At 48.5% G+C, this 72,089-nt stretch overlaps 1 protein-coding gene across 2 annotated transcripts; it reads right to left on the bottom strand.

The window, feature by feature from the left end:
* Nucleotides 1–18,768: 18,768 nt before the first annotated feature.
* On the bottom strand, nt 18,769–44,078 carry LOC139250603 (netrin-G1-like). Of its 2 annotated transcripts, XM_070873003.1 has the most exons (7): nt 43,836–44,078; nt 31,751–32,394; nt 28,635–28,811; nt 27,559–27,578; nt 22,361–22,528; nt 20,660–20,794; nt 18,769–18,998 (listed from the first exon to the last, which is right to left on the bottom strand). In XM_070873003.1, exons 1-7 carry the CDS (start codon nt 44,076–44,078, stop codon nt 18,769–18,771), a joined length of 1,617 nt encoding a protein of 538 aa, XP_070729104.1. The 2 variants fall into 2 exon arrangements, with proteins under 2 accessions (XP_070729104.1, XP_070729105.1); XM_070873004.1 differs by lacking the exons at nt 20,660–20,794; nt 22,361–22,528; nt 27,559–27,578 and adding exons at nt 19,122–19,133; nt 26,991–27,001.
* Nucleotides 44,079–72,089: the final 28,011 nt, after the last annotated feature.

Genomic DNA, 72,089 nt, shown 5'->3' with positions numbered 1-72,089 from the left:
CCTGTCTGGGCTCTGAAGTCAGAATGGTTTGAATTACATTTTTCAAAGTCACTCAGAACTTGGGCTGGGCAGTTCCAATTACACATTCCAGAGAAACGTCTGGGTGTGTCTTACACTGCAATCGGACCAATCAACAATCAGGCCATGTGATCAAGGAGAGCCAATCAGAGCATTTTGTAGTACAAATAGCTGTGTCGTGGCTTAGAAACATAGAAACATAGAAAATAGGTGCAGGAGTAGGCCATTCGGCCCTTCAAGCCTGCACCGCCATTCAATAAGATTATGGCTGATCATTCACCTCAGTACCCCTTTCCTGCTTTCTCTCCATACCCCTTGATCCCCTTAACCATAAGAGCCATAACTAACTCCCTCTTGAATATATCCAGTCAACTGGCATCAACAACTCTCTGCGGCAGGGAATTCCACAGGTTAACAACTATCTGAGTGAAGAAGTTTCTCCTAATCTCAGTCCTAAATGGCCTACCCCTTATCCTAAGACTATGTCCCCTGGTTCTGGACTTCTCCAACATCAGGAACATTCTTCCCGCATCTAACCTGTCCAGTCCCGTCAGAATCTTATATGTTTCTATGAGATCCCCTCTCATCCTTCTCAAATCCAGTGAATAAAGACCCAGTTGATCCAATCTCTCCTCTTATGACAGTCCAACCATCCCTGGAATCAGTCTGGTGAACCTTCGCTGCACTCCCTCAATGGCAAGAACGTCCTTCCTCAGATTAGGAGACCAAAACTGAACACAATATTCCAGGTGAGGCCTCACTAAGGCCCTGTACAACTACAGTAAGACCCCCCTGCTTCTATATTCAAATCCCCTTGCTATGAAGTTCAACAGACCATTTGCCTTCTTTACCGCCTGCTGTATCTGCAGTGACTGATGAACCATGACATCCAGGTCTTGTTGCACCTCCCTTTTTCCGAGTCTGCCGCCATTCAGATAATATTCTGCCTTCATGTATTTTCCCCCAAAATGGATAACCTCACAATTATCCACATTATACTGCATCTTCCATACATTTACCCACTCACCTAACCTGGCCAATTCACCCTGCAGCCTCTTAGCGTCCTCCTCACAGCTCACACCGCCACCCAGTTTAGTGTCATCTGCAAACTGGGAGATATTACACTCTATCCCTTCATCCAAATCGTTAATGTATATTGTAAAGAGCTGGGGTCCCAGCACTGAGCCCTGCGGCACTCCACTAGTCACTGCCTGCCATTCTGAAAAGGACCCGTTTATCCCAACTCTCTGCTTCCTGTCTGCCAACCAGTTCCCTATCCACGTATATTACCCCCAATGCCATGTGTTTTGATTTTGCACAACAATCTCTTGTGCGGGACCTTGTCACAGGCCTTCTGAAAGTCCAAATACACCACATCCACTGGTCTCCCTTGTCCACTCTGCGAGTTACATTCTCAAAAAATACCAGAAGATTCATCAAGCATGATTTCCCTTTCATAAATCCATGCTGATCCTGTCACTGCTTTCCAAATGGGCTGCTATTTCATCCTTCATGGTCGATTCCAACATGTTCCCCAATACCGATGTCAGGCTAACCGGTCTATAATTACTCGTTTTCTCTCCCTCCTTTTTTAAAAAGTGGTGTTACATTAGCTACCCTCCAGTCCATAGGAACTGATCCAGAGTCGATAGACTGTTGAAAAATTATCACCAATGCATCCACTATTTCTCGGGCCACTTCCTTGTGCACTCTGGGATACAGACTATCAGGCCCCGGGGATTTATCGGCCTTCAATCCCATCAATTTCCCTAACACAATTTCCCGCCTAATAAGGATATCCTTCAGTTCCTCCTTCTCACTAGACCCTCGGTCCCCTAGTACCTTCGGAAGGTTATTTGTATCTTCCTTCGTGAAGACAGAACCGAAGTATTTGTTCAATTGTTCTGCCATTTCTTTGTTCCCCATTATAAATTCACCTGAATCCGACTGCAAGGGACCTACGTTTGTCTTTACTAATCTTTTTCTCTTCATATATTTACAGAAGCTTTTGCAGTCAGTTTGTATATTCCCTGCAAGCTTCCTCTCGTACTCTATTTTCCCTCTCTTAATTAAATCCTTCGTCCTCCTCTGTTGAATTCTAAATTTCTCCCAGTCCTCAGGTTTGTTGCTTTTTTGAGTCAATTTATATGCCTCTTCCTTGGCTTTAACGCAAGCCTTAATTTCCTTTGTTAGCCATGGTTGAGCCACCTTCCCAGTTTTATTTTTACTCCACAGAGGGATGCACATTTGCTGAAGTTCATCCATGTGATCTTTAAATGTTTGCCATTGCTTATCCACCGTCAACCCTTTGAGTATCATTTGCCAGTCTATTCTAACCAATTCACGCCTCATACCGTCGAAGTTACCTTTCCTTAAGTTCAGGACCCTAGTTTCCGAATTAACTTTGTCACTCTCCATCTTAATAAGGAATTCTGCCATATTATAGTCACTTTTCCTCAAGGGGTCTCGCACAACAAGATTGCTAATTAGTCCCTTCTCATTACACATCACCCAGTCGAGGATGGCCAGCTCTCTGGTTGGTTCCTCTATGCATTGGTCTAGAAAACCATCCCGAATACACTCCAGGAAATCCTCCTCCACCGCATTGCTACCAGTTAGGTTAGCCCAATCAATGTGTCGATTAAAGTCACCCATTATTACTGCTGTACCTTCATTGCACACATCCCTTATTTCATGTTAGATGCTGTCCCCAACATCACTACTACTATTTGATGGTCTATACACAACTCCCACTAGCGTTTTCTGCCCTTTGGAATTCCATAGCTCCACCCATACTGATTCCACAACATCCAGGCTAATGTCCTTCCTTACAATTGCGTTGATTTCATCTTTAACCAGCAACACCACCCTGCCTCCTTTTCCTTTCTGTCTATCCTTCATAAATGCTGAATACCCTTGGATGTTGAGTTCCCAGCCTTGGTCCCCCTGGAGCCATGTCTCCGTGATGCCAATCACATCATATCCGTTAACTGCTATCTGCGCAGTTAATTCATCCACCTTATTCCGAATACTCCTCGCATTGAGACACAGAGCTTTCAGGCTTGATTATATCCCTGAGGTAATAATTATACAGAGAGCCATGAGATCCGATATATCAATGTTTGTACTCTGAGGTGCGGAGGGGGAGTGATATGTCAGTGTGTTTACTCTGAGGTGGGGAGGGGGAGTGATATATCAATATTTTTACTATTCTCTTCTATTCTATTCGAACAGTGAGCCGTTTGATATCAATTAGCAAGGCTGATTGATAGATTGTTGGCCCCAATTGTGTCCTTAATATCCTGACCTGCCTTGGGGTTAATCACATCGATTGATCACCAGAAATATCAGGCAGAGGGAGAAGGCCAGAAGGAGGCAGTGATAAGGGGTTGGATTTCTGTGCAGTTAAATATTCTCTCAGATGTCCCCGTTCACACACTGAGCTGTGTTTGAGGATCGGAGATATGAGCGAGTGTTGCACTAAATCCCATGGACTGTGGGACCGGGGTTAACATAATGAGACATTAATTAGAGCGATGAACAGATCACTATTAGTCAAATGTGGCCCAGAATCAGAACTGAGCATCAAAGTGAGAGAGCGGAGCCCCCGGATTATGGTCTGTTTGGGAGGTCAGCTTTCATTCGCTGCCGGAGGCAGAAATCTTTGTGAAAGATCGCACTTAAAGACAATGTTCAGATGTTCAGTGTTGATGCGTTTAACCAGAATCTTTAAACAGATTATTGAGGCTCAGTGGGTCTCAGATGAAACAATCTAATAACATTGAAGTGTGTGGGAGCTGTGATATATCAGCTGGTGAACACGGGCATTTCATTTCACTGGAGGGGCGGATACAGCGGGAGCAGTAGATCGCATCGTGACCAGAAATGGAGGTGAACGGATTTAACCCCCGATCTCCCTGCAGCCGGCTCCTCACTGCTGCTCTTCTCTACCTTAGTGTCTGCAGCAACTCGCCAAGGCTTCTTCAACAGCACCTCCCAAACCCACTCCCTCCACCCGCACCGCACCGTGGCTGCAGTGTGTACCATCCACAGGATGCACTGCAGTAACTCGCCAAGGTTTCTTCAACAGCACCTTCCAACCCACCAACTCCACCATCGAGAAGGACAAGGGCAGCAGACGCATGGGAACATCACCACCTGCAAGTTCTCCTTTGAGTCACATACACCATCCTGACTTGGAAATATATCGGCCATTCCTTCATCGTCGCTGGGTCAAAATCCTGCAACACCGTCCCTAACAGCTCCCTCAGTATTGCCCCTAGAACAGTGCAGCGCTCCCTCAGTACTGCCCCTCGAACAGTGCAGCGCTCCCTCAATACTGCCCCTGTGACAGTGCAGCGCTCCCTCAATACTGCCCCTGTGACAGCGCAGCGCTCCCTCAGTACTGCCCCTTGAACAGTGCAGCGCTCCCTCAATACTGCCCCTTGAACAGTGCAGCGCTCCCTCAATACTGCCTCTGTGACAGTGCAGCGCTCCCTCAGTACTGCCCCTCTGACAGTGCAGCATTCCCTCAGTACTGCCCCTCTGACAGTGCAGGGCTCCCTCAGTACTGCCCCTGTGACAGTGCAGCACTCCCTCAGTACTGCCCCTCCGACTCTGCAGCACTCTCTCAGTACTGCCCCTCTGACAGTGCAGCGCTCCCTCAGTACTACCCCTCCGATTGTGCAGTGCTCCCTCAGTACTGCCCCCGACAGTGCAGCACTCCCTCAGCACTGCCCCTCTGACAGTGCAGGGCTCCCTCAGTACTGTCTCTGTGACAGTGCAGCGCTCCCTCAGTACTGCCCCTCCGACTCTGCAGCACTCACTCAGTACTGCTCCTCTGACAGTGCAGCACTCCCTCAGTACTGTCCCTCTAATAGTGCAGCGGTCCCTGATGATTGTGACATATCCTCCTATGAATTTTGCAAATCTCTCTCACAAGTTTTAAGTTCATTTAAAAATATCATTCTTCTCACTTCTTCCCAATCTTCTTGGGATTGGAATCCTAGAGCAGGTAGATTCTGATCGCCAGTAAATCCCAACCCATTAAATTGGGACAAGGCTCCAGTATTCCCACACTGTGCTTGCACTGGGAGCCTGTCCCTGTGTCCTGTTTTACATCGGCCTTTACTCCCATATTACTGCAGTATTCCCACACTGTGCCTGCACTGGGAGCCTGTCCCTGTGTCCAGTTTTACATCGGCCTTTACTCCCATATTACTCCAGTATTCTCACACTGTGCCTGCACTGGGAGCCTGTCCCTATGTCCTGTTTTACATCGCCCTTTACTCCCATATTACTGCAGTATTCCCACACTGTGCTTGCACTGGGAGCCTGTCCCTGTGTCCTGTTTTACATCGCCCTTTACTCCCATATTACTCCAGTATTCCCACACTGTGCCTGCACTGGGAGCCCGTCCCTGTGTCCTGTTTTACATCGGCCTTTACTCCCATATTACTCCAGTATTCCCACATTGTGCCTGCACTGGAAGCTTGCCCCTGTGTCCTGTTTTACATCGGCCTTTACTCCCATATTACTCCAGTATTCTCACACTGTGCCTGCACTGGGAGCCTGCCCCTGTGTCCTGTTTTACATCGGCCTTTACTCCCATATTACTGCAGTATTCCCACACTGTGCTTGCACTGGGAGTCTGTCCCTGTGTCCTACTTTGCATCGGCCCTTACTCCCATATTACTCCAGTAGTCCCACACTGTGCCTGCACTGGGAGCCTGTCCCTGTGTCCTGTTTTACATCGGCCTTTACTCCCATATTACTCCAGTATTCCCACACTGTGCCTGCACTGGGAGCCCGTCCCTGTGTCCTGTTTTACATCGGCCTTTACTCCCATATTACTCCAGTATTCCCACATTGTGCCTGCACTGGAAGCTTGCCCCTGTGTCCTGTTTTACATCGGCCTTTACTCCCATATTACTCCAGTATTCTCACACTGTGCCTGCACTGGGAGCCTGCCCCTGTGTCCTGTTTTACATCGGCCTTACTCCCATATTACTGCAGTATTCCCACACTGTGCTTGCACTGGGAGTCTGTCCCTGTGTCCTACTTTGCATCGGCCCTTACTCCCATATTACTCCAGTATTCCCACACTGTGCCTGCACTGGGAGCCTGTCCCTGTGTCCTGTTTTACATCGGCCTTTACTCCCATATTACTCCAGTATTCCCACACTTTGCCTGCACTGGGAGCCTGCCCCTGTGTCCTGTTTTACATCGGCCTTTACTCCCATATTACTCCAGTATTCCCACACTGTGCCTGCACTGGGAGCCTGTCCCTGTGTCCTGTTTTACATTGGCCTTTACTCCCATATTACTCCAGTATTCCCACACTGTGCCTGCACTGGGAGCCTGTCCCTGTGTCCTGTTTTACATCGGCCCTTACTCCCATATTACTCCAGTATTCCCACACTGTGCCTGCGCTTGGAACCTGTCCCTGTGTCCTGTTTTACATTGGCCTTTACTCCCATATTACTCCAGTATTCCCACACTGTGCCTGCACTGGGAGCCTGTCCCTGTGTCCTGTTTTACATTGGCCTTTACTCCCATATTACTCCAGTATTCCCACACTGTGCTTGCACTGGGAGCCTGTCCCTGTGTCCTGTTTTACATCGGCCCTTACTCCCATATTACTCCAGTATTCCCACACTGTGCCTGCACTGGGAACCTGTGCCTGTGTCCTGTTTTACATTGGCCTTTACTCCCATATTACTCCAGTATTCCCACACTGTGCCTGCACTGGGAGCCTTTCCCTGTGTCCTGTTTTACATCAGCCCTTACTCCCATATTTGCCTCCAGGATCTCAGTCAGAGTCTCATTGAACCGAAACTGCTCTTCCGAGGAATCTCTCCCTATTCTGTGCTTTATAACTTCATCTTCAGACTGTCTCTCCCGAGACTCTTTAAAGACGGAGATTCAGTCCTCGATTGGCTCCCATCAGCCCTCCTCCCCAAGCTTTAAACTTCACTGCTCATTCCCAGAGGGAGAGTCACGGCTCAGAGTGTTGGTGCTAGATTCTCCCAAACATTCCTGGGCTGATCCAGTCCCATTTCTAATTGATTCCACCACATCCTCCTTCCAGAAAATCTCTCCCCCAGAATCCCAAAGGAACTGTCTGGGCCCACTGCCCCTCCCTGTGTAACCGTAACCCTGAACAGGACCCAGATTCTGAGAGGGGACAACCAGCCTGGGAGAGATTCCAACCATTCCCATTATCAATGACCAGCTTTATTTGAAATAAGATTGCTTTATCTCCTGATGATCCTTTTTGTCATGTATTCAACTGTCATTGTAATCCATGCATAAACTGATACAGGTTGTACACTGTGAGAACATTGACCACTTGGTGGTCAACCTGTGGGAGACACTCCTAACCTGGACTTGCAGGTATAAAAGGGGAAGCTCCACCCACCTTCATCTCTTCAGTGCTGGCTAATAAAGGTTACTGGTCACAGAGTGACCTTCTCTCAAGTATGGGCATCGTGTGCATTTATACTGTATGGTAAGGACATATTATTGGCGACGAGAAACTGAGATTTAAACCACGTGAGCATGGCCACTAGGAGCACAGACCAGAGTTACTGTGTTGGTGATGATTGGGACGATTTTATTGAGAGACTACAGCAAAGTTTCATCACCAAGGAATGGTTGGGACAGGATTCGGCCGACAAACGCAGGACTCATCTCCTGATGGTTTGTGGATCCGGGACGTACTCCCTGATAAAGTACCTTCTAGCGTCACAGTAACCGGCAGTAAAAACTTTTGAAGAGCTCAGTAAGTTGATCAGGGAACACTTTAAACCAGCGAGCAGCATGCACATGGCAAGACATCAGGTTTACACGCACCGGCGGCGAGGAGGACAAATCGTTCCAGACTTCATGGCAGACCTCCGGCGACTGGCGAGCCTATGTAAGTTCACAGATGCATGCAGAGCGGCGATGCTGCAAAACTTTTTTATTGAGGGCATCGGGCACGCTGGTGTTTTCAGGAAACTGATTGAGACCAAAGACTTGACCTTGGAAGCAGCGGCTCTCATAGCCCAGACATTTATCTCAGGAGAGGAAGGGACCAGAATAATGTTTGATAAAAATCTTGGTTTAAATGCAGCAAATGGATATGGAGTCAACATTGTTAACGTGGGACACAGTTCTCCAGGCAGGCAGTGGTAATCAGACATGCCCCAGCATGTAGGCGAACCCAACGGGGGAATTCAACAGAGACAATGGCTAGCTGAACGAAGATTCATGCCATCGCATGGGACAATGCGGCCACTAATGGGGCCATCAACACCTGTCAATGGTGTGCGTAAGAACAGTTACAGAGACAGTCAGAGACGATCGACTGATAATGGATCTTTTGTTTCCAACAATGGCTCATGTTGGAGAGTGGAGGCAAACACACAGCCAGAGCTTGCAGGTATCAGCAATATATCTGCAGAAACTGCAACGTCTCCGGTCACTTGGCACGTATGTGCAGGAAGCCTGTAGCCAGGTTGAAGTACAAGGTGGACGGGCCCGATGTAAGCCCGATGAGGCTAGATGACTGGGGGAAATCGCTGGAAGCTGAAGTTCAGCGAGTTCATGTGGAGCACATATACAGTTCATACACCAGGATGCCACCGATAATGATGAAAGTGCTCCTCAATGTCATACCAGTATCAATGGAGCTAGACACAGGGGCCAGCCAGTCCCTGATGAGTATCAAACAGTTCGACAAGTTGTGGGCGTCCAAGGCCAGGAGGCCAAAATTATTGCCCATTGACGCACAGCTACGGACATATACAAAGGAGATGGTTCCGGTGCTAGGCAGCGCCACAGTAGTCATCACCTACAAAGGTTCAGAGAAAAGATTGCCACTCTGATTGTCCCGGGGGATGGTCCCGTACTACAGGAGAGGAGTTGGCTCACTGTCATGAACTGGAAATGGGGTGATGTCAATGCAATTTCTTCTGTGCAACGAATATCATGCTCACAGGTCCTGGACAAATTTGACTCATTATTTCAACCCGGTATTGGCACTTTCATGGGGACCAAGGTAGTGATTCACATAAACCCGGATGCCAGGCCAGTACACCACAAGGCCAGAACGATGCTGTACGTGATGCGGGAAAAGATAGAAGGCGAATTGGATTGCCTACTGAGGGAAGGCATCATCTCGCCAGTCGAATTCAGTGACTGGGCAAGCCCGATTGTGCCGGTGCTCAAGGTGGATGGGTCAGTCAGGATATGTGGTGATTACAAGGCCACCATCAATCGTGTGTCACTCCAAGACCAGTACCTGCTACCGAGAGTGGAGGACCTCTTTGCGACGCTATCCGGTGGCAAACTTTTTTCAAAATTGGACCTGACCTCAGCTTACATGACCCAGGAGCTGGCGAGTGAGTCGAAGAAGCTGACCACCATCACGACACACAAGGTGTTGTTTGAGTACAACAGATGTCCATTCGGAATTCGCTCGGCCGCCGCGATCTATCAACGAAATAGTGAAAGCCTCCTCAAGTCGATTCCAAGGACGGTGGTTTTTCAAGACGACATCCTCATCACAGGTTGCAACACTGAAGAACACCTCCACAACCTGGAGGAGGTGCTGCGCAGACTGGACCGGGTAGGGCTGCGACTGAAAAAGGCGAAGTGTGTCTTCCTAGCTCCAGAGGTAGAATTCCTGGGGGTGAGGGTAGCAGCAGACGGGATCAGACCTACTGCATCCAGACCCTGCAACATGACGGAGCTGTGTTCATTCCAGGGGTTCCTGAACTATTTTGGTAACTTTCTTCCCAAATTGAACACGCTGTTAGAGCCGCTACATGTGCTCATATGCAAAGGTCACGATTGGGTCTGGGGGGATAGCCAGGAAAGGGCTTTTGATAGAGTACACAATTTATTATGTTCCAACAATCTGTTGACGCTATATGATCCATGTAAGAAACTTGTTTTAACCTGCGATGCGTTGTCCTATGGGGTTGGGTGTGTGTTGCAGCATGTTAATGTCAAAGATGAGTTACAGCCAGTAGCTTATGCCTCCGGAAGTCTGTTCCAGGCAGAAAGGGGCTATGGGATGGTAGAAAAGGAAGCGCTTGCATGTATATATGCAGTAAAGAAAAATGCACCAGTACCTGTTTGGCAGGAAATTTGAGCTGGAAACAGATCACAAACCCCTCACGTCCCTTTTGGCCAACAACAAGGCCATAAATGCTAATGCATCGGCCCGCATACAGAGGTGGGCACTCGCGTTAGCCGCCTATGGCTATAACATTCGGCACAGAAAACTGTGCCGATGCACTCAGCAGGCTCCCACTAGGCACCACCGAGGGGGCAACTGAGCATGCTGCTGTGATGGTCATGGCTGTTGAAACTTTTGAAAGCGAAGGCTCACCCGTGACAGCCCGTCAGATCAAAGTCTGGATAAATAGAGACCCGCTACTATCTTTAGTCAAGAAATGTGTCCTCAATGGGGACTGGGCAGCCACGTATGGAGCATGCCCTGAGGAATTTATATCATTTCACAGGCGCAAGGATGAACTCTCGATTCAGGCCGATTGCCTACCACGGGGAAACCGAGTAATCATGTCCCAGATGGGCAGAGAGGTATTCATCAGAGAACTCCACAATGAGCACGCGGGCATTGTCATGATGAAGGCAATTGCCAAGTCACACGTTTAGTGGCCAGGGATAGATGCAGACGTGGAACTTTGTGTTCGCAGGTGCAACATGTGTGCCCAGTTGGGCAATGCGCCCAGGGAAGCCCCCCTTAGTCCCTGGTCCTGGCCCGTCAAGCCATGGTCACGCATCCATGTGGACTACGCATGTCCTTTCATGGGAAAAATGTTTTGGTTGTAGTAGATGCCTACTCCAAATGGATCAAGTGTGACATTCGCAATTCAAGCACATCCTCTGCCACGGTAGAAAGTCTACGGGCAACGTTTACCGCCCATGGTCTACCGAACGTCTTGGTCAGTGACAATGGCCCGTGCTTTACAAGCATTGAATTTCAGGACTTCATGGCAGGCAATGGTATCAACATGTCAGAACGGCACTGTTCAAGCCAGCCTCAAATGGCCAGGCGGAACGAGCAGTGCAGATAATCAGAATCCAAGGGGGTTCCCTACAAAGACGCTTATCACACCTCCTGTTGCCAATAGATCCCGACCATTCTCGCTCACAGGGATTCCACCCGCAGTGCTACTAATGAAAAGGACTCTAAAAAACCGGGTTATCCCTTATACACCCCACCATGAAAGAAATTGTTGAGAGCAGGCACCAGTCACAATGTGACCACCATGACAGGAATGCAAGGGCGTGATGTATTGATGTCAATGACCCTGTCTTTGTCCTCAACTACGCTGCAGGGCCCAAATGGCTCACAGGCACTGTGATTGCCAAAGAGGGGAATAGGATTCTAGTAGTTAAACTTACCAATGGACAAATCTGCCGCAAACACGTGGATCAAACAAAAAGGAGGTTCAACAACACCAAAGAAGAAGCAGAGGAAGAACACGATGTAGAGTTCACTCCACCACCGGTGACTGAACACCGGAACCAAATGGAGGAGAGCCCAGTCACTGTGGGCAGTCTAGACAGGCCTGAGGCACCACAAACAGCAGACACTCAGGTCAGCGCCCAACAACCAGAGCCCCAATTCAGGTGCTCACAAGAGAGACTTAACCTGAGATCCCAATAAGACTTTGGGGGAGGTGATGTCATGTATTCAACTGTCATTGGAACCCATGGATAAACTGACCCAAGTTGTACACCATGAGAACATTGACCACTAGGTGGTGAACCTGTGGGAAACACTCCTAACCTGGACTTTCAGGTATAAAAGTGGACGCTCTACCCACCTTCATCACTTCAGTGCTGGCTAATAAAGGTTACTGGTCACAAAGTGACCTTCTCTCAAGTATGGGCCTCGTGTGCATTTATACTGAATAGTAAGGACATATTGCTTTTGTTTTTTGTGCTTTACACATTTATTCATTTCAGAAACAAGGCTGGGATTTATATGGATCATTATTGCGACCAATGTGATAATTTGCTGGAACAGACTCACAGCCCAGGGACTGTCTTTCTCGGGTTGTCCACTGTGAAGAGGGAAAGAGTTAAAGGTCTGACAAAGAAACTGGCAGAGTACCTGCAAATATTCACAAGGTTTGTGAAGGATAATTTCTGTTGAATATCCTTTGGGATTTTTCCGATTGTTATTTTGTGTGAGTGGTAAATATCCCAGCACCAGGTCCCTTGTTGGAGAACAGAATATACACTGAAACAAGACCTTTACATATTGAGAAGCCCAGAGCCATTGTCTTCAGTCCCCACCACAAACTCAATTCCCTGACCCCCGACCCCATCGCTGACCACTGTCTGAGACTGAACCAGACCGTCCACACCCTTGGAATCCTATTTAACCCTGAGCTGAGCTTCCCACCCAAATCCTCCCCATCACCAAGACCGTCTATTTCCATCCCCGTAACATCACCCGACTCCGCACCTGCCTCAGCTCATCTGCTGCTGAAACCCTCATCCATGCCTTTGTTATCTCTAGACTCCACTATTCCAAAGCTCTCCTGGCCGGCCTTCCATCTTTCACCCTCCGTAAACTACTGCTCATCAAAACTCTGCTGCCCGAGTTCTAACTCGCACCAAGTCCCGCTCACCCATCACCCTTGTGCTCGCTGACTTACATTGGCAACACCTCAATGTTAACTTCTCATCCTTGTTTTCACATCCCTCCATGGCATTGCCCCTCCCTATCTCTGTAACCTCCTCCCACCCTCCAACCCTCTGAGCTCTCTGTGTTCCTCCAAATCTGGCCTCTTGTGAATCTCTAAATTATATCACCCTGCCATTGGTGGTCGTGCCTTCTGCTGCTGGGCCCTAAGCTCTGGAATTCCCTCCCGTAACCAATCCACCTCGCCACCTCTCTCCTCCTTTAAGATGTTCCTTAAAACCTACCTCTTTGACCAAGCTTTTGGTCATCTGCCCTAATATATCGTTATGTGGCTCAGTGTCATATTTTGTCAGATTTACGCTCCTGTGAAGTGCCTTGGGACGTTTTACTTCATTAAAGGTGCTATATAAATGCAAATGGGTGATGTTATAGGATGGCCACTACACGAACTGTGCCCCTCTGATACATCCCTTGATACGGTTACCATTGTGATGAATGAAGAATTATTGTGAGAGAGTGCAGAGTTAACTAACGATGGCCTGAATTGTGCCCAAACTCTCCAGGAATCAGCGAGTGACTCCTGGCCCCGTGGATTGAGGCAGTGTGTTGAGGGCGGGCTCTCTGTGATTCTTCCTGTGATTATATTGATACTCAGATATCCTGGTATTACTGGGAGCGCTAACAGTATCAATAACCTGACCCATAACCCTGACAGATTGTGTTAACACAATATCAATACCGAGAACATCAGTAACATTACACAGGCAATAAAATTACAGAGAATTACTGGAATAAGACAAGGTTAAGTCTCGCTCAATGCTCTCACTGAGTGGTCTAGTCCCATCTCTCGCAGTAATGGCCTGGTGCAGATCGAGAATTTCCAGCGGTAACATTCAGTTATAGTGTGTGTTGGCCTCAATTTATTACAATCATTAACCATCGGATCATCCTCACTGTTTCCCAGAATTCCATGACAAATCTTTCATTTATATTATCCCAAGTACTAGACAATTATTCCCAACCACAGCATATCCCACACACTGTGCTGTATAATGAGCGATATAAATCGTGCAAAACTCTCTTAGTACTGCGCCTCCGACAGTGCAGCACTCCCTCAGTACTGCACCTCCAACATTGCAGCACTCCCTCAGTACTGACCCTCCGACAGTGCAGCGCTCCCTCAGTACTGCACTGGGAGTATCAGCCTGGATTCTGTGCTTGAGTCTCTGGAGTGAGATTTGAACCCACGACCTTCTGACCCAGAGGCGAGAGTGCTGCCCACTGAGCCACGCCTGACACTGAGCTGTTGGTTGAAATTATTTTTTCGCTGATGCATCGAATGAGGAAACGAGGTCAATGTGGAGATTGAAGAAAGAAATGTAGCCGGGCTGGGATCATGTCCGTTTAATTTCTGTAAACCCTGAGATTATTCTATAAAGTGCTTCCTACACACAAAGGATCAGAGATTTCAGTGTTTGCAATCTGATGGGTTATTGAGATTCTCATCCTGCTTCTCATCTCTGGATTTCAATTTTATTTCATTCCCGTTATTAAACTGTGATATAACAACAACTTTCCTTTCAACAATTCCCGGTCCAATCAACTTGATTGACCCTGGGGTCCATCACAGACCCTTGACCCCTGAGCCAAGTGATGTCCATCAGACTGACCCTTGAACCCTGGACTGAGTGGCGTCTGTCAGACTGACCCTTGGACAGAGTTGTGACCTCAGACTGACTCTTGGACCGAGTGGTGTCCATCAGATTGACCTTGAACTAATGGGTGTTGACCTTGCAGGGATTATATTATATTATTTTGGGGTTTGGGGTCTGGTTGGGGTTGGGATTGGGATTATTGCTGCTTATTATCCTGTGCCAGCAATGTCCTGATTTATACTTTGCTCACACTGACCCTGGATACTGAACCCATGATTAGAATCTGATTTCTTTTCACATTTAGAGAGGGACGGAATCCTGAGCTCTGCTCCCTGCAGTTACAGAAATCAATGTGACCATTTTCAAATGACGGAAGATTGGTGGAAGGAGGTCACAAGCTGCAAAACCCAAGGAGTAAAGTAAGAAAGTGTGGGAGCCGCTGTGATGTGAGGTGGATATGGGGGAAAGGTCGCTAGGTTTGAATGCTGGAGCTGTCTGATCTCAGGCACATCATTAGTTTAGTGAGGGGAGAAATCTTTCTTTGACAAATACCAGGAGAAATGAAACAGAAACCACATTGCAGCATCTGAGCCCAGACAGGAGACAGAAGGAGCAAAGATTGGGGCCTTCGAGACTGAACCTATTACTGAGATTTCATATTTGTGGAAAGAGGATCAGGTTTTTATAATGGTGATATCAGAAAGGATTAGATATTGGAGGGGGATTGGATCCGTCATTTTCATAAGGAATTACGTTAATTTGCAGGAAATGATAGATATTTAACAAGAGTGAACAAGATTTAATTATTTGAGGATTAATATTCTCAGCCTATGTCCCTTGTATTGTACATTCAGACAGATTGCCCTTTCATAAATCCAATCTTATTATTATTTTCTATGTGCCCTTAATAATAGATTCGAGAATTCTCCCTGCAACTGATGCCAGGCTAACTGGACTGTAGTTCCCCGTTTTCTCTCTCCCTCCTTTCTTAAATAGTGGGGTTACATTTGCTATCTTCCAATCTACGGGAACCATCCTATACTCTATAGAATTTTGGAAGATGACAACAAATGCATCCACTATTTCTATAGCCACCTCTTTCAAAACTCTAGCATGTAGGCCATCAGGTCCAGGGGATTTATAGGCTTTCAGTGCCATTAATTTCTCCAGTACCATTTTTTTACTAATATTAATTTATTTCAGTTCCTCATTCTCGCCAGACACTTGGTTCTCCACTATTTCCACTAAGTTGTTTGCGTCTTCTTCGGTGAAGACAGACAGACACAACATATCTGTTTAATTTCTCTGCTATTTCCATATTCCCCATTATAATATCTCCTATTTCAGCCTGTCACTAATCTTTTCCTGTTTATATACCTGTACCATTTTACATATCTATAGAAGCTTTTAGTCTGTTTTTACTCTCATATTCTAATTTCTCTTTCTTTATCAATTTCTTGGTCCTCCTTTGCTGAATTCTAAAATCCTCCCAATCCTCTGGCTTGCTAATTTTTATGGCAACATTATAAGCTTCTTCCTTTGATCTAATACTATTTTTACTATTCTCATTAGCCACGGTTGAACCACATTTCCTGTGGGGTTTTGGTACCTTAAAGGAATGTATTTTTGTTATAAATGATGTATTAATACTTTAAATGCTATCCATTGCCTGTCCACCATCATACCTTGCAATGTAATTTCCAACTTAGCCAACTCACCCCACATACCTACGTAGTTTGCTTTGTTTAGATTTAAGACCCTAGTTTCGGATTTAACTAAATCACTTTCAAACTTATGTAAAATTCTATCATATTAGGGTCACTCTTCCCTAAAGGCCCCTTTACTACAGCTTATTAATGAACCTTTCCTCATTGCACAATACTAGATCTAAAATAGCTTGTTCCCCAGTAGGTTCCTCAACATATTTTGTATACATTCCATGAATTTGTCCTCTACACTTTTACTGAAAATTTGGTTTGCCCAGTCTATATGTAGATTAAAGTTCCCCATGATTACTGTATTACCCTTATTACATGTGTTTCCAAATTCTCATGATTTATACTCTGCCCTACATTACGACTCCTGTTCGGGGGCCTATAAACAACTCCCACCAAAGTTTTCAGCCCCATGCTATTTCTTAGCTCCACCCAAACTGATTCTATTTCTGGATTTTCGGAGCTAAGGTCCTTTCTCTCTACTGTCTTCATCCCATCCTTTATTATCAGGGCTACCCCTCCTCCTTTTCCATGTTGCCTATCTCTTCTAAAAGTAAGTATCCTGTAATATTTAGTTCCCAACCTTCACCACTTTGCAACCACGTCTCTGGAATGGCTATTAGTTCAAAACTATTAATTTCTATCTGCGCTATTAATTCATCTATTTTATGGTGAATGCTTCATGCATTCAGATATAGTGCTTTTACCTGTGACCTATTTATATTCTTCCCTGATGTCACCTTAGTCACTGATGCCTTATTACCTTTGTTACTTTCTCCGTCTCTTCCTGACCCACTCTGCTTATTTTTGCCCAAAACTCGACTCTGCTCCAGTGCCTTGACATTTTTCTTGCTGCATTTAAATTTACTCTTTCCTGAAATCTCCCATCCACCCTCCAATTGGAGGTTAGAGAAATATTTCTATATTCAAGGACTTTCTATCTCCTGAGCACCATTTATATCAAGGCAAGGTCTTTCTTTAAAGGATGTTGTTGTTTGAGTCTAAAGCTCTTCCCCAGATGTTGCAGCAGCTGTGTCAGAGGCCTGGGAGGGAGTTACAAGCCCACCTTCCCATCCAGTCAATGTTGGGCAGTGAGAGGGAGGGAACGGGAAGATGGAATGGTTGTAACAATGAAGGAGGAAGAAGGGAGAAGTTTACAAATAAACATCGACACTGATAAAAAGGTCACTGGAAAGTGAACACACAGAAACCCAAATACTTTCCACAGACTCTCCCTGTCCCGTGTATCCGTGCCTGAGATTTATATTTCAGCTGACTTCAGTCAGAAATAAGAAACACATCTTTCAATTATTGATCTTTCCAACCTGTATATTTCAACTTGTTTTAACTCTCATTCGACATCCTGTCAACAGAGGCAGTAAATATTTCATTGAGGAAGTCTGTTGGTATCATTATTTGCTCAGGTGTCTGCCTGACAGTCGATGAGAAACAGGTTCGAAGAAATTTCAGAGTTTTTTTTAAAGGAAAGTTGAACTTTAGGTGTGAGCTGTGGTTCATTGGCAGCACTTCACCTCTGAGTCAGAAGGTCGTGGGTTCAAGTTGGTCTCTGAAGAATTGAGCCCATAATCCAGGCAGATACTCCCAGTGCAGTACCGAGTGAGTAATGTCATCTCATCTATGCACTGTCAGAGGGGGCAGTACTGAGGGAGTGCTGCACTGCCAAATGGAGTGAGGTAGGGAGTGAGGAAAGGAGGGAGTGGATGGACTGAGAGTGATGGAGTGTAACTGTTATATATGCAGACCATAGTTATACTCTCTGTGTAGTCACTGTATAGTTATATAAGATGGAGACTTGTTACCTGATGTACCAGCAATAAGGTTTACACTGCGTATATACTATGCTGGCACCACTCGAGGGTACAACTGGTGGAGACCAGGGTTTCCTGCTTCTGTGGCAGAGGATGTCCACCAGAGGGCACTGCGGTGGGAGAACTGAGGGTCACCTGCATAGGTGTGCAGGGCCCAGTATAAAAGGCTGCCCACCAAGCTTGTGCCTGACTCTGGAGTTACAAATAAAGGACCAAGGTCACTACAGTTTGAGTACAACACATTGCCTCGTAGAGTCATTCATAAGTGCATTACAGACATAACAGTAACAAGTGTGAGTGAGTGCTGCACTATCGGAGGTACCATCTTTCGGATGAGACATTAAACCGAGGCTCCGTTTGCTCTCTCAGGTGGGTGTAAAAGATCCCATTTCAATATTTCGAAGAAGAGCGGGGGAGTTATCCCCGGTGTCCTGGCCAATATTTATCCCTTGACCAACATCAGTAAAACAGGTTGTCTGGTCATTATCACATTGCTGTTTGTTGAGAAAGTCCTTCATTGTCTGTGAGGTGCTTTGGGCCATCCTGAGGGGCTGAAAGGCGATGTAGAAATGCAAGTCCTTTCTTTCTTTCTTTGTCCCAAAGCTGGACATGGGCCGAGCGGCTGGCGATTGCAGAATGAATATTAGCAGCTGCCTGGGCCCCGCGGGGAGTCCGAGAGTCCAGTCCCCACTGACTGCCCATTCCGTCCGGCCTCTCACGTCCAGTCGGGCTGGGTGGGCTCCGGCCTCGGTTCCACTTTGCCTTTCCCAGGGGCGGGGGCGGGGGAGGGGAGCGTGTTTTACTGGCGACGCAGTAAACGCTGGATTCTCCTGCGCTCTTCGCACCTTCCCGTGAGCGGCCATGGCGCTGGAAGCCGGTCAGAGCGGCGGGCGGCCGTTAGCGGTGGTTAGCAGCGCAGTCAGCGACAGCAGCACCCGGTGTAAGGTGGGGTCCCGCGGAGATTGGGAGACACACCCTCCCACTTCCTCCCCACACTGGCCTTTCTCACACAGGAGCCCGGTGTAGGGAGCGGGGCACACACACCTCCCATTGTCCTCACACACTCCTCCGTTCTCACACCGCGTCAGAAAGTTATCGCACACGCCCGCTGCAAGAGGTCAGAGAAAAGAAAGGTCAGGTCATAGAAACTCTCCCACGTTACAGATTGTTACAACTCTCTCTCACTTTTACAACAACTTGCATTTATATAGCGTCTTAATCGTAATAAAACATCCCAAGGTGCCTCACAGGTTATCAGACAAAATGTAACACCGAGACACAAAAGGAGATATTAGGACAGGGGACCAAAAGCTTGGCCCAAGAAGTCGTGTTCAAGGATTGTCTTATAGGAGGAGCGAGAGGTGGAGAGGTTTAGGGAGTGAAATCCAGAGCTTCGGGCCCAGGCAGCTGAAGGCACGGCCCCCAATGGTTGAGCGATTAGAGTCGGGGATATGCAAGAGGACAGAACTGGAGAAGCACAGAGATCGTGGAGGGTTATGCAGCTGGAGGGGGTTACCGAGATAGGGAGGGGTGTAGGGCTGTAGGGGCTTACAGAGATAGGGAGGGGTGTAGGGCTGGAGGAGGTTACAGAAATAGGGAGGGGTGTAGAGCTGAAGGGGGTTACAGAGATAGGGAGGGGTGTAGGGCTGGAGGGTGTCACAGAGATAGGGAGGAGTGTAGGGTGGGAGGAGGTTACAGAGATAGGGAAGGGTGTAGGGCTGGAGGGTGTCACAGAGATAGGGAGGAGTGTAGGGTGGGAGGAGGTTACAGAGATAGGGAGGGGTGTCGGGCTGGAGGGGGTTACAGAGATAGGGAGGGTTGTAGGATGGAGGAGGTTACAGAGATATTGGGGTATGAGGCCATGGAGGGATTTGAACACAAACATGAGAATTTTAAATTCGAGGCATTGCCAGACTGGGAGCCAATGAGGATCAGCGAGCACAGGGGGGATGGGTGAATGGGACTTGGTGCAAATTAGGATGGGATTAAATATTGAGGCAGAGACTGAGGATTAAATTCTGTGTCCAATTATTCTGCCTAGTTCTGGGCACATTAGGAAGGATATCAAGGCCTTGGAGAGGGAGCAGAGAAGATTTACAGGAATGATACTGGGGATGTGGGACTTCAGTTATGTGGGGAGACTGGAAAAGCTGGGATTGTTCTCCTTCGAGCAGAGAAGGTTAAAGGGAGATTTAATAGTGGTGTTCACAATTGTGAAAGGTTTTTGATCAAGCAAATAAGTAGAAGATGTTTCCAGGGGCAGGAGGGTCAGGGACCAGAGGTCACAGGTTGAAGGTAATTGGCAAAGGACCAGAGGGGAGATGAGGCGAGTTTATTTACGCAGCGAGTTGTTGTGATCTGGAATGCGCTGCCTGAAAGGGCGGTGGGAGCAGATTCAATAGTAACTTTCAAAAGGGAATTGGATAAACATTTGAAAAGGAAAGATGTGCAGGTCTATTGGGAAAGAGCAGGGAGTGGGACTAATTGGATTGCTCTTTCAAAGAGCCAGCACAGGCCCGATGGGCCGAATGGCCTCCTTCTGTGCTGTCTGATTCTATGACCCGCCGTCACTGAACTCCAGGCCTCCCTTTGCGAGGAGCTGTGCCACTAATTGTGTGGCAGGTGATGGGAGAGTCCAGGGGGATTCACTCACTAAAAGCCTCTGTGTTTCCCCCCACGGTATCTCTGCTATCGGATACTCTGCTGACCCTGACACCCAGAAGCCGGGGTGGAGTGAGGGGAGGGGCTGGTGCTGGAACGGTTACTTACCTCGACAGCCCCTGTGCCAGTAATATCCGGGCAGACACCTGTCACACTTGGGCCCTGTCGCCCCCTCCTTACAGTCACAATATCCCGTGTCATTACAGCGATGGTGGAGCGAGCCATCAGGGTGACACTCACAGTCTGCAGAAACAAGACAACACACACACTGCACACGGCTGTTCCCAATAAACACAGCGACACAACCTCAGCGACAGGAATGAGTGCGAGCCGGGACAAGGGAGGCTCAGACTGTGGGGATGAAACAAGTCTCCAACACTTTACAAACAGCTTCAATCCTCCACACACTGACTGCACACGGCCCGTGTTCCACTCCCTGGGGCAACTGCACAGAATTAACGCAGGTTAACAAGGCCAGAAAAAACAAACCAGGTTCATCAATAGAGGATAGAATGCACAAGCACAGAAGTGATGTTAAACTTGTATCGAACCTTGGTTAGACCGCACTTGGAGCACTGGGCACAGTTCTGGTCTCCGTATTATAAAAAGGACATAGAGGCAATGGAGAAGGTACAAAGTAGATTTACAAGGATGATACCAGAACTGAGACGTTGTACCTATCAGGAAAGGCTGACCAGGCTGGGGCTCTTTGCTGGGAAAGAGAAGACTGAGGGGTGACCTGATCAAGGTCTTTAAAATTGTGAAGAGGTTTGATAGGGTGGAAGAAGAGAAGATGATTCCACTTGTGGGGAGTTGAAAACTAGGGGTCATAAATATAAGCTAGTCACTAATAAATCCAATAGGGAAGGGAGGAGAAACTTCTTTATCCAAAGAATGGAACTCACTACCACAGGGAGTGATTGAGGCGAATAGTATCGATGCATTTAAGGGGAAGCGAGATAAACACATGAGGGCGAAAGGAATAGAAGGAAATGCTGACAGGGTGAGATGAAGAGGGGTGGGAGGAGGCTCGTGTGGAGCATAAACACCGGCATGGAGCGGTTGAGCCGAATGGCCTGTTTCAGTGCTGTACATTCTGTGTAATTGTGTGTGTGGAGAATGGGAGGAGATGTGGAAATGGAGAGAGAGGATTGTTGGTGGACACTGGGGGGGAGGGGTAACATTGAGCAGAGGGAAGCGACGCTGCTACGATGCAGGATGGTCGTTTACCGAGAGTACAAACAACATACAAATTCCTGAAAAACAATGGAGACAGGGAGGCAATGATTATATCGTCAAAACACAGAGCTTTCGCTATAACTCAACAAAGCCTGGGACAGGCCTCATTGCTACGGAAAGCCTGGGCCAGGCCTCATCGCTAGGGAAAGCCTACACTGAACCCTCATTGATGGGTTGGATCGGGGCCTCATTGCTGGGGAAAGGGTGGGTTGAGGCCGAGTTGCTGGGAAAAGGTTGGTTTAGGGCCGAGTCACTGGGGAAAGGTTGGGTCGGGGCCTGGTCACTGGGGAAAGGTTGGGTCGGGGCCTAGTCACTGGGGAAAGGTTGGGTCGGGGCCTAGTCACTGGGGAAAGGTTGGGTCGGGGGCCTAGTCGCTGGGGAAAGGTTGGGTTGGGGTCTAGTCACTGGGGAAAGGTTGGGTTGAGGCTGGTCACTGGGGAAAGAGGAGCTGATTTCCGACGCGCTTTGCTCAGCCCTATTGAAGGTATTTTCTTTGTTTCTTTATCTTGTTTTGGGCTGAAAGCAGAAGGGTGAAAGAAGGAGAGAGCAGAGATTGTAACAGGAACTGACCTTGGCAAACGTTGTGGTGGTCCAGCTGTGCTGAAGGGTTTCGGTGGTAGCCCAGCCGACATAACTGGCAGTGTCGGCCCCTAGTGTTGTGCTTACAGCTCACGCAAATGGCGGTGGTGAGCAGCTCGAGGTAACTGCACCGGTTCGAATGGCCGAAGCATTCGCAGGCTTGCAGGGAAAAGACAGAGAGTGTAGACGGGACACAGACAGTTTGCAGACTGTGAGAGGGTCACATGCTGCAGGAATGAGAGGTGGGGAGGAAATGGCTGGAATGGGAGGGAGGGAGGGAACACTGAGGCTTTTAGCAGTGAGGGGAAAACATCAGACTCCTGGCTAGTTACGATTTGCATTGAATCAGGCAGATGGCAATGGATGGTCCCAATCCCAGGTTATAGATTCTGTGCCGGGGTTTACACAGCACTGCCAAGTTAGGGGCCTTTCAACTGTGGCTCAGTGGGCAGCACGCTCACCTCTGAGTCTGAAGGTCATCGGTTCAAGTCCCATTCCAGAGATTTGAGCCCATAATGCAGATTGACGCTCCCAGTGCAGTACTGAGAGAGCACTGCAGTGTCGGAGGGGCAGTTCCGAGGGAGCACTGCGCTGTCGGAGGGGCAGTACTGAAGGAGTGCTGCACTGTGGGGGGGGTTTTACTGAGGGAACGCTGCACTGCCAGAGGGGCAAAACTGAGGGAGTACTGCACTGTTTGAGGGGCAGTACTGAGGGATTACTGCCCTGCCGGAGGGGCAGTCCTGAAGGAACAATATATAAATGCAAATCCTTGCTTTCTCCTGTACTCTGAGCCAGTCGCGGTGTTTGAGAGTTCCTACCTTGCTCTGGGATCGTGACCTCTAGTGATAAGATTCTTGGCCATGTGCGACCGAGCTTTGGGTCAGCTGCATGTGTCAGGAGAAATCAGCAATTATTAATCCCAGCTGGAGAACACGCGTTCTGAACAGAACATCTGTACTGTGCGCACACACATCGAGTGGAGACTATCCGGGATTGCAGGAGTGTCCGAGAGACAAGAAAACAGACATTTCCATCTCCGCTACACCGCCAATCAGACAGAAACTCACACCGAGACTCGGGAGGAGATAATAGGACAGGTGACAAAAACTCGGTCAAAGTGATAGGTTTTAAGGAGATTCTTAAAGGAGCAGAGAGAGGTGGTGCGGAGACGTTTAGGGAGGGAATTCCAGAGCTTCGGGCCCAGGCAGCTGGAGGCTTGGGAAGGCGGTAGGGACGGAGGAGGTTACAGAGATAGGGAGGGTTGTAGGGTGGGAGAGGGTTATAGAGATAGGGAGGATTGTAGGATGGGAGGGGCTTACAGAGATAGGGAGGGGTGTAGGGCTGGAGGGAGGTTATAGAGATAGGGAGGGGTGTAGGTTGAGCGGGCTTTATTGAGATAGGGAGGGCTGCAGGGTGGGAGTGTTTACTGAGATAGGGAGGGGTGTAGGGTGGGAAGGGTTGACTGAGATAGGGAGGGGTGGGGCCACGGAGGAATTTGAACGCGAGGATGAGAATTATAAATTGGAAATGTTGCTGGACCGGGAGCCAATGTCGGATCAATCAATCGCTTCCCCGGGTCTACTCACTGCCCGGGCTGTCGCTCTAAGCGGATCGATGGATAATTCGTGGGAATCTGGTCCGCGGAGCGATGATTAAATGGGGTGAGGCCGTGACAGGCTGTTATTGTGGGATTTCGGTACATTCGAGTGGGTTGAGGGTTTGAAAGGCAAACTGTGTACTGCCGGATGTGACGGAGTCTCCCTGTTATTATTCAGTGTGACTGAATACAGCAACAACTCACTCAGTAATTCAGCAGAAAATGGAGATTCTTCGCCAGACATTAGAACTAGTTTGTCTTTAGTTCAGTTTGTGTCGGTGATGAAGGTTTTGAGTGTCGGTTCTGGCTGCACCTGGGCAGGAAAGGAGCAGGTTTGGGGTCAAAGTGTAACGTTTCATAGACCGCCAGTCTCGGTTAGTGTGGTGAGTTATGGTCACTCCCGGTCAGTGTGGAGAGTTATGCTCACTCCCGGTCAGTGTGGGGAGTTATGGTCACTCCCGGTCAGTGTGGTGGGTTATGGTCACTCCCGGTCAGTGTGGGGAGTTATGGTCACTCCCGGTCAGTGTGGGGAGTTATGGTCACTCCCGGTCAGTGTGGAGAGTTATGGTCACTCCCGGTCAGTGTGGGGAGTTATGGTCACTCCCGGTCAGTGTGGGGAGTTATGGTCACTCCCGGTCAGTGTGAGGAGTTATGGTCACTCCTGGTCAGTGTGGGGAGTTATGGTCACTCCCGGTCAGTGTGGAGAGTTATGGTCACTCCCGGTCAGTGTGGGGAGTTATGGTCACTCTCGGTCAGTGTGGGGAGTTATGTTCACTCCCGGTCAGTGTGGAGAGTTATGGTCACTCCCGGTCAGTGTGGAGAGTTATGGTCACTCCCGGTCAGTGTGGGGAGTTATGGTCACTCCCGGTCAGTGTGGAGAGTTATGGTCACTCCCGGTCAGTGTGGAGAGTTATGGTCACTCCTGGTCAGTGTGGGGAGTTATGGTCACTCCCGGTCAGTGTGGAGAGTTATGGTCACTCCCGGTCAGTGTGGAGAGTTATGGTCACTCCCGGTCAGTGTGGTGAGTTATGGTCACTCCCGGTCAGTGTGGAGAGTTATGCTCACTCCCGGTCAGTGTGGGGAGTTATGGTCACTCCCGGTCAGTGTGGTGGGTTATGGTCACTCCCGGTCAGTGTGGGGAGTTATGGTCACTCCCGGTCAGTGTGGGGAGTTATGGTCACTCCCGGTCAGTGTGGGGAGTTATGGTCACTCCCGGTCAGTGTGGAGAGTTATGGTCACTCCCGGTCGGTGTGGGGAGTTATGGTCACTCCCGGTCAGTGTGGGGAGTTATGGTCACTCCCGGTCAGTGTGAGGAGTTATGGTCACTCCTGGTCAGTGTGGGGAGTTATGGTCACTCCCGGTCAGTGTGGAGAGTTATGGTCACTCCCGGTCAGTGTGGTGGGTTATGGTCACTCCCGGTCAGTGTGGGGAGTTATGGTCACTCCCGGTCAGTGTGGAGAGTTATGGTCACTCCCGGTCAGTGTGGAGAGTTATGGTCACTCCCGGTCAGTGTGGTGAGTTATGGTCACTCCCGGTCAGTGTGGAGAGTTATGCTCACTCCCGGTCAGTGTGGGGAGTTATGGTCACTCCCGGTCAGTGTGGTGGGTTATGGTCACTCCCGGTCAGTGTGGGGAGTTATGGTCACTCCCGGTCAGTGTGGGGAGTTATGGTCACTCCCGGTCAGTGTGGAGAGTTATGGTCACTCCCGGTCAGTGTGGAGAGTTATGGTCACTCCCGGTCAGTGTGGGGAGTTATGGTCACTCCCGGTCAGTGTGGGGAGTTATGGTCACTCCCGGTCAGTGTGAGGAGTTATGGTCACTCCTGGTCAGTGTGGGGAGTTATGGTCACTCCCGGTCAGTGTGGAGAGTTATGGTCACTCCCGGTCAGTGTGGGGAGTTATGGTCACTCTCGGTCAGTGTGGGGAGTTATGTTCACTCCCGGTCAGTGTGGAGAGTTATGGTCACTCCCGGTCAGTGTGGAGAGTTATGGTCACTCCCGGTCAGTGTGGGGAGTTATGGTCACTCCCGGTCAGTGTGGAGAGTTATGGTCACTCCCGGTCAGTGTGGAGAGTTATGGTCACTCCCGGTCAGTGTGGGGAGTTATGGTCACTCCCGGTCAGTGTGGGGAGTTATGGTCACTCCCGGTCAGTGTGGAGAGTTATGGTCACTCCCGGTCAGTGTGGGGAGTTATGGTCACTCCCGGTCAGTGTGGTGGGTTATGGTCACTCCCGGTCAGTGTGGTGGGTTATGGTCACTCCCGGTCAGTGTGGGGAGTTATGGTCACTCCCGGTCAGTGTGGGGAGTTATGGTCACTCTGCTCCCAGTCAGTGTGGGGAGTTATGGTCACTCTCGGTCAGTGTGGTGGGTTATGGTCACTCCCGGTCAGTGTGGGGAGTTATGTTCACTCCCGGTCAGTGTGGAGAGTTATGGTCACTCCCGGTCAGTGTGGGGAGTTATGGTCACTCCCGGTCAGTGTGGGGAGTTATGTTCACTCCCAGTCAGTATGGGGAGTTATGGTCACTCTGCTCCCGGTCAGTCTGGGTGTTGGTTCGGGGTTGCGATATGGCGGATGGTTTGGAATGACATTGACAGCATGCGAAGGGTTAAATAAATGGGAACAAGTTGATGTAAAATCCAGGAACAAAGAGGAACAGATTGAGGCCGAGACACTCACCCAGTTTCCATTCCTGTATCTGGGATAACGGGATTACAACAGGTCCCCATTGATCTCGGCCTCAGCAACCATATGGATTTCTACAAATCTTCTCTCCACTTCCCATTGAACGTTCGCACTGAGACACAGTTAAGAAGCATTTTCATCTCAGCTGAGATGTGGGTCCTATATATTACATCTTCCCTGCTTCATATCTGCTGTACCGCTCGAGGAGATTATACTTTACTCCATCGATGCACGGACAAGCAGACTCCTGATCCCAGCCCTGCTCACACCGACACTGCCTCACACCTTCACCTGTTCACACCTTCACCTGCTCACACTCAGCCCCTGCTCACACCCAGCCCCCACTCACACTCGGCCTCTGCTCACACCTACACCTGTTCCTCGCTCAGTGAATGATGAGGGAGGTTTGAGGGAAGCGGATCATTCCCGATACAGAAATGGGCTCTGGGTCAGCAGGTCACAGGTCAGAGAGCATAGGTCCTACTTACGGCCACTCGCCACGGGGTCAGGGAGGCCTGGAGAGGGAAACGGAAACAGAATTATAGAGACGTCTGATTAACAATCTTTATCGATAAACACATTAACACAACCCATCACATGGAGTGTTCATCAGATCGACGTCACTCAAACTCACGAACAAGGAACTGATGGGGGATTGGCGTGCTGCATCCTCTGAGAGCTCACACCAGCCCTGTGTGAGACCAGGTAGAGTTGCTAAAGTGCTCCCGTAAGGTGTGTGTGAGAGTAGTACGTGGGGACGCTCCCACTACATGCGATTAGTGTGTAAGTACGCAGGGTTAATACGTAAGGGCATCAGTGGTCACACACACCCCTCCCCCATTGCCCAGTCAGCTCACTATCTGGATATTGATCTCGGGACATTCCACACACAGCAGGCCCAGATGTCCCTCACAACCTTCACTTCCTGATCTGCTTCAGATATTGATTATACAGAGGCTTATTCTCCTCTAACCTTCCCCAGCTGTTCCCCAGATGTTATCCAGCTGTGAACATTCCATTCTCACATCAGTCTGCACCTCACTGCTGGCTCTGAATCTGTGGGTGTCCGGAGTGAGGTTTCAGCAAATTCAACCCCTGCGGCTATTATAACCTCACCCTCACCCTCGCTCACTGACCCCGACATTACATTGGTAGAGGGCTTCAAAATGAGGAAGGGTTTTGATGGAGTGAATAAGGAGAAACTGTTTGCAAGGGCAGGAGGGTGGGTAACCCAAGGACACAGATTGAAGGTGATTGGCCAAAGACCCAGAGGGAGATGAGGATTATTTTTACGCAGCGAGTTGTTGTGATCTGGAATGTGCTGCCTGAAAGGGCGGTGGGAGCAGATTCAATCGTAACTTTCAAAAGGGAGTAGGATAAATACTTGAAAAGGCAACATTTGCAGGTCCATGGGGAAAGAGCGGGGAGTGGGACTAATTGGATAATCTTTCTTTCATTTTTATTTCCTTTTCTAGATCTCTTCCATTCTCTTTCTCACTTTCCTTTTCTCTCTCTTTTCTTCTCCCTTACTTTCCATCTCCCATTCTCAGTTAATTACTCTGCTTCTCTCTCCCTCTTTCTCACATTCTCTATTTCTGTTTCCCACTTTCTCACTTTTTGTTTGTTCTCTTTCATTCTTTATTTCTCTCTTTCTCTCTTTACACACCCCTCTCTCTCTCCCTCCGTCTCTCTTTCTCTCCCCCCTTTTTCGCTCCCTCCCTCTGCCCTGCTCTCTCTCCCCTCTCCCTCTCGCTCCCCCCGCCCCCCGTCCCCAGTCCCCCCTCAGTGTGGAGCTGTGGGCACGGACCCTATCTCTGTCCCTGGCTCTGTCCAATCTCCCGCTGTGAGTCTCTGTTCCCACATGAACACAATGACAAAGATGGGTGGGTTGTATTTTGGAGTCGGTGCGTTGCCGGGAGTTGGGCTGAGAATGAAATGTGAAGGGAATCTGGTGCCGGCACTGGGCCGGGCCGGAACAGCTCTGGTTACTCACAGACATTGGCCGTCCCTTTGGGGATTGGGAGGTATGAGCCCGCTCTCCACGCTCGGCCTTGAAAGCCTTTCTTGCATCTCCCGCAGTCCGGCCCCGTCGTGTTGTGCTCACACTCGCAACTCAGCTTCCCCTTCTCCCAGATACAGTTGTTGGCGTGAAGGTTGCACTTACACCTGGCAAAAAACAACAGCAAGCTGGTTTCAAATAAGCTGAGCAGCCGGGTTAGACTGGGGACTGGCTGCTCCGCGAGTCCGCTCTCCCTTTCCCAGCTTCGCTCTGCAAACAGCAACATTTTTCTCCCACTTATTGCCTTTCAACACAGGCGGCAGGACAGTTTCTGGGCGTGTTTCCGCTGATTGACGATCAGATTCTGGGCAGCAACAAGAACACGTTAGGAGAGAGTTTCTGATCAGCTCCGGCCTTCCAGGCCCCTCAAAGGAAGAGCTTGCATTTATAGAGCGCCTCTCACAATTTATTTCTTTACAACAACACCTGCAACTGCAACAACAACTTGCATTTATAAAGCGCCTTTAACGAGTAAAACGTCCCAAGGTGCTTCACAGGAGCATAAATCAGATAAACTGACACGAGCGACATAAGGAGATATTTGGACAGGTGACCAAAAGCTTAGTCTAAGAGGTCGGTTTTAGGAGCGTCTTAAAGGAGGAGAGAGAGGTAGAGAGGGAGATGTTCAGGGAGGGAATTCTAGAGCTCAGGGCCCAGGCAGCTGAAGGCATGGCCACCAATGGTGGGGCGAAGGGAGTGGGGGATGGACAAGAGGCCTGTGTTGGAGGAGAGCAGCGATCTCGGAGGGCTGTTCCTGGTGTTGAAGGAGAGCAGCGATCTCGGAGGGCTGTTCCTGGTGTTGAAGGAGAGCAGCGATCTCGGAGTGCTGTTCCTGGTGCTGGAGGAGAGCAGAGATCTCGGAGGGCTGTAGGGTGGGAGGTGGTTACAGAGATAGGGAGGGGGAGACGCCATGGAGGGATTTTCAGACAAGGATGAGATTTTGTTGTTGTTGTTCAGTAAATGCGATTTGAAAAGGCCCAAAGTGCTGTGACGGTCTCTGTGCCGTGAAGCGTGAGAACGCTGGTCTCGGTGACTCTGTGCTAACAGCATCGAGCCGCTGTTTAACTCACTGCGAGGGTGAAGCTTCACAATCCGCAGATTGTACGTTGCACATTCAGCAAATTGTCAGTTCTGGGCACTGTTTGCTGAACGAAGCAGATACCCAGACAGTTCCTTGGAGTCACATTAACGGCAGCGTAAACATTTTACTGCTCCTGTTCTCTAATTAGTGTCTGAAGATTGTCCTCGGCTAAAAGCTGGAGCGAGCCTCCCAGAAGCTGAGTGTGGAATAATGAGGGAATGGCTCCGAGCCCTGGAGATTGTGTGATGGGAGAATGGGAACTCACTGACCCAGACTGAATATAGATCCAACATTAAGGAAGCCTTTAGTCACAATCAGTCATCGAATCAGGAAGGGCTTGGATCGAGTAAATAGGGAGCAACTGTTTCCAGTGGCAGGAGGGTCGGGGACCAGAGGTCACAGGTTGAAGGTAATTGGTAAAAGACTCAGAGGGGAGATGAGGAGAGTTTATTTACGCAGCAAGTTGTTGTGATCTGGAATCACTGCCTGAAAGGGCGGTGGGAGCAGATTTAATCGTAACTTTCAGAAGGGAATTGGATAAATACTTTAAGGGAAAGATTTGCAGGGCTATGGGGAAAGAGCGGGGAGTGGGACTAATTGGATATCTCTTTCAAAGACCGGCACAGGCCCGATGGTCTGAATGGCCTCCTCCTGTGTTGTGTGATCCTCTCACTCTCTGAATCCTGATCAGACTGGAGCTCGGCAGTGTTGAGAGTAAAGGGACAGACTCTGCTCGCTCCGTGCTGCTCGATTGGCTGAACACTGAGCAGGAACTCGCTGACTCATCGCCAGCCAGCCAGCAGGACTGTGAAAGCTCGCTAACGGGCCCATCACCAGGGGCAGGGGGAGCTGGCACAGTGCTGGTCTGTGCCCACTGTCGCAGGGCCATTCAGGGAAGCTCAAACACCCGACACAGGGGCAGCTGATGGTGCCCAGTGGGCCGGGGCAGGAATCCCCATCTATCGCTGTCAAACCTCCCCAGTTACCAGCGTTCACATAGGAACAGGAGGAGGCCATTCAGCCCCTCGAGCCTGCTCCGCCATTCAATGGGATCATGGCTGATCTGTGACCTAACTCCATTCACCCGCCATTGCCCCATATCCCTCAATACCATTGGCTAATAAAATCTATTAATCTCAGATTTAAAATTAACAATTGATCGAGCATCAACTGCCATTTGTGGAAGAGAATTCCAAACTTCTACCACCCTTTGTGTGTAGAAGTGTTTCCTAATTTGACTGCTGAAAGGTCTGGCTCTAATTTTTAGACTTTTCTCCATACTCTTAGAATCCCCAACCAGGGAAATAGTTTCTCTCTATCGACCCTTTCAGTTCCCCTTCATATCTTGAAAACTTCAATCAAATCACCTTCTAAATTCTCGGGAACACAACCCTAGTTTGTGTAATCTCTCCTCGTAATTAGATGTTGGCCCTGATAGACTGCCCTTCAGATGTTCATTGAGATTGTGTGTCAGATGTTAACTCCGATATAGTGCCCTCCAGATGATAACTGATAGCGTGCCATGCCAGATGTTATCCCTGATAAAGTATCCCAGATGTTAGTTCTGATAGGGAACACCAGATATTTGCCCTGATGGAGTATCACCAAGTTGATAGACTGAGAGTATCCCCCAGATGTTGGCCCTGCGAATGCTCCCAGATGTTGGTTCTGATAGTGCCCCCAGATGTTGACCCTGAGCTCCCCCAGATGTTGACCCTGTGAGTGCCCTCCCAGATGTTAGCCGCGTGAGTTACCCCCAGATGTTGTCCCTGTGAGTGCCCCAGATGTTGTTCCTGTGAGTGCCCCCCGATGTTGACCCTGTGAGTGCCCATCCAGATGTTGGCCCCGTGCGTTACCCCCAGATGTTGGCCGTGTGAGTGCCCCAGATGTTGGCCTGACACGGCACCCCCCGGGTGTGAAGTGTGGGGTCTGCGACTCTGGCCAGAAGGGGCGAGGAGCTCTCACCGGCCACGAATGTCCAGGTTGGAGATGGCATAGAAGTATTTGGAGAGGTTGTGCTGGTCAACACTGGTGGCCCCAGTGGCCGGCCGGAGCAGCCTGACCCGCAGGTCGGTCAGGGTGAAGAAGTCCCTCAGGTCCTTAGTGGTGTCCAGCTGGCCGTACAGCGAGGCCATGTCCTGGAGACGGGGCCCCCCGAACAGGGCAAAACGCTCCTGGATCTCGAAGCGGACCATCTTGTCCACCTTCCACACGTAGCCCCTGGAATACTCCTCCGTGCAGATGATATCCAGCACCAAGGCTGGGCTCAGATCCCGGGCGCTTCTCGGTTCCATCCCGAAGGAGGTGAGGCAGTCGGCCGCGTAGAACTGGTAGGGTTGCCACGTCCGGCCGTGGTCCAGAGACTTCTCCAGGACCATCTGCTCCGGCCGGCCCGACTCGAAGGTGATGACTATGTCCTCGGTCAGCTCGATGGTCTTGCCCCAGGACAGAGTGATATTGATCAGGAGGGGCTCGGGGAAACTCCTCCAGGAGACGCTTTGCCAAAAGGTGTTGGGAATCCGCCCCTCGTCATCCAGCATCAGCTCGGGTGGGTGTGCGAGCTCGGGCGTGTGAGCATCACACTCGTTGTTGCACATGTACGGGTTCTCCTGGAAACAGAGACGGAACAACACGGGTTAGATACAGAGTGGAGCTCCCTCTACACTGTCCAATCAAACACTCCCAGGGCAGGTACAGCACAGGTTAGATACAGAGTAAAGCTCCCTCTACACTGTCCCATCAAACACTCCCAGGGCAGGTACAACACGGGTTAGATACAGAGTAAAGCTCCCTCTACACTGTCCCATCAAACACTCCCAGGGCAGGTACAGTACAGGTTTGATACAGAGTATAGCTCCCTCTGCACTGTCCCATCAAACACTCCCAGAACAGTTACAGCACGGGTTAAATAAAACCGCAGGTCTGGACGGAACACTTTGTGCTTTTTAAATGAATCTGGGGAAGAAATAGCAGGGTCACATATTTATTAATTAGTTAGAAAAAGGTGTCATACCCGAGGACTAGAAGATAGCTAAAGTAATACTTATATTTAAGAAGGGAGATAGAAATGTCCAGAGAACTGTAAACCTGTCAACTTAATATCGGTGGTCGGAGAAATAATGGAATCCTTACTAAAGGAGAATATAGAAGAACATTTAGAGAGCAAAAGTATAATAATGAATAGTCAGCATGGAGTTCAAAAGGGAAAGTCTTGCTTGACCAACCTCATTGCATTCTCTGAAGAGGTAACAGAGAGAGCAGACAAGGGTAATGCAGTAGATATAATTTATCCAGATTTCTAAAAGATCTACGATAAGGGACCACATAATAGACTAATGAATAAGGTCAGAGAATGCAGAGTCAGGGAGCCAGTAGCAGAATGGATAGCTCGCTGGCTTCAGGACATAAAGCAGAGAGTCGGGGTAAAGGGCAGCTATTCAGAGTGTCAGAAGGTAGAAAGTGGGGTTTCCTCATCTCCCCTCTGGTACTTTCACCAATCACCTTCAATCTGTGTCCTCTGGTTACCGATCCTCCTGCCACTGGAAACAGTGTCTCCTTATTGACTCAATCAAAATCCCTTCATGATTTTGAACACCTGTATTAAATCTCCCCTTAACCTTTTCTGCTCTGAGGAGAAAATCCTAGCTTCTCCAGAGTCTCCACATAACTGAAGTCCCTCATCCCTAGCACCATTCCAGTAAATCTCGTCTGCACCCTCTCCAAGGCCTTGACATCCTTCCTAAAGTGTGGTGCCCAGAATTGGACACAATTCTCCCGTTGGGCTCTGCCTCCACCACCCTTTCAGGCAGTGCATTCCAGATCCTAACCACTCACTGCGCAAAAACAATTTTCCTCATGTCGCCTTTGGTTCTTTTGTCAATCACCTTAAATATGTGTCCTCTGGTTCTCGAGCCTTCCGTCAATGGGAACAGTTTCTCTCTATCTACTCTGTTTCGACCCCTCATGACCATGAACACCTGTATTAAATCTCCCCTTAACCTTCTCTGCTGTAAGGAGAACAATCCCAGCTTCTCCAGTCTCTCCCTGCAACTGAAGTCCCACATCCCTGGGACCAGGAACGAGCCCCAGCCTGTTCAGCCTTTCCCCATAGTTAGATCCTCTCAGTTCCCCAATCATCCTTGGGAATCGTTTTGAGCGAAATAAAATGGACTGTAAAGAGATGAGGGAGCTGACATTTGGACAGATTTCTGACATGATGACATTTTGGAAGTTTTCTTTGTTTAGATTTTCCAAAGTTCATGTTCAGTGAAAGAATCTCCGACCTCTGACATCGAGAGATGGGAAAATGAGTCTCACTGCAGCTGTCTGTTTGGGTTAGAGAGAGAGAGAAAGGGCGAGTGTTTTGTGAGCGGAATGATTAATGGGAACTTGTCTTTTTATCGTCTGTTGTTAAAACAATCCCTTATTTGTGCTCAGGCCATACCCCTGGGCTCTGTGTGTCGGACCCTCGCCCAGCCTGTGGGCCTAATGATGCTTTACCTCAGGCTGGTTTGTGAGGGAGCAGTCGGAGGTGGCAGGGCTCCCTCGGGGTCACTTCAGGTCATTGACCTTCCGCGGTGAAGCAGCGATGGACACAGTGGCAGCTCCACATGTTGTGATCTGGAATGCGCTGCCTGAAAGGGCGATGGCAGCAGATTCAATCGGGAATTGGAGAAATACCTGTAGGGGAAAGATTTACAGGGCTGTGGGGAAAGAGCGGGGAGTGGGGTTAATTGGGTAACACTTTCAAAGAGCCGACACAGGCACGATGGGCCGAATGGACTCCTTCTATGCTGTATCATTCTATGATGCTGTGATTCTAAGTCGGGACACTGTGTGACTCGAGGGGAACTTGGAGGTGATGGTGTTCCCAGGCACCTGCTGCCCTCGTCCTTCCAGGTGGTAGAGGTGGCGGGTTTGGGAGGTGCTGCTGAAGAAGCCTTGGCGAGTTGCTGCAGTGCATCCTGTGGATCGGACACACTGGGACTCTGCCTGACATCGGCAAAACAGAATCAGCCCGACATCCTTTTCCAAATGATCAGACAGCTCACCTGTAACATCCTCATCCCCAGCAAGTGGCTGTTGCAGCAATCAATAAAACTAATGTGTGATAAAGATGGAGAGCGCGGCAATATACAGAGATCATAGAGATTAATGAATCTACAATTGTCACAGCATCGACTAAAGGCAGTGACTAAAGCCGCATATTGGATTGGTTATTTTTAATACTCTATGTAGAAGGAATGGGGTAACATTAGTACCACAATCCTAAAGCTGTGTAAAGTATAAATGAACAAAGGAACGGTGCAGATGTGACGTGCTCCTGAATTGCCGTGTCCTCGGGACATAATTAACAGCACCGTGCCCCAGCGCTACAACTGACCTCCGACTGCTCCATCACTGTGTGTCCCAGGCCGTGGTCTTTGTTGGTGAAGGCACCATAAAGGTTCAGGCTCAGTTCACCAGCCATGCCCGGCCCATCCAAACCTTGCTCACCTTCTGGTTCCCTACTCAGCCTCACCCCTCCTCACACTACCCTTTCACAAGACTTCAGCCTCATCCCTAATCTGAGGCCCTTCTCACCTCATCCCACCGTTCACACATGCACTGTGAGCAGCCACGCAGATTCAAATGCACGTTTGCGCACATCCACACAGCAGCAACTATTCAACTATGGAAGACACATGTGGCACACGATGAGCTGCACACTCACTCACACCTTCTTGTGTTTCTTACTGCAGGTGAAACTGGTTCACAACAGGAGAGAGCAGCAGTGCACCTGTGGAGGGGAGCCTGACATACAAGCCCTCAGTGACGTGGAGGAGCGAGTGTCCATCCCCATGGGCACACCAGTTGGTGCGGTAGTGGCCGGAGAAGCAGCGCCCCCTGTGGACCATGACGGTATGTGAATGCCCTTTGGCATTTCTGTGAGATCCTTGACCCTTGACAGCAAACGCCGTCCACTTCAACTGACGGGGAAGATGATGAGGAAGGTGAGGAAAGTGTTGCCCTGAGGTTGGGGGAGGCCGCCTCAAGCATTGTCCCTGCCTCTCAGCAGTTCAATGAACCCATCCTTGCCCACTTACAGAGGGAGATGGACTCAACCAGCGACAGTGGAGTCGCAGAGGGGAGAGCGCGTGCCTTTGTGATGTGATGCTGTCAATCATTGTGGCAACAACTCTCAGAACGCTGCGTTTGAGACTCAGGCTGCTCTGAGTCAGTCACAGAGTGATGCCATGCAAACACTGACTGCTGCCATCCTCTCTGTTCCCCTCAGTCCAACGGGGAGGTAATTGTGCCGAAGCAGGCCAGTAATCTGCGCTCCCACATATTGCTCCAGATGCTGAGGTTCCACCCTGGGGGAGTGGCAATGGGCCGTGGGAAATGGAACGTGTTGTCTTTGCTCAAGATGACAGCATTCTGGCTCCCACCATTGCCACTCTGCCTTTGCACCTGCCGCGGTCTACACACCAGCCAACCTAGACTGCTGCCGCCGATGCTGAGGTGGTGCAGTCTACAGCCGGGCCTTCCAGGCCCAGAGCTGGTCCAATGTATCCTACTAGGCCATCTGTAGTGTCTGTGTTACACACACAGCAGCCCTCAAGCAGCCTTGCTGCAGGCAGTGGGGCAACATTGAGGAGGAGCAGGAGGTGTGGGAGGGGGTTAAGGTAAGGGGTAGCAAATGCCAGAGCTAGTCTCAATAAAACTTTAGCCACAATGGACAGAAGGCCTCATCCTGTAAATATGTTTGTCACGATCTGGTTGCAGTTTTTGAGGCCTGCTATTGTTGTTAGTGTATGTGTCTAATATGGCACATGGATACTGTTGAGGAATGACAAATGGCAGGGGCCTGTGTACAGATATTGTTGATGTTAATTGTGTGTTATGGTGTTTCAAGGGGCTGTTGTTAAATGTTTATTAGTTGCTGGTCAGGGGTTGTGTTGTGTTGTTGGAGAACCGATGTATGATGAGCCGCTGACATGTGGCCCTTGTATCGGGAGCAGTGCCACGGTGTCTCCTCCGTGGCTGCTGCACCTCCTCCTCTGGCTGGCCAGTCGGGGCCTCGCCAGGCTCCTGTTCCTCTTTCTTCTCCTCCTGAGGTGGGGCTGCACTTCCCGCTGGTAAGGTCTGGGCCCTCATGATGGCCAAGTTGTGCAACATGCAGCACACCACAATGAATAGTGACACCTGTTGGAGTTAATGTTCGAGCAGAGTTGCTCAGTTGACAGCATTTAGTGGGCCAGTACTGAGCTGAAAGATTACGTAGGATTACATATAGGATTACATATAGGATCACATAGAATATACGGCAGAGAAACAGGCCATTCGGCCCAACCAGTCCATGCCGGTGTTTCTGCTCCACTCGAGCCTCCTCCCGTCTTTCCTCATCTAAATCTATCCACAATCCTCTATTCCCGTCTCCCTCATACGGTTGTTTAGCACCTCTTAATGCATCTACACTATTCGCTTTAACCACTCCCTGTTGTAGCATGTTCCACATTCTCACCACTCTTTGGGTACAGACGTTTCTTCTGAATTCCCGATTGGATTTCTTGGTTTTCTCTGTATAAACTCTATCAAGGTTGGCATGCAGGTACAGCAGGCGGTTAAGAAAACAAATGGCATGTTGGCCTGCATAGCGAGGGGATTTGAGTACAGGGGCAGGGAGGTGTTGCTACAGTTGTACAGGGCCTTGGTGAGGCCACACCTGGAGTATTATGCACAGTTTTGGTCTCCTAACCTGAGGAAGGACATTCTTGCTATTGAGGGAGTGCAGCGAAGGTTCAGCAGACTGATTCCCGGGATGGCGGGACTGACCTATCAAGAAAGACTGAATCAACTGGGCTTGTATTTACTGGAGTTCAGAAGAATGAGAGGGGACCTCATAGATACGTTTAAAATTCTGATGGGTTTAGACAGGTTAGATGCAGGAAGAATGTTCCCAATGTTGGGGAAGTCCAGAACCAGGGGTCACAGTCTGAGGATAAGGGGTAAGCCATTTAGGACCGAGATGAGGAGAAACTTCTTCACCCAGAGAGTGGTGAACCTGTGGAATTCTCTACCACAGAAAGTTGTTGAGGCCAATTCACTAAATATATTCAAAAATGAGTTAGATGAAGTCCTTACTACTCGGGGGATCAAGGGGTATGGCAAGAAAGCAGGAATGGGATACTGAAGTTGCATGTTCAGCCATGAACTCATTGAATGGTGATGCAGGCTAGAAGGGCCGAATGGCCTACTCCTGCACCTATTTTCTATGTTTCTATGTTTCTATCAAAACCTTTCATAATTTCAAAGAACTCTATTAGATCACCCCTTAGCATTCTCTTTTCAAGAGAAAAGTGACCCAGCCTGTTCATCCTTTCCTGATATGTATACCCTCTCATTTCTGTTATCAGCCATCTCCCCACGGCCCACAGTGGGTCAGAGAGAGGGTCCATCTCCCCACGGCCCACAGTGGGTCAGTGGGGAAGTCCAACTCCCCACGGCCCACAGTGGGTCAGGGAGAGGGTCCATCTCCCCACGGCCCACAGTGGGTCAGGGAGAGGGTCCTCACCCCACGGCCCACAGTGGGTTAGGGAGAGAGTCCATCTCCCCATGGCCCACAGTGGGTCAGGGAGAGGGTCCTCTCCCCACGGCCCACAGTGGGTCAGGGAGAGAGTCCATCTCCCCACGGCCCACAGCTCAGGGAGAGGGTCCTCTCCCCACGGCCCACAGCTCAGGGAGATTGCCGTGAAGCCCAACTGGTTCAGTAATGTCCTTTAGGGAAGGAAACCTGCCTCCGTACCAGGTCCAGGCCTATATGTGACTCCAGGCCCACACCAACGTGGTTGACTATTAATGACCCTCTGAAGTGGCCGAGCGAGACACTCAGTTTGTATCAAACCCGCTCCCAGCGGATCAATAATTCGGCCCACCCCCACCTTCTCAGGGCACCAGGGGATGGGCAATAAATGCCGGCCGTATCAGCGATGCCCACATCCCCAGAATTAATTTAATAAAGGAACGGCGGTTTTAAGTCAACATCTTGCCAGGGAGCTCGATGGGATTCTACACTTTGGAATTTAATTATAAAGAACGTGAGCCGGCAGAAATGAATGTTTGTTCAAGTTAATGAAACCCAGAACTCTGCACCTGGCGTTTGTGTCTAAAAATTTCAGCAATGAGAAGACCAGAGGGAGGTTTCAGAGAAAGAAACCAGACTGGGGAAAGATTGAGAATCTGCAGCAAATCTTCAACCAGCTGTGGTGTAATCCCACATTATTGACCGGCCTGTGTCGATCGTTCCTTATAGACAGGGTCAGGGGTCAGTCAGTGCCACAACAACAGTAAATCATTCTTCAAACATTCTCCTGTCTGAGCTGCTAAAGTGAGTGGAACATTGTCAGACAGCAGTGCAGTGAGGGAGCTCTGATCCAGGAATCAAGAGACTGGGAAAGTTTAATGTGCAGCCGGTTTACTGGGGACAGTGGGCAGTGAGTGAGATATTGGGCAGGGGGAGGATTCATGGGGATAAAGTCGATGGCCTCAGGTTTAATCCACTTACTGTAGGCCTCTCCCAAACCCTCAATTTCCTGTCTGAGTATTAAAGGTTTAGTCCCAGACCCAATAGAACGGACTGCGATATTACAAAGAGAATGTTTGGCTCGTTCAGACTGAAATCCCATCTGCTGCTCGCATCTGCTGAAAATAAACTCCCTTAAAACAGGGGTAATATCACAGAATCTCACAGCACAGAAGGCCATTCTGCCCATCGTGCCTGTACCCACTCTTTGAGGAGCTGTTTGAACCTGCTTCAACTAAACTCCCTTAGAACAGGGAAAAATATACTTGATAAATTTGAGAAAAAGGATAAATTTGCAAGGCTATGGGGAAAGAGCAGGGAGTGGGACTAATTGGATTGCTCTCTCAAAGAGCCGGCACAGGCACGATGGGCCGAATGGCCTCCTGCTGTGCTGTGAGATTGTGTGAGCAGCTGGAAGGGGAATGGATACAGATGTTAACAATCCCGAGAGGATCAGACACAATCTCCAGGCACCAGTTTACAATCAGTTCAAACTCAGCTTACAGAAATTACCCAGAAACTCCACGTTAACATTCACCTGCTGTCACCACTCGCTGGGATTTCCAGAATTGGTGATCGGATTCAGAAATAATTAGCTGTCAGACTTATCCCGAGCAAGGCACAGACTGTGTTTCTACAGAAGTGGTGACGATCCTCCCTTTAATTCGACTGTTCGAGCTAACCTCATAACACAGTCCCTCACCCCCTCACCCCTGGTCACACTGTGTCCCTGTGCCCCGTGTCCCATTTCTTACTCCCCTCACCCCCGGTCACACTGTGTCACTGTTTCCCATGTCCCATCTCTCTCTCCCCTCACCCCCTCACCCCTGGTCACACTGTGTCACTGTTTCCCATGTCCCATCTCTCTCTCCCCTCACCCCCTCACCCCTGGTCACACTGTGTCACTGTTTCCCATGTCCCATCTCTCTCTCCCCTCACCCCCTCACCCCCGGTCACACTGTGTCACTGTGTCCCATCTCTCCCCTACAATGAGGAGCCCACTCTGCCCGCAGTATTCCAGATGTGCCTCTCCCTCGGTGTGTGCTCAGACACTGTGAGTTTTGCTTTGCAGCACGAGAAACACTCAAATCAATGAACAAATTGCCACTGAAGTGGAATTGGAGGCGAATACTTTGAGCTGGTGCCAGAGATGAATCAAATTGGGGATTACAGACCAGCGAGAGATTCTATTTCCAACACGGAGATCGATGAGCATTAACTGATGCCTTTTGGTCGAGAAGAACTAAAACAAACAATCCTATCCGCTCGATCACCAAGACCACCTATTTCCACCTCGGTAACATCGCTGGTCTCCACCCCTGCCTCAGCACCTCTGCTGCTGAAACCCTCATCCATACTTTGTTCCCTCCAGACTCGACCATTCCAATGTTCTCCTGGCCGGACTCCCATCTTCCACTCTCCGTAAATTTCAGCTCATCCAAACCTGTGCTGCCCGTGTCCGAACACACACAAGTCCTGTTCCCCATCACCTCTGTGTTCACTCACCGACGTTGTTTCCCAGTCTGGCAACACCGAAGTGGCAAGTAACATTTGTGGTCCACAAGTGGAAGGCAATAATCATCTCCAACAAGCAAGAGTCCAACTACCTCTCCATGACATTCAACGGCGTTACCATTGTCGGATCCCCCACTATCAGCATCCTGGGGATCACCATTGACCAGAAACTTAACTGGACCAGCCACATAAATACTGTGGTACAAGAGCAGGTCAGAGGCGAGTATTCTCGGCGAGTGTCTCACCTCCTGACTCTCCAAAGCCTTTCCACCACCTACAAGACACAAGTCAGGCGGGTGATGGAATACTCTCCAATTGCCTGGATGACTGCAGCTCCAACAATACGCAAAAAGCTTCACACCATCCCGGACAAAGCAGCCCATCCACCACCTTAAACATTTACTCCCTCCACCACCGGCGTACCGTGGCTGCAGTGTTTACCATCTACAAGGTGCACTGCAGCAACTCACCAAGACTTCTTCGGCAGCACCTCACAAACCCATGGTCTCCATGGGAACACCACCACCTCCACGTTCCCCTCCAAGTTACACCGCATCCTGATTGGGAAATATATTCAATGTTCCTTCATTGTCACTGGGTCAAAATCCTGAACTCCCTTCCTAACAGCACTGTGGGAGTACCTTCACCACACGGACTGCAGCGGTTCAAGAAGGTGGCTCATCACCACCTTCGCAAGGGCAATTAGGGATGGGCAATAAATGCCGGCCTTGCCAGCGATGCCCACATCTCAGGAACAAATAAAAAACTGAAGGATATGCCTGGGACTGAGTCTCCCAGCAGGATCGGCAGTATCTCCCTCTGCCCAGTCTCAAAGCCCATGGAGGGATTGGAAGTGCGGTTCTGTGGATTACTGTTCCAGTCACAGAAGCCCTGCACCACCGTGCCCCGGTACATTCGATCACAACAGTTTGTGACCAGGAATTCGTGTCTTTGCACCAAGGTTACAGGCACAGTCTGAATACATTCTCACCCTGGAGTCTTTCCTTCTCACTCACCCACTCACAGTCAACATACAATCAGGGAACACAAGTTCAGGAGTCGGGACACATCGGGAAAGAAGGAGCGAGTACACCTGTCAAAAACTGTTACATATTAAAAAATGCAAACTACGAGATCAAGGCCGATAAATTCAGCCGCGTTTTTATCGGTGAAAGAAAAATTATTGCAATTTCTAAAAGTCCTTCATTGTCTGTGAAGCGCTTTGGGACGTCCTGAGGTGTGAAACTGAGACAGTAACATCTAGTGTGGTCTCACTGGGTCCGGGCCCTGTTTCACACACAGCTCCCACAGTGGGATATGGGACAGCTGGAAGATTTACCTCAAATACTCGTATTATTTTTATAACAGATTACTAATTGAGCTGGAGAATAATTCCCTCTGATAAACTGCATGTTCTGCAATAAATTATACATTTTCAATTATTGCTGAAACATACGGCTGATTATTAAACCAGGCGTTTCCCCTCGAACAATGATCTAGGAACCAATTATCCTGAGGAGATGATTCACTCAACAAGAGCATCATTAATATTTAGAAAGAGGCTTGAATTTACATCTCAAGGACATATTCCCCACTGGGGATATTGGGCTGGGCTCAGACACAATGGGACATATTCCCCACTGGGGATATTGGCAGGGCTCAGACACAATGGGACATATTCCACACTGGAGATATTGGGCAGGGCTCAGACACAATGGGACATATTCCCCACTGGGGATATTGGGCAGGGCTCAGACACAATGGGACATATTCCCCACTGGGGATATTGGCAGGGCTCAGACACAATGGGACATATTCCACACTGGAGATATTGGGCAGGGCTCAGACACAATGGGATATATTCCCCACTGGAGATATTGGCAGGGCTCAGACACAATGGGACATATTCCATACTGGGGATATTGGCAGGGCTCAGACACAATGGGACATATTCCACACTGGAGATATTGGGCAGGGCTCAGACACAATGGGACATATTCCCCACTGGAGATATTGGGCAGGGCTCAGACACAGGGGTCAGGAGCTCCAGGGACTGTTTATAAACATTCGACCTCCCTCCTCACATCTATTACTGTGTCTAATTTTACAAACACTGTCACCCCTTACGGTGCGACACTGGGAAGCAGCGAGTTTTGTGGTTTACGTGTCCTGACCTTTCCTGTTCAGTCCAGCCATTTTACATCTCCTCACAGTTCCACTCAATACAACTTAACAGACTGTTATTCCATCCCCATATCTCCTCCTTCACCAAGCCCGCCTACTTTCACCTCCGTGATATCGTCTGTCTCTGCCATTGGCTCAGAGCTGTCCATTGAGTCCCACTCTCCTGCTCCTTCCCCATAGCCCTGTACATTTCTCCTTTCCCAGTATTTATCCAATTCCTTTTTGAATGTTATTATTGAATCTGCTTCCACCTCCCTTTCAAGCAGCACATTCCAGATCATAAAAACTCGCTGCATTAAAACATTCTCCTCATCTCCCCCCTTGGCTTTTTTGCCAATTATCTGAAATCTGTGTCCTCTGGTTACCGGCCCTCCTGCCACTGGAAAGTGTCTCCTTATTTACCCTTCATGATTTTAAACACCTCATCAAATCTCCCCTTAACCTTCTCTGCTCCGAGGAGAACAATCCCAGCTTCTCCAGTCTCTTCACATAACTGAAGTCCCTCATCCCTGGAAACATCCCAGTAAATCTCCTCTGCACCCTCTCCAAGGCCTTGTCATCCTTCCTAAAGTGTGGTGCCCAGAATTGGACACAATACTCCAGCTGGGGCCTAACCAATGATGTATAAAGGTTCACCATGACTCCCTTGCTTTTGCACTCGATGCCTCTGTTAATGAAGCAAATGTAGGAGTTTGGATGGAATTCACTTTGATAAAGGCCGTTCAGTGAGCGTCCATTCACAGTGTGACACACAACAGAGGCTGTCTCAGAAAGGCTTCTACTCACCAGCGTGCAGTACATCTCGGGGGTCTCTCCACACGTACTGTCGGCGGGATCCAAGCTGACCTTCAGTGACCTGGTGAGCAGGGCGGCCTCGGGCTGGCAGGCCATGTAATCCCAACTCATGGCCTGGTCCCAGTGAAGCTGGGCCTTACACAGGTCATAGTGACCCCAGGACGGGAAGTGCTGCGCGGCGAGAGACAGGGCCGCCCAAAGGGTCTGAAGGAGCAACAAACCAGACAGACGCATCGCTCTGACTGGACCCGCTCAGAGAGGGGCCATCTCGGTCCGGCTGGGGGTGATTCAGGGGGTCCCCGCTCCGAATGGACCCACTCAGAGAGGGGCGATCTCTATGCTTGCAGATGTTCCAGGTGTTGGGATTCCAGCTGTTTTCCCAGCATTGGTACAGATGTTCCAAGTGTTCGGATTCCAGCTGTTTTCCCAGTTGGTGCAGGTGTTCTCTCTGTTACCATTCCAGCTGTTTCCCCACTGTTGGTGCAGGTGTTCCAGGTGTTGAGATTCCAGCTGTTTTCCCAGTGTTTGTACAGATGTTCCAAGTGTTCGGATCCCAGCTGTTTTCCCCCAGCTGCCCGCTGTGTCAGACAGATGCTCTGATTGGCTGATTAGTCAGTACTGGGAGACAATGTGATGACTGTCTCCTGACCAGAGTCTGTTTCCCATCGATCATCTCTTCCTTCTGCCATCAGTTCCCTGTGAGGAGAGAAATAAAATCAATGCATTTCGGAACAGGTGCTGCTCCTGACCTTCGACCCCCACCCTCCAACTCCGCCTCCGATTAGCTGTAACGTTACACAGAAATAATCACCAGTTGGGAATCACAGCAGCCAATAGGAGGTGACAAAATCACTCTTGTTAATATACCAAATGAGACAAATGAACAATTATGCTATTTTAGTGATGTTGGTTGAGGGATACATATTGCTCAGGATACTGGGGAGAACTCCTCTGCTCTTCTTTGAAATAAAGCCGAGGGATCTTGGATGTGAAGCTGAGAGGGCAGACTGGGCCTCGGTTTACCGCCTTGTCCAAAAGATGGAGCGTTCAAAAGTGCCGCATTCCTGTAGTACTGCCCCTTCGACAGTGCAGCATTCCTTCAGAACTGCCCCTCCAACACTGTAGCACTCCCTCAGCACTGCTCCTCTGACATTGCTGCAGTCGCTCAGTACTGCCCCTCCAACAGTGCAGCACTCCCTCAGTACTGCCCCTCCGACAGTGCTGCACTCCCTCAGTAGTGCCCCTCCGACACTGCAGTACTCCCTCAGTACTGCCCCTCCGACAGTACTGCACTCCCGCAGTACTGCCCCTCTGATAGTGCAGCGCTCCCTCAGTACTGCCCTTCCGACAGTGCTGCACACCCTCAGTACTGCCCCTCTGACAGTGCAGCACCCCCTCAGTGCTGCCCTTCCGACAGTGCTGCACACCCTTAGTACTGCCCCTCCGACAGTGCAGCACCCCCTCAGTACTGCCTCTCCGATAGTGCAGCGCTCTCTCAGTATTGCACTGGGAGTGTCAGCCTGGATGCTGGGCTCGAGTCTCTGGAGTGGGATTGAGTCAGCTCCTTCAGCAAAATCTATTCTCCTTACTCCATCATCTCACCTCAATCTCAGAGCTCACACTGGAAAAGCAAAATTATTCTGCTGCCTACTTGAAAAAGTCGCCCCTTTAAACACTGACAGATTTTGTGTTTGGTGACCCTCCCACGGCCTGTTTTATGACACAAGGTATTACTCTGGGCTGTGACTGATATACAGACAAGTAATGGGGATATTTATAATCTATTTTCTATATTCAATGAGCTTTTACAAACTGCTGCACTGCGAGCAGGAATAGTCTCTGAATGTCTCACTTCCTCCCCCGTAATGCTGTTCCCCTTCAGCTCGAGCATCACAATCCACAGTCACCTTCTGGGCCTGACGTCACTCCTCCTGCTCAAACCCCAACACACGCTCACCATCTCCAGTCACACCCCCAACACACACTCACCATCTCCAGTCACACCCCCAACACACACTCACCATCTCCAGTCACACCCCCAACACACACTCACCGTCTCCAGTCACACCCCCAACACACACTCACTGTCTCCAGTCACACCCCCAACACACACTCACCATCTCCAGTCACACCCCCAACACACACTCACCATCTCCAGTCACACCCCCAACACACACTCACCATCTCGTCACACCCCCAACACACACTCACCATCTCCAGTCACACCCCCAACACACACTCACCATCTCCAGTCACACCCCCAACACACACTCACCATCTCCAGTCACACCCCCAACACACACTCACCATCTCCAGTCACACCCCCAACACACACTCACCATCTCCAGTCACACCCCCAACACACGCTCACCATCTCCAGTCACACCTGATTTACGCTCCTGTGAAGCGCCTTGGGATATTTTACTGGGTTGAGGCGCTCTATAAATGCAAATTGTTGTACAATGTGTTCCTTCATCGTACAGATTGCTGCAGCGCTCCGATACAATGCACAGCTCTCCTATACAATGCATGCAATCCTCAGATACAATGCACTCTTATCCAATTGAAGATTGCTGCTCTCGAATGCACACAGAATCGTCCTCTCCAATTCTCCAGCCCTCCGATACAATCCACACAGGAACCTGTCTGATCCCCGCGCCAAGCCGCCAATCGCTGCTGCAAACAGCAAGGCGATCCCGGGAGGTCCCGGGAGATAGTCTGACTCACTCTGGGGGAGATCAGCGAGCTCCGGGCGCGGCGAGGTCCCGGAGACAGCTCCGCATTGCTCAGCAACAAGTTCAGCAGTCTCCTCAATGGACCGGAGTAGTTTAGCACAGAATCTGCCCTCAAGGGGAAGGAGGGAGGGAGAGGGAGAGGGGCAGAGAGAGAGAGAGAGTGAGAGGGAGCGAGAGGGAGGGAGGGAGGGAGGGAGAGAGAGGGAGAGGGAGGGAAAGAGAAAGAGAGTGAGAAAGGGAAAGAGAGGAGAGAGATTGAGGGAGAGAAAGAGGAAGAGAGGGAGGGGAGAGGGAAGGGAACAAAAGAGAAAGAGACAGAAGTGAGGAAAGGGAGTGAGAAACAGAAAGAGAAAATTTGATTGAGAGAGAGAGAGAAATAGAGAAAGAGAAAAGGGGAAAGAAAACGAGAGAGAGAGATCGCGATCCCAAGACTCACGGAGAAAACCGAAATCTCAATCCAGAGGCTCAGACTGGGAACGTCGCCCCAGCTCAACATTCCGCGCGGTCCTAAAGCCCGCCAAGTTAATTATTCAATTCCTTTAACACTCGTCTGTCCCAATCAAAACGAATCGGATATTCAGCACGGTTGTGAGCTGTGAAAAGTGTTCTGCTGTTACTTATGTATAAAATTCCACATAAAATGCGGTAATGAGAGATTTAATAATATGGGGGAGGGGAGCTGACAGTCAGGGTGGAGGTCAGATGTCTGCAATTCTTCGGGGATCTGTCCTGTTGCTTTTTACAATCTTCCCGGGAGAGCTGACTAATATCCCATCTATACAGGGCTCTGGGGAAAGAGCAGGGAGTGGAACTGATCGGATCGCTCTTTCAAAGAGCCGTACAGGCACGATGGGCCGAATGGCCCCCTCCTGTGCTGTCTGATTGTCTGGAAGGATTAAACACACAAACCTTGGGGTGGGGGGGTTCATGGACCCATTGGTCTGCAGCATTTAACTCGAGAAATGAAGGCAAGTCCAGCTTATTCCCCATCCCATAATATCCCCCTGTCCCTGTCCAGCCCACTCCCCATCCCATAATATCCCTGTGCCGGGCCCTTGGACCTTCTGAACCATTCCCCACCCCTCCTGATCTGGGACATCCGCAGATTTCCCGCTCCGAAGCCTCAGTGACCAACACGCCCAGTGCCCCGATCGCAGAGACTCGCCGAATAAACTTCTGTCCTTCAGGCATCTCAATTGTTGCAGCAGCAACTCCTCAGCCCGTCAATCCGGATCAGAGCGTCGCCACACACCCAGATCGAGCTGCTTTGGATCGCTGGCTGGACCATCGACTCGATCAAACCCTCGGCCGTGCGGTTAGATACGGTGAAAGGAATTCTCTCCCAAACTCTGCTCCACACTGTTCCCCCAAGGAACAATGTACAACAATCAATGTGTCCGTTTAATAAACCCTCGAAAACACAAGCAATAACTCGCGATTTATTGGTATTTACAGCGATTTCTGTAAACTGATCCTTAGATTAGATTTAAAAGATATCTGAGGACAAAGAAATCGATCCAAATATAAACAGAGCTTCAAAATTCCACACTCTGCTGTCACTGAAATAAAACCAGGATCTCTGCAATACCTCGATTTTCAAATTCTCATCTTTGTATTCAAATCCTTCCAGGGCCACGCCCCTCCCTCTCTCTTGACACCCCTCAAGTCCGACAACCCTCCCTTCTTTTGACAAGGTCTGGCACAAGAGATTAGTGTGCAAAATCAAAGCGCATGGTATTGGGGGTAATGTACTGACGTGGTTAGAGAACTGGTTTGCAGACAGGAAGCAGAGAGTCGCGATAAACGGGTCCTTTTCAGAATGGCAGGCAGTGCCTAGTGGAGTGCAGCAGGGCTCAGTGCTGGAACCCCAGCTCTTTACAATATACATTAACGATTTAGATGAAGGAATTGAGTGTAATATCTCCAAGTTTGCGGATGACACTAAACTGGGTGACGGTGTGAGCTGTGAGGAGGACGCTAATAGGCTGCAGGGTGATTTGGACGGTTAGTTGAGTGGCAAACGCATGGCAGATGCAGTTTAATGTGGATAAATGTGAGGTTATATATTTTGGGGGCAAAAACACGAAGGCAGAATATGATCTGAATGGCGGCAGATAGGAAAGGGGGAGGTGCAATGAGACCTGGGTGTCATGATCCCTTTAGCTGTAAGGGCCATATCGAACTCCCTCTTGAATATATCGAAGGAACTGACATCAACAACTCTCTGCGGTAGAGAATTGCACAGGTTAACAACTCTCTGAATGAAGAAGTTTCTCCTCATCTCGGTCCTAAATGGCTTACTCTTATCCTCAGACTGTGTCCCCTGATTCTGGACTTCCCCAACATCAGGAACATTCTTCCTGCATCTAACCTGTCCAATCCCGTCAGAATTTTATACGTTTCTATGAGATCCCCTCTCATTCTTCTAAATTCCAGTGAATATAAGCCTAGTCGATCTAATCTTTCTTCACATGTCAGTCCAGCCATACATTGAATCAGTCTGGTAAACTTTCGCTGCACTCCCTCAATAGCAAGAATGCCCTTCCTCAGATTTGGAGATCAAAACTGTACACAATATTCAATGTGTGGCCTCACCAAGGCCCTGTACAACTGCAGTAAGACTTCCCTACTCCGATACTCAAATCCCCTCGCTATGAAGGCCAATATGCCATTCGCCTTCTTCATCGCCTGCTGTACCTGCATGCCAACTTTCAATGACTGATGTACCATGACACCCAAGTCTCATTGCACCTCCCCTTTTCCTAATCTGCTGCCATTCAGATAATATTCTGCCTTCATGTGTTTGCCGCCAAAGTGGATAATCTCACATTTATCCACATTATACTGCATCTGCCATGCAATTGCCCACTCACCTAATCTGTCCAAATCACCCTGCAGCTTCTTAGCATCCTCCTCACAGCTCACACTGCCACCAAGCTTAGTGTCATCTGCAAACTTGGAGATATTACTCTCAATTCCTTCATCTAAATCATTAATGTATATTGTAAAGAGCTGGGGTCCCAGCACTGAGCCCTGTGGCACTCCATTAGACACTGCCTGCCATTCTGAAAAGGACCCATTTATCCTGACTCTCTGCTTCCTGTCTGCCAACCAGTTCTCTATCCACATCAATACATTAACCCCAATACCATGTGCTTTGATTTCCAACATTCTCCCCACTACTGATGTCAGGCTAACCGGTCTATAATTTCCCGTTTTCTCTCTCCCTCCTTTTTTAAAAAGTAGTGTTACATTAGCTACCTTCCAGTCCATAGGAACTGATCCAGAGTCGATAGACTGTTGGAAAATGATCAACAATGCATCCACAATTTCTAGGGCCACTTCCTTAAGTACTCTGGGATTCAGATTATCAAGCCCCGGGGATTTATTGGCCTTCAATCCCATGAAGTGCATTGAGAGAGGATTAAACACTTACAGTGACAATTCCATTCTCATGGGAAGTATGGGATTAATTCAATCTGCAGTCAGCGATCGAGAGTAACCAGGTTACCATCAATCTGCAGTCAGTGATCGAGAGTAACCAGGTTACCATCAATCTGCAGTCAGTGATCGAGAGTAACCAGGTGACCATCAATCTGCAGTCATTGATCGAGAGTAACCAGGTTACCATCAATCTGCAGTCAGTGATCGAGAGTAACCAGGTTACCATCAATCTGCAGTCAGTGATCGAGAGTAACCAGGTTACCATCAATCTGCAGTCAGTGATCGAGAGTAACCAGGTGACCATCAATCTGCAGTCATTGATCGAGAGTAACCAGGTTACCATCAATCTGCAGTCAGTGATCGAGAGTAACCAGGTTACCATCAATCTGCAGTCAGCGATCGAGCGTAACCAGGTTACCATCAATCTGCAGTCAGTGATCGAGAGTAACCAGGTTACCATCAATCTGCAGTCAGTGATCGAGAGTAACCAGGTGACCATCAATCTGCAGTCATTGATCGAGAGTAACCAGGTTACCATCAATCTGCAGTCAGTGATCGAGAGTAACCAGGTTACCATCAATCTGCAGTCAGCGATCGAGAGTAACCAGGTTACCATCAATCTGCAGTCAGTGATCGAGAGTAACCAGGTTACCATCAATATGCAGAGCTCCAGTCACAAGCCGAGCTCTCAAGCAATGAATATTTGCTTTTAAGGAATGAATTATTTATGGTCTGATTCTCTGAGTAAAGTCATATGAGAATCTGGAGTTTTTTTTCATTCCTCTTGTGCTCCTGAAGGTGAAGGATGTTGGTGCTGAAACAGAAATACATCCCCATTGCATCACCCAGTGTCGGCATCAAACATTCCCAGGGCAGGTACAGCAGGGTTAGAGACAGAGTAAAGCTCCCTTTTTCGTGTCCCATCAAACATTCCCAGGGCAGGTGCAGCATGGGTTAGGGACAGAATAAAGCTCCCTTCACACTGTCCCATCAAACACTACCAGGGCAGGTACATAATGGGGTTAGATATAGAGTAAATCTCCCTCTCCACTCTCCCATCAAACACACCCAGGGAGGGTACAGCACGGGTTAGGTACAGAGTAAAACTCCCTCTACACTGTCCCATCAAACATTCCCAGGGCAGGTATAGCAAGGGTTACATGGAGAGTAAGGTGAAACAGGCTCGAGGGGCACAATAGCCTCCTCCTGTTGCTATGTAGCCAGGGATGGGCAATAAATGCCAGCCTTGCTAGCGACGCCCACATCCTGAGAATGAATTAACGATGATTGCCTGTTAATTTCCCGTTACACACACCGTGATTTCCCTGAATCACTCCGTGTGATATTAGTCCCAATCCCCCAACTCCCAGCTTTGCTCATTTCACAGGATTTACAGCGACAATAAGAACATAAGAACTCGGAGCAGGAGTAGGCCATTTGGCACCTCGAGCCTGCTCCTCCATTGAATAAGATCATGGCTGATCTGATCATGGACTCAGCTCACTTACCTGCCCGCTCCACATAACCTTTTATTCCTTTATCGCTCAAAAATCTGTCTATCGCCACCTTAAATATATTCAATGATTCAGCCTCCACTACTCTCTGGGGCAGAGAATTCCACAGATTTACAACCCTCTGAGAGAAGAAATTTCTCCTCATCTCAGTTTTAAATGGGCGGCCCCTTATTTTGAGGATATGCCCCCTAGTTTTAGTTTCCCCTATGAGTGGAAACATCCTCTCTGCATCCAGCTTGTCAAGCCCCCTCATTATCTTATATGTTTCGGTAAGATCACCTCTCATTCCTCTGAACTCCAATGAGTATAGGCCCAATCTACTCAACCGATCTTCATAAGTCAACCCCCTCATCTCCGGAATCAACCTAGTGAACCTTCTCTGAACTGCCTCCAATGCAAGTATATCCTTCCTTAAATACGGAGACCAAAACTGGATGCAGTACTCCAGGTGTGACCTCACCAATACCCTGTACAGTTGTAGCAGGATTTCTCTGCTTTTATATTCCATCCCCCTTGCAATAAAGGCCAATCTGTAAACAGGGGGAGATAAATGAACAAATCTCGATGGAATTTGATCCTCGATGGACAGACCGATCTAGCAAAATAAAACTAGGAGAATTGAGAAACGTGACGGGAAACATCAGCTGAGGCCGAGACTCGGGGGCAGAGCGGAATCTGAAATCTGCCGTCATTTATTGTCTGTCCCCAGGGAACAAAGGCAGTCGTTTCACTCTGAGTGAGAACCAGGTCTGGAACCCCCCAGCTCTGGGCTGCAGACAGTAAAGAAAGAAAGGACTTGCATTTCTATAGCGCCTTTCACCTCCTCAGGATTTCCCAAAGCACCTCACAGACAATGAAGTATTTTTGAAGTATAGTCACTGTTGTAATGTCGGAAACGTGGCAGCCAATCTGCACACAGTAAGATCTTCATCAAGAATGCAGTGGGATCTTATACATTGAACTGAAAAGACAGATGGGACCTCGGTTTAACATCTCATCTCAATAATGGCACCTCTCAGCACTCCCGCAGTACTGCCCCTCCAACAGTGCAGCACTCCCTCAGTACTAAGCCTATGACAGTGCAGCGCTCCATCAGTTCTGAGCCTCCGACAAAGCAGCTCTCCCTCAGTACTGCCCCTCTGAATCCAACATTCCCTCAGTACTGCCCCTCTGACAGTGCAGCAGTCTCTCAGTATTGTCCCTCCTACTGTGCAGCTGGGAGTATTGCACTGGGAGTGTCAGCATTAATTATGGGATCAAGTGTCTGGAGTGGCACTTGAACCCACGACCTTCTGACTCAGAGGCAAGATTGCTGCCCACTGAGCCATGGCTGACATCCAATTAGTGCCAAACTCACTCTTTCCACCACCGACGCAACATGGCTGCAGAGTGTACCATCTACAAACGCACTGCAGCAACTCACCAAGGCTTCTTCCCTTCAAACACTCGCTCCCTCACAGCACTGTGGGAGAACCTTCACCACACGGACCGCAGTGATTCAAGAAGGCGGTTCACCATCACCTTCTCAAAGGCGACTAGGGATGGGTAATAAATGCCGGCCTTGCCAGTGACGCCAACATGCGGAGAATGAATGAAGTGATTCTCCCTCCTGCCAGCCCTCTGTCTGTCCTGCTGTGGGTGTCAGGAACAAACCATCGATTTTCTCCACATTCACAGAGAATGTTAATGAATGAAATGACTGCTCTGATATCGGCATCCCAGCAACATCAGTCACTGCTCCTACAGCACAGTGTACATGGAATTAAAAGGCTGGTGTTTAATTATGACTATGTCAGTAACACATGAGTCGAGAAATAGCAGGATAGAGCAGATGAATGCATGGCTTGGTGCAGGAGGTAGGGCTTCAGACACCTGGGACACTGGGATCGGTTCTGGGGGAGGGGGGACCTGTACAGGCCGGACGGGTTCCACCTCAACAGAGCTGGGACTAATTTCCTCGTGGGTGGCCTGGGGGGTGGGGGGGCTGGTGGATGGAGGTGCGAAGTGGGGGCGTTTGCTAGCGCCGTTGGGGAGGGTTTAAACTAATTTAGCTGCGATGGCCACCAGGATATATCATTAGTCATGGAGGCCAGGTCATTGAATATATTGAAGGTGGAGAGAGACAGATTTTGAACGATAAGGGAGTGAGGGGTTATGGGGAGTGGGCAGGGAAGTGGAGTTAAGCCCACGATCAGATCAGCCATGATATTATTAAATGGCGGAGCAGGCAAGACGGGCCAGTGGCCTATTCCTGCTCCCATTTCTTATATTAGAAAGGAGAAACAAGGTGCACAAAGGATTGGGGAGACAGATAGCACGAGAGTAAGAAATAGTACAGTATTAGGTAGGGTCAGACTAAGAGAGAACACAAGAAGGTGTAAGAGTGGTTTACAGTGCATGTGTGTGAATGCATGAAGTGTGGTAAATGTTTGGTGAGCTGCAAATAGACAAATGGGAATATGATGTTGTGGCGATAACAGAGACCTGGCTCAATAAAGGGCTGGATTGGGTCCTAAATATTCCTGGATATAAGGTGTTCAGGAAAGAAAGGAGGTGGGGTGGCAGTGTTGATTAAGGAGATTATTACAGTGCTGGAGAGAGAGGATGTCTTGAAGGGGTCAAGGACAGATTCTATTTGGTTAGAGTTGAGAAACAATCGAGGTGTCATTACACTACTAGGTGTATTCTATAGGTCACCAACTAGTGGGAAGGATATAGAGGAGCAAATTTGCAGGGAAATTACAGAGAGGTGCAAGAACTATAGAGTAGTGATAATGGGGGACTTCAACTATCCTAATATAGACTGGGATAGTAATAGTGTAAAGGGCAGAGTGGGCAAAGAATTTCTGAAGTGTGTTCAGGAGAACTTTCTTGAACAGTATGTTTCTGGCCCAATGAGGAAGGAGGCATTGCTGGATCTGGTTCTGGGAATGAGGTGGGTCAAGTAAAGCAAGTGGCAATAGGGGAGGATATAGGGAACAGTGATCATAGTGTCATAAGGTTTAGACAGGGAGCAATCTAGAGTAAAAAATACTTAATTGGAAGAAAGCCAATTTCAGTGGGCTGAGAATGGATCTTGTTATGTCCAGAATAGAGTAATGTGATTGAGTACTGTAGACGTGAGTAAGTGTGACCTTAGTCTCTTTATTCTAACTCCAGAGTGTTGGAACAGCATGTGAGACCTGCTTATATATAGTGTCCCCAAGGGAGGCTGGGATCCCTTGGGACTCCAACAGACATGCCCTCTGGTGGCGGTAGAATGCTGGTTCCATAGGGTTGCAAATATAACATCACTCCCTCCCAAAGTCAATAGTACATTTATTTACAGGGTGAGACGATCTGGGGCTTTTCGCTCCCGAGTTAATCACCTCGGTAGAACTGCAGGTGCAGGTGAGTTGGTTGGTTCTTCACTGGGCTGCTGCGCAGCTGGTCTTGCTGTCCTGCAGAGGGTGATGAGTTCAGCTTCATGGTCAACCGTGATGTCGGTTGCCACTTGTGTGTGTGTTGGAGGGTCGAAATTGGTGGTGTCCTCTTCAGGTTGCTCATGGCTTTCTGTGAATCGCAGTTTGTTTTAGTCCAAGTGCTTTCTGCAAGTTTGTCCATTTGCGAGTTTGACCTGAAACACCCTACTCCCTTTTTGGCTACGAGAGTGCCAGCAAGCCATTTTGGACCATGTCCATAGTTGAGTACAAATACAGGGTCATTGACTTCAATATGGCGTGACAAACTTGCGCGATCATGGTACATGCTTTATTGATGCCGCCTGCCCTTGACATGATCATGGAGATCAGGGTGGACTAGAGAGAGCCTTGTGTTGAGTGCTCTTTTCATGAGCAGTTCAGCAGGGGGAACTCCGGTGAGAGAGTGGCGTCTGGTAGCTGAGCAGGACTCGGGACAGGTGGGTCTGCAGGAAGCCTTCCGACACGCGTTTCAAGCTTTGCTTGATGGTTTGGGCTGCCCATTCTGGCTGGCCATTGGATGCGGGCTTGAATGGGCCAGATATGACGTGCTTGATCCCATTGCAGGTCATGAATTCCTTGAATTCAGCGCTGGTGAAGCACGGCCCATTGTCGCTGACAAGGACATCAGGCAGGCTGTATGTGGCAAACATGGCTCGTAGATTTTCGATGGTGGCAGTGAATGTGTTCAAAGACATTATTACACACTCAATCCACTTTGAATAAGCATCCAAACAACCAAGAACATTTTGCCTAGAAACGGGCCAGCGAAGTCAACGTGGATCCCAGACCACGGTTTGGAGGGCCATGATCACAAACTTAGCAGTGCCTCCCTGGGTGCATTGCTCAGTTGAGAGCAAGTCTGGCATTGGAGCATGCAACACTCCAAATCTGAGTCAATGCGGGCCACTACACATGGGATCTGGCTATTGTTTTCATCATTACTATGCCTGGTTGGGTACTGTGTAGGTCACGTATGAATGTTTCCCTGCCTTTCTTGGGCAAAACCACGCGATTACCCCACAAAAGACAGTCCGCCTGTATGGACATTTCGTCTTTACTCCGCTGGAACGGCTTGATCTCTTCATGCATCTCCACTGGAACGCTGGACTAGCTCCCATGGACAAGGGACAGTAAAGGATCCTGGCTGGTCCAGGTCCTGATCTGGCGGGCTGTAACGGGTGACTTTTCATTTTCATAAGAACATAAGAATTAGGAACAGGAGTAGGCCATCTAGCCCCTCGAGCCTGCTCCGCCATTCAACAAGATCATGGCTGATCTGGCCGTGGACTCAGCTCCATTTACCCGCCCGCTCCCCATAACCTTGAATTCCCTTAAAAATCTATCTATCTGTGATTTGAGTACATTCAATGAGCTCGCCTCAACTGCTTCCCTGGGCAGAGAATTCCACAGATTCATAACCCTCTGGGAGAAGAAATTCCTTCTCAACTCGGTTTTAAATTGGCTCCCCCGTATTTTGAGGCTGTGCCCCCTAGTTCTAGTCTCCCTGACCAGTGGAAACAACCTCTCTGCCTCTATCTTGACTATCCCTTTCATTATTTTAAATGTTTCTAAAATATCACCCCTCGTCCTTCAGAACTCCAGTGAGTAAAGACCCAGTCTACTCAATCTATCATCATAAGGTAACCCCCTCATCTCCGGAATCAGCCTAGTGAATCGTCTCTGTACCCCCTCCAAAGCTAGTATATCCTTCCTGAAGTAAGGTGACCAAAACTGCACGCAGTACTCCAGATGCGGCCTCACCAATACCCTGTACAGTTGCATCAGGACCTCCCTGCTTTTGTACTCCATCCCTCTCGCAATGAAGGCCAACATTTCATTCGCCTTCCTGATTACCTGCTGCACCTGCAAACTAACTTTTTGGGATTCATGCACAAGGACCCCCAGGTCCCTCTGCACCATAGCAGGTTGTAACTTCTCCCCATTCAAATAATATTCCCTTTTACTGTTTTTTTTTCCAAGGTGGATGACCTCACATTTTCCGACATTGTATTCCATTTGCCAAACCTTGGCCCATTCGCTTAACCTATCTAAATCTCTTTGCAGCCTCTCTGTGTCCTCTACACAACCCACTTTCCCACTAATCTTTGTGTCATCTGCAAATTTTGTTACACTACACTCTGTCCCTTCTTCCAGGTCATCTATGTATATTGTAAACAGTTGTGGACCCAGCACCGATCCCTGTGGCACACCACTAACCACCGATTTCCAACCCGAAAAGGACCCATTTATCCCGACTCTCTGCTTTCTGTTAGCCAGCCAATTCTCTACCCATGCTAATACATTTCCTCTGACTCCGCGTACCTTTATCTTCAGCAGTAACCTTTTGTGTGGCACCTAATCGAATGCCTTTTGGAAATCTAAATACACCACATCCATCGGTACACCTCTATCCACCATGCTCGTTATATCCTCAAAGAATTCCAGTAAATTAGTTAAACATGATTTCCCCATCCTGAATCCATGTTGCGTCTGCTTGATTGCTCTATTCCTATCTAGATGTCCCGCTATTTCTTCCTTAATGATAGCTTCAAGCACTTTCCCCACTGCAGATGTTAAACTAACCGGCCTATAGTTACCTGCCTTTTGTCTGCCCCCTTTTTTAAACAGAGGAGTTACATTAGCTGCTTTCCAATTCAATGGTACCTCCCCAGAGTCCAGAGAATTTTGGTCGATTATAACGAATGCATCTGTTATAACTTCTGCCATCTCTTTTAATATCCTGGGATGCATTTCATCAGGACCAGGGGACTTGTCTACCTTGAGATCCATTAGCCTGTCCAGCACTTCCCCCCTTGTGATAGTGATTGTCTCAAGGTCCTCCCTTCCCACATTCCCATGACCAGCAATTTTTGGCATGGTTTTTATGTCTTCCACTGTGAAGCAAAATAATTGTTTAAGGTCTCAGCCATTTTCACATTTTCCATTATTGAATCCCCCTTCTCATCTTCTAAGGAACCAACATTTACTTTGGTCACTCTCTTCCGTTTTATATATCGGTAAAAGATTTTACTATCTGTTTTTATGTTTTGCGCAAGTTTACTTTCGTAATCTATCTTTCCTTTCTTTATTGCTTTCTAAGTCTTTCTTTGCTGTTGTTTAAAATTTTCCCAATCTTCTAGTTTCCCAATAACCTTGGCCACCTTATACACATTGGTTTTTAATTTGATACTCTCCTTTATTTCCTTGGTTATCCACGGCTGGTTATCCCTTCTCTTCCCGCCCTTCTTTTTCACTGGAATATATTTTTGTTGAGCAAATGCATCCATCACCAAGAGCGAGTCTGCAGGCTGTGCCATTTCCACACTGGTGATGGGCAATGGTAGCCGACTGAGGGCGTCAGCGCTGTTCTCTGTGCCTGGCCTGTGGCGAATTATATCGTTATATGCAGACAGCTTGAGTGCCCATCTTTGGATGCTAGCAGAGGCTTTGGTATTGATACCTTTGCTCTCTGAGCATAGCAATATGAGTGGCTTATGGTCAGTTTTTAACTTGAACTTAAGCCTAAACAGATACTGATGCATTTTTTTCACCCTGTAAACGCATGCCAGAGCTTCTTTTTCAATCATTCTTTCGGCCTTGGACAAACTCCTGGACGCATAAGCGACCAATTGCAATGTTCCCAATTTGTTTGCTTGGAACACACACCCGACCCTGTACGAAGACACATCTCAAGCTAGCATTAACGTTTACAAGGATCATACAGGACAAGCAGTTTATTTGAACATAACAGATTTCGGGCTTTCTCAAAGGCTGTCTCTTGTGATTTCCCCCATACCCAGCCATGTCCCTTGCGTAGCAACATGTGTCGAGGTTCGAGCAAGATGCTTAACCTGGTTAGGAAATTACCCAAATAATTGAGGAGTCCCAGGAACGACTGCAACTCCGTCACATTCTGTGGTCTCGGCGTGTTCTTGATGGCCTCCATCTTGGCGTCAGTGGGTATGATACCATCTGCCGCGATTCTTCTCCCTAAGAACTCGACCTCTGTCGCCAGAAAAACACACTTCGAGCGTTTAAACCTGAGTCCCACACGATCTAGCCGAATTAGAACCTCTTCCAGTTTCTGCAAGTACTCGATAGTGTCCTGACCTGTGATCAATATGTCGTCCTGGAAAACCACAGTGTGCGGAACCGACTTTAGCAGATTCTACATGTTCCTTTGAAAAATAGCTGCGGCCAATCGAATCCCAAATGGGCGTCTATTGTAGATGAACAGACCTTTGTGCGTGTTGATGCCAATGAGGCCTTTCGAAGATTCCGCCAGTTCCTGCGTCATGTAGGCCGAGGTCAGGTCCAACTTGGTGAATGTCTTTCCTCCTGTCAGCGTCGCAAATAGGTCATCTGCCTTGGGTAGTGGGTACTGGTCCTGCGGCGAAAAACAGTTAATCGTTTATTTATAGTCCCCGCAAATTCTGACCGTGCCATCGCCCTTGAGAACCGGAACAATCGGACTGACCCCTCGTTGAACTTGACCGGCGCGATGATGCCCTCTCATTGCAGCCTGTCTAGCTCGATCTCCACTTTCTCTCGCATCACAGATGGCACTGTCCGTGCCTTGTGGTGGATGGGTCGTGTATCGGGAATCAAGTGGATTTGCACCTTCGCCCCGAGAAACGTCCGATGCCTGGCTCAAACAACGACAGAAACTTGCTCAGAACCTGGGCACATGAGGTGTTGTCGACGGACGAAAGCGCTCGGATGTCGTTCCAGTTCCAGCGGATTTTTCCCAGCCAGCTTCTGCCGAATTGTGTGGGGCCAGCTCCTGGTACTATCCAGAGTGGTAGTTCATGCACTGCTACATCATAGGAGACTTTTGCTGCTGCACTGCCAATAACAGGGATCAGCTCTTTAGTGTAAGTTCTCAGCTTGGTGTGAATGGGACTCAGCTTGGGCCTGTGTGCCTTGTTGCACCACAGCCTGTCGAAGGCCTTTTTGCTCATGATGAACTGACGAGCACCCATGTCCATTTCCACTGATACTGGAATTCCATTTCGTTCAACTTTTAACATGATCGGTGGACATTTCGTGGTGAAGGTGTATACCCCATACAATTCTGCCTCCTCGGTTTGAGTCTCTAGTTCAGTTTGATCTGCCATGGATCGGTCTTCCTCTGCAACGTGATGGCTTGCAGAGTTTGCAGCTCATTTGCACATTCGCTGGAGGTGTCCCATTGTTCCACAGCCTTTGCATGCATTGTATTTGAAGCGGCATTGATGGGCTCAATGATCACCTCCACAACGCCAACAACGTGTTAACTGCCATGCATTAATGCTTGATGGCGGTCTCTGAGTCATCTGAGGTCGTGCAGCTGCAGGCGTGCACGTTCTGCCATATGCATTCCTGCCTGAAAACGAAATTACTTTGTGTACACTACTTGAGGAAACATCGTTTTCCGGCAAAATTTGTTTGGTGTTATCGCTGGTGGACATAAATGCCTGGGCTATTGTTATGGCTTTGCTCAGATTCGGCGTTTCAACAGTCAATAGTTTGCGAAGGATAACCAATGCCAAAGCACAAAAAAGTCTCTTAGCATTTGCTCCAGGAGTCCATCAAATTCACAATGTCCCGCAAGGCGCCTTAGTTCGGCAACATTGCTCACCACTTCCTGGCCTTCACACCGTTGACATGTGTAAAATCGATATCTTGCCATCAGCATGCTCTCCTTTGGATATACGTGCTCCCGGACCAGCGTACACAGTTTTTCATACAATTTTTGTTGTTGGTTTCACCAGAGCAAGAAGATTCTTCATGAGGCCATAGGTTATTGCCCCGCAGACAGTGAGGAGTATCGCCCTTCATTTGGCAGCATTCTCATTCCCTTCCAGCTTATTGGCCACGAAGTATTAGTCGAGTCGCTCCAGGAAGGCCTCCCAATTGTCCTCTTCTGAGAATTTCTCCAGGATACCAAAAGTTCTCCGTATTTTCGTATGATGGTTCGTTATCTCGTCACCAGTTGTTATGTCCAGAATAGAGTAATGTGATTGAGTACTGTAGACATGAGTAAGTGTGACCTTAGTCTCTTTATTCTAATTCCAGAAAGTTGGTACAGCATGGGAGGCCTGCTTATATACAGTGCTCCCAAGGGATGCTGGGATCCCTTAGGACTCCAACAGATACGCCCTCTGTGGCGGTAGAATGCTGGTTACATAGGGTTGCATACATAACAGATATGGTCTGTGTAAAGTGCAATGTGCGGACACATGGCAGATGACATTTAATGCATAAAAGTGCGGAGTGATACATTTTGGCAGGAAGAACGAGGAGAGGCAATATAAACTATAGAGTACAATTCTAAATGGGAGAGACCTGGGGGTATATGTCAACAAACCATTGAAAGTGGCAGGGCAGGTTGAGAAAGCCGTTGAAAAAGCATAAGGGATCCTGGGCTTCATCAATAGATGCATAGAGTACAAAACCAAGGAAGTGATGATGGATATTCTAGGATACTTAAATTGGGAACTAAATATTCCAGGATACTTAATTTTTAAAAGGGATAGGGAAAATGGAAAAGAAGGAGCGCTAGCCCTGATAATACATAGAAACATACATTGAATCATACATAGAAAATAGGTGCAGGATTAGGCCATTCGGCCCTTCGAGCCTGCACCACTATTCAATAAGATCATGGCTGATCATTCCCTCAGTACCCCTTTCCTGTTTTCTCTCCATACCCCTTGATCCCTTTAGTCGTATGTGCCATATCTAACTCCCTCTTGAATATAGCCAATGAACTGGCATCAACAACTCTCTGTGGCAGGGAATTCCACAGGTTAACAACTCTATGAGTGAAGAGGTTTCTCCTCATCTCAGTCCTAAAGGGTCGACCTCTTTTCCTTAGACTATGTCCCCTGGTTCTGGACTTACCCAACATCGGAAACATTCTTCCTGCATCTAACCTGTCCAGTCCCGTTAGAACGTTATATGTTTCGATGAGATCCCCTCTCATCCTTCTAAACTCCAGTGAATAAAGGTCCAGTTGATCTAGTCTATCCTCATATGTCAGTCCTGCCATCGCGGGAATCACTCTGGTGAACCTTCGCTGCACTCCCTCAATCGCAAGAAGGTCCTTCCTCAGATTAAGAGACCAAAACGGAACACAATATTCCAGGTGAGGCCTCACTAAGGCCCTGTACAACTGCAGTAAGATCTTCCTGCTCCTTTACTCAAATCTCCCAGCTATGAAGGCCAACATAACATTTGCCTTCTTCACCGCCTGCTGTACCTGCATGCCAGCTTTCAATGACTGATGTACCATGAAACCCAGCTCTCATTGCACCTCCCCTTTTCCTAATCTGCCGCCATTCAGATAATATTCTGCCTTCATGTTTTTGCCCCCAAAATATATAACCTCACATTTATCCACATTATACTGCATCTGCCATGCATTTGCCCACCTACCTAACCTCTCCTAGTCACCCTGCCACCTCTTAGCATCCTCCTCAGAGCTCACACCGCCACCCAGCTTAGTGTCATCTGCAAACTTGGAGATATTACACTCAATTCCCTCATCTAAATCATTAATGTATATTGTAAATAGCTGGGGTCCCAGCAGTGAGCCCTGCTGCACCTCACTAGTCACTGCCTGACATTCAGAAAAGGACCCGTTTATCCCGACTCTCTGCTTCCTGTCTGCCAACCAGTTCTCTATCCACGTCAGTACATTACCCCCAATACCATGTGCTTTAATTTTGAACGCCAATCTTTTGTGTGGGAGCTTATCAAAAGCCTTTTGAAAGTCCAAACACACCACATCCACTGGTTCGCCCTTGTCCACTCTACCAGTTACATCCTCAAAAAATTCTCGAAGATAATAAAGGATGGGATAAAGACAGTAGAGAGAAAGGATCGTCGCTCGGAAAATCAAGAAGTAGAATCAGTTTGGGTGGAGCTAAGAAACAGCAAGGGGCAGAAAATATTGTTTATAGGCCCCCACACTGTAGTTGTAATGTAGGGCAGAGTATAAATCAGGAAATTAGAGGCGCATGTAACAAGGGTAATACCATAATCCACATATAGACAGGGCAAACCAAATTTGTAGTCATAATGTGGAGGACGAATTCATGGAATGTGTACAAGATAGTTTTCTAGATCAGTATCTTGAGGAACCAATTCGGAAACAGGCTATTTTACATCTCGTATAGTGCATTGAGAAATGGTTCATTAATAACCTTGTATTAATGGGGCTCTTCAGGAAGATAGAATGTTATATAAATTTGAAAGTGATGTTGTTAAATCCAAAACTAGGCTCTTAAATGTAAACAAAGCAACTACATAGGTATGAAGGGCGAGTTGGCTCAGGTAAATGGGGAAACTATATTAAAACATATGACTGTAGAGAAGCAATGGATAGAATTTAAAGAATTAATATATAATTTACAATAGATATACATTCCTTTAAAACACAAAAACCCCACAGGAAAAGTAGTCCAACCGTGCCTAACAAGAGAAATTAAATAGAGTTTTAGCTCAAAGGAGGAGGCTTATAATGTTGCCAAAAAGAGGAGTCAGCCTGACGATTGGGAGAATTTTAGGATTCAGCAAAGGATGACGAAGGAATTGATAAAGAAAGAGAAAATAGAATATGAGAGTAAACTGGCAAGAGACATAAAAACAGACTGTAAAAGCTTCTATTGGTATGTAAATGTGAGGTTATCCACTTTGGTGGTAAAAACAGAGAGACAGACTATTATCTGAATGGTGACAGATTAGGAAAAGGGGAGGTGCAAAGAGACCTGGGTGTCATGGTACATCAGTCATTGAAGGTTGGCATGCAGGTGCAGCAGGCGGTTAAGAAAGCAAATGGCATGTTGGCCTTCATAGCAAGGGGATTTGAGTACAGGGGCAGGGAGGTGTTGCTACAGTTGTACAGGGCATTGGTGAGGCCACACCTGGAGTATTGTGTACAGTTTTGGTCTCCTAACCTGAGGAACGACATTCTTGCTATTGAGGGAGTGCAGCGAAGGTTCACCAGACTGATTCCCGGGATGGCGGGACTGACCTATCAAGAAAGACTGGATCAACTGGGCTTGTATTTACTGGAGTTCAGAAGAATGAGAGGGGACCTCATAGAAACATTTAAAATTCTGACGGGGTTAGACAGGTTAGATGCAGGAAGAATGTTCCCAATGTTGGGGAAGTCCAGAACCAGAGGTCACAGTCTAAGGATAAGGGGTAAGCCATTTAGGACCGAGATGCGGAGGAACTTCTTCACCCAGAGAGTGGTGAACCTGTGGAATTCTCTACCACAGAAAGTTGTTGAGGCCAATTCACTAAATATATTCAAAAAGGAGTTAGATGAGGTCCTTACTACTAGGGGGATCAAGGGGTATGGCGAGAAAGCAGGAATGGGGTACTGAAGTTGAATGTTCAGCCATGAACTCATTGAATGGCGGTGCAGGCTAGAAGGGCCGAATGGCCTACTCCTGCACCTATTTTCTATGTTTCTATGTTTCTATGTAAAAAGTAAAAGATTATCAAAAGTAAATGTGGGTCCCTTGCAGGCTGAGACAGGAGAAATTATAATGGGGAATAAAGAAATGGCAGAGAAATTAAACAAATACTTTGTGTCTGTCTTCATGGAAGAAAATGCAAGAAAGCTCCCGTTAAGTCGGTAACCAGAGGGCACAGATTGAAGGTGAATGGCCTCCTCCTGAGCTGTATCATTCTATGATTCTATTACATTATAATTATATTACATTCCAATTATATTAAATTACAATTATATTACATTACAATTCTATTACATTACAATTTTATTACGAGACATTTCACCAACTAGCGAATCTAACGGCCACCAAGGAGATAAGAGTCGATGTTAATGATACGGAGAATCTTAAATAACAGATTCTCGTTTCCGCAGGTGACTGAATCCAACCATTAGAAGGAAATCCGAGATCTTACTCGCTCTCAGAAAATGCGAGTGGCCGAGTAATTTCATATTTCTCAATGTTGTTGACATTTCAGTGAATGAAATCTCAGTGTGGCCGCCTTTATCTGTGAGCCTGGTCTCCAGCTCGCTCCAACTAGCTCCTATTGAGGGTCAGTTGTTGTTTTTCACAGGCCCAAAGCCTGTGATTGAGGCCCATCGATTTAACACAAAGGACACGAAATTGCCCCTTTCCTTAAAGCCTGTTACCACCGCAAATCAGCGGCCAGGCTGCGGAGTGGAATGTCCGCTGACTTTTGGTGGAATGGCCGCTGATAGCCCAATTGCCCTCCCGAGTTTTCCCGGCGGTGCCACGATCCCCCCCCACCCCCCTTACCACTCCGCTGCTGCCGAACAGTCTTAAGCGGTCATCACGGTGTGCATCGCCGATCTAACCCCCTGATAGTGACATTCCCCTCGGAAAACGTTCGGCCCGACCAGCGGTGCCAAAACAAGCTTTTTCCCGATGGTCCAGTGAGGCTGTGGCCTTCTGCAGCGGCGGTGCGGCTTCCGTTAAAGGGGAGGGCCCACTGCTGCTGCCAACATGTTTGTTTTCGGCCGACTAACATGTCGGCCTGACAATGATGCCCCCGGGTTCGGCCAGGCCACCAACAGGCAGCCTGGCTCCGTCTCTTGGCTGTCAGGCTGTGGCCCGGCTGAAACCCTCCCTGCTGGCCCGGTGGGTCGAAGTTTTGAAATCGTGGTGGTGCAGCGCCATAATAATGTCATCGCGGTGGTGACTCCGCACCGCCCCCAACTTCCGCCCCTCAGTTGCTTCACCGCCACGTTTCTGCCCCTCAGGTGTAGTCACCACCGCCATTTACACCGACTTCTGGATCAGAACAAAAATAAACTGCCGAATGTCGCTCAACAGACGAACTGAATCGCAGCTGCGGTAAAAACCACAGAATCGGGGTTCTGGGCGGGGGGCAATTTCTACCCCTAAGATTCTGGACAGAAAACGGAGCAGGAAATGATGGGCCTCCCCATATGAGGAGAGGGTTCAGAGGAGATTTACTGGAATGGTACCAGGGATGAGAGGCTTCAGTTATGTTTTCTTGAGAGCAGAAAAGGGTGATTTAATAGATGTTTTCAAAATCATGGGTTTTGATAAGGAGAATTATTTTTACGCAGCGAGTTTTTGTGATCTGGAATGCGCTGCCTGAAAGGGCGGTGGGAGCAGATTCAATCGTAACTTTCAAAGGGAATTGGATAAATACTTGAAGGGGACAGATTTGCAGGGTATGGGGAAAGAGCGGGGAGTGGGACTAATATGAAGCTCTTTCAAAGAGCCGGCACAGGCCCGATGGGCCGAATGGCCCCCCCTGTGCTGTCTGATTCTGTGATTCTATGAAACTGTGACAGACTCTGACAGCAGCTCTGCGCAGATTGTGAGGCGACTCACAGATGATTCACTTTCTCCCTCGATCGGCCTTTTACATTTCTCACTGAGTGAGCTCACGATCTTTTATTTTATTGCCACGATTATCCGTTTAATCATTGGGGGAAATTATTGCTGCTTTTTCTTGATTTCCCAGTTTCTGATGAACCTCCACATTATTTAACAGCCAGTGTGAGGCGAAGGTTTATTTCGGAGACTATGCTCACAGACTGGTATTATGGTCTGTGTGACCATTACCTGCTCAGAGACTGTGTCAGCACAGGTTTAATAGCTTCACACAATCCAGTCAGTCCCTTAGGTTTCTCAACACAAGAGTCGCTGCACACAAATACTGCAATAAATGTGGCAACGAGCAAGATGGCATTTTCATCACAGATACATTTCAATTCACAGAAGTGTTATAAAGTGAAGGGTTTGATGTGAAAATGGCAGACTGGGGAATTCGCTGAGATTTGTGGATTTAAGGCAATCTTCTCTAATTAAACACTTACCTTTCACAACCTCAGGACATCCCAGCCAATGCAGAATATTTTGAAGTGTAGTCACTGTTGTAATGTAGGAAACACGGCAATCAATTTGGGCACAGCAAGCTCCCACAAACATAGGAACAAGAGGAGGGCATTCAGCCTCTAAAGCACCTCAATTAGTTCACCCATTAATCTTCTAAATTTCAGGGAATACAAACCTAGACTATGCAACTGGTCTTCATAATTGAAGCTTTTAGCCCCGGTATAATTCTGGTGAATCTGCGCTGCTCCCCGTCCAAGGCCAATATATCCTTCCTGAGGGGCCGTGCCCAGAACTGATCGCAGGATCCAGGTACTGTCTATCCAGAGCTCTGTACAGCTGTAACTTCCATCCCTTTGTATTCCAGCCCTCGAGATAAAGACCAACATTCCATCAGTCTTGTTAAGTATTTCTGTACCTGTCCACTCGCTTTGAGCGATATCTGGACCTGGATCCCAAATCTGTCTGCTCCTCCACAGTTCCGAGCTTCTCACCATTTAGGAAATATTCTGATCGATCTTTCTTAGGCCCAAAGTGGATGAGCTCACACTTCTCCACATTGAACTCCCCCTGCCACAGTTTCCCCCTCACTCAATCCATCAATGTCCCTGTCAACCTGCTGCTCACTTGAGGCCAGGTGGACAACCATTGGAGCCTCATGAACTGGCCGAACCAATCAAAACCCTTGGATTGTAGGAACAGAATGCGACCAACACCAGTCTACATTCTAATTGGAGCATTTAGATGACCAATCACTGAGCTTTACTCTCAAGATCCATGATGCCATCTGAAGCCTTTAATTCAGTTCCAACCTTTGTCGCGATCAATTGATCAGCGATTGTAAGAAGCTTAATATCAAATAATCAAATCTCGCTGTGTGGGTGAGGCAATGTTCACCTGTTCAAGAGAACGGCATCTTATCATCGCCCTCGGCAATATAACCACCACCAGAACAACAACTGGCATTGATAACAACAACAACTGGTACTGATAACAACAACAACTGGCACTGATAACAACAACAACTGGCACTGATAACAACAACTGGCACTGATAACAACAACAACTGGCACTGATCACAACAAGAACAACCTGCATTTATATAGCGTCTTAAATGCAGTAAAATGTCCCAAGATGCTTCACAGGAGCATAAATCAGACAAAGACATGACACCAATACACATAAGGAGATCTTAGGACAGGTGAAGGAGGTAGATTTTAAAGAGCATCTTAAAGGAGGGGAGAGAGGTGGAGAGGTTTAAGGAGGAAATTCCAGAGCTTACGGCCCGGGCAGCTGAAGGCACGGCCGCCAATGGTGGGGCGAAGGGAGTGGGGGTGAACAAGAGGCCAGAGTTGGAGGAACACAGAGATCTCGGCGGGGGTGGGGGGGGGGGGGGGGGGGTGGTGGAGGTTAAGGCTGGAGGAGGTTACAGAGATAGGGAGGGGTGTAGGGTGGGAGGAGGTTACAAGGATAGGGAGGGGTGAGAGGGGGTTACAGGGATAGGGAGGGGTGTAGGTTGGGAGGAGGTTACACGGATAGCGAGGGGTGTAGGGTGGGAGGGGGTTACAGGGATAGGGAGAGAGTTACAGGGATAGGGAGGGGGTTACAGGGATAGGGATTACACTACTGTACCTGCGTTAATAACGGAGAGTGTCCCTCAGTTTCATTCCTCGGGCAGTGACTGGGGAACGAGAGTGCTGAGGGTCATGGGGACATCTCTCTGCTTAATCCCATCATCTGATGGAATGATGATCAGATAGACCTTGGAATAAACACCTTGTCTACGATTCCATTAATCACTGGCAGCAATTAACCGGGCATTCAATTGCTGACTAGTTGCCCCAACTTGTCATGTAGCAGTCCCGCTGAATCTATGAGATTCAGTATAACGGGTGTTAAACGGTTGATTCCTTCATCTTCCAGCCCTCACCAGCTACATTATTCCCTCTTCAGGTGACTGATTTAATTTGCGATTATAATAGCCTTGGGTTGAGATGTTTTGACTGCAATGATTTTCTGTCCTTGTCGCTCTGTGTCTGAAGCCCAGGACTGGGGATGAGCTTGTTGGTCTGCTTGGTGTCAGAGTGTGGAGTGAGGTGAAGGGTTAAGGCTGAGTTTGAGCTGACAGTAATGGGATGGAGAGCAGGACTTTGCTCAGCTCAGTGCAGGAGTCAGTGGGCTGGAGGTCAGGTCAATAAATGGCTTCTCTTAAACAGTTCATCAAAAGGAAGAAAGGTTCCTTATACAAACTCCGTGCTTTGGGAGGCAGTTCAGAGAAGGTTCACTAGGTTGATTCTGGGGATGAGGGGTTTGACTTATGAGGAAAGGTTGAGTAGGTTGGGCCTCTACTCATTGGAATTCAGAAGAACGAAAGGTGATCTTATTGAAACGTGTAAGTTTTTGAAGGGGCTTGACAAGGTGGATGCAGCGAAGATGTTTCCACTGATGGGAGCGACTAGAACTAGGGGGCATGATTTTAGAATAATGGGCCGCCCATTTAAAACAGAGATGAGGAGGAGTTTCTTCTCTCAGAGGGTTGTAAATCTGTGGAATTCGCAGCCTCAGAAAGCTGTGGAAGCTGGGATATTGAATAAATTTAAGACAGAAATAGACAGTTTCTTGAATGATAAGGGGATAAGGGGTTATGGGTTGCGGGTGGGGAAGTGGAGCCGCGTCCATGATCAGATCAGCCATGATTTTATTGAATGGCGGAGCAGGCTCGAGGGGCCGTATGGCCTACTCCTGTTCCTATTTCTTATGTTCTTATGTTCCCTGTGGGTCCGACAACCCTCCGAGATCACTGTGCTCCTCCAACACCAGGAACGTGAGAGATAACAGATCTCCCTGTGGGCCCGACAACCCTCCGAGATCACTGCACCCCTCCAACGCCAGGAACAACCCTCCGAGATCACTGCACCCCTCCAACGCCAGAAACAACCCTCCGAGATCACTGCACCCCTCCAACACCAGGAACAACCCTCCGAGATCACTGCACCCCTACAACTCTGGCCTCTTGTCCATTCCTCACTCCCTTTGCCCCACCATTGGTGGTCGTGCCTTCAGCTGCCTGGGCCCTAAGCTCTAGAATTCCCTCCCTAAACCTTACCGCCTCTCTACCTCTCTCCTCCTTTAAGACGCTCCTTAAAACATACCTCTTTGAACAAGCTTTTGGTCACCTGTCCTAATGTCTCCTTATGTGGCTTGGTGTCAATTTTTTGCCTGATTTATGCTGCTGTGAAGTGCCTTAGGATATTTTCATGTATTAAAGGTGCTATATAAATGCAGGTTGTTGTTTGATCCTGCCCTATCATCAAATTGCAAGCAGGAACCATCCAATCCACGGGAGATGGGAATAAACAGACCAATCAGTATCTGAGCCCGAGATTCCTGAGTCGGGGTTTTATACCATTCATCCTCTTTATCCCCTTCAATCTTTCACACAGATATTCATTCCATTTTAATCTCCCTGAGGCTCAAATCATGTTAGTGTAACACTGCCTTCCATTTCACTCCCTTTAACCCCGTTATTTGTCACCCCGCCCTCATTGGTGAAATATTGAATATTAATAAACCCGTTTCACAATCAATCTCGCTCTTTGCTGTCAGTACATCGGATAATAGGAACAGGAGGAGGCCATTCAGCCCCTCGAGCCTCTTCCACCATTCAATGTGATCATGGCTGATCTGTATCCTAACTCCATTTTCGCGCCCTGGCTCCATATCGCTTAATACCCTTGACTAGCAAAAATCTACCGATCTCAGATTGAACACTGTAATTGAGCCAGCATCTGCTGCTTTTTGTGGGGGAGAATTCCACACTTCCAGCACCCTTTGTGTGAAGACCTAAGAACATAAGAACATAGAAATAGAAGCCGGAGTTGGACATACGTCCCCTCGAACCAGCTCCACCATTCAATATGATCATGGCTGATCTTGAACTCAACTCCACTTTCCCGCCCAAACCTCATGGGCTAGATTTTCCATCTTTATGCATGCATAACACCCACTTAACATCCCTGTTACCGCGAAAATGACGTAAAACGTCCAGATATTGCCCATCTAGCCACAAAATGGAAACTGACACCCATTTTAAGCACACTTATCGCGAGCGGCACTTTCTCCATAAGCGTAACGTCAGAAAAAAATATTACCACCCGCCCACTTTTTTTGCACAGAATCATCAGAATGGGCGAAATCAACGGCCATAATATCGCCCAGCGTTACTTTCCGCACGTAATTAACGCCAAGATTCAATAATACCAACTGCCCAATTTTTTTTTGTTGAAAAGATCACATTTGCTGAAACTAACGCCCAGGAGATCGCCCAGCGTCACTTTCACCACCTCGCACACATATCGCCCACAATATCGCTCGCCCAAAACACCGCTCGGAAAAAGTGAAACTGTTCTGAACAAATCACAGCGGTGTGGGCGCCATTTTTAAAATCGCAGGTCGCTTCATTCAAAAGGCTGCTTCAAATTCAGGGGAGTTTGGATTGACTCTGGAGTTCTTCTCAGTTGAAGTGACCATCTCAACAGACATATTTTCAGACTCTGGATTATTTTAGTGAGGAAATGATTGCTTCTGATCAATTACTATTATACTTTCATTGCAATGGGGCCAGACATTTCTCAGCCTGCATCGATTAAGACGCAGATGCTGCCGAGTGCAAATGGCTCAATGTCTGATGCACACCATTATGTGCCCAATTTAAGACATGCCAGAATGAGGAGGGAGATCCAGACCATACACACCCCGCACTTACAGGGCGAAGAGGTCTTACCTCGACGTGCCCAAGCACACCTGCCTTCGGAGACTGAGCTTCCACAAGGTGGTGATCAATGAAATGTGTGAGCTCATCAGGCCATGTATGCAGCCTGCCATCAGCACATAAGTGTCAGTCAAGGTCAAGGTCACCGCGGCACTGTCTTTCTACATGTCTGGTTCCTTTTAGGCCTCTGAGGTCGAGATTTCCCCTCTGTCTCACCATGCCACCCATCGCTGCATTAGACAGGTCGCAGAGGCCCTGTACACATAAAGGATGGTCTTTATCAGCTTCCCCATGACCATGGAGGCTCAGACTGACAGGGCTGGAGCATTCTACCGCATTGCTAAGTTCCCCAGGGTGCAGGGAGCAATACAGTGCACTCACATCGCCATGCGGGCACCTTCTCAGGACCCAGAGCTTTCTCGTAACAGAAAAGGAGTTCACTCCCTGAAGGTCCAACTAGTTGTC

Source organism: Pristiophorus japonicus, unplaced genomic scaffold, assembly GCF_044704955.1.
Source record: "Pristiophorus japonicus isolate sPriJap1 unplaced genomic scaffold, sPriJap1.hap1 HAP1_SCAFFOLD_400, whole genome shotgun sequence".
Lineage (NCBI taxonomy): Eukaryota > Metazoa > Chordata > Chondrichthyes > Pristiophoridae > Pristiophorus > Pristiophorus japonicus.
Note: the sequence above shows the minus strand (reverse complement) of the source record. Positions and strands in the feature narration are given on the sequence as shown.

Coding starts and splice junctions, on each gene's coding strand:
- LOC139250603 (XM_070873003.1), bottom strand. CDS start 44,078: ATGCGTCTGTCTGGTTTGTTGCTCCTTCAGACCCTTTGGGCGGCCCTG. Junction 27,579..28,634: donor GGGACGGCCAATGTCTGTGA/GTAACCAGAGCT, acceptor CAATATCTGAAG/CAGATCAGGAAGTGAAGGTT. Junction 18,999..20,659: donor CTGGCACAGGGGCTGTCGAG/GTAAGTAACCGT, acceptor GACCTCTTGCAG/CGGGCGTGTGCGATAACTTT.